The sequence below is a fragment of the Microcebus murinus genome, chromosome 2 (genome assembly GCF_040939455.1).
Source record: "Microcebus murinus isolate Inina chromosome 2, M.murinus_Inina_mat1.0, whole genome shotgun sequence".
In the NCBI taxonomy this organism is placed as follows: Eukaryota; Metazoa; Chordata; class Mammalia; order Primates; family Cheirogaleidae; genus Microcebus; species Microcebus murinus.
This window is the reverse complement of record NC_134105.1, coordinates 113631208-113703296: the sequence shown is the minus strand read 5'-3', so window position 1 is coordinate 113703296 and position 72089 is coordinate 113631208. Positions and strand designations below refer to the sequence as shown.

The 72089-nt window shown below is 42.1% G+C and overlaps 1 pseudogene; it reads left to right on the top strand.

Moving 5' to 3' along the window:
* The first annotated feature begins 50973 nt into the window (after positions 1–50973).
* On the top strand, positions 50974–53887 carry LOC105860487 (sorting nexin-18 pseudogene; annotated as a pseudogene).
* The last annotated feature ends 18202 nt before the right edge of the window (positions 53888–72089 follow it).

Here is a 72089-nt window from a genome sequence, read left to right as displayed (position 1 = left end):
GCTCCTCAAGGGCAGGGATGTTTTTTGTCTGTTTTGTTCAGTAATGTAATGTAGCCCAGGTCCCTAGAACAGCATCTGGAATATAATACATGCTCAGTAAATAACTACTGAATGAATTCTTTTTCCTGCCACTAACACTATTTTATCTGTACCAAGGTAAGAAGAAAATAACTAAGGAGGATGTGTTATATAAATGATGTCTTATTATTGAGTGAGACACAAATGTCATAGGGTTAATGTTTCACACTGATGGGAATTTCAAAAAGTGGTGGTGACAGAAATCCGTCATCACGTGGCAGATGAATAGAGAAGTATGTTGAACTCAGAAGAATCTGTCCCTTACTACTCAGTACCTTATTCATATTCAGAGGCTTAATTTAGTTTCACAAACCAATATCATCTATCACATTACATTAACGCCCCTTTGAATTTCATTGTATTTTAGCTTCATTTAGATTTAATTTATAAATTTGTTCTGGTTTTGTAATTATATAGGAATTAATAAGCGTAATGAGTTTATAGTCAGTTTCATATTTATTCATTAAGTTAAAATACATGCACAAAAATAACAATTTCAGTGAGCCTTATGGAGCCACAAACAAACGTTTACAAAAGATCCATGTAGTATTAAAGTTTAGAAAACAGAACATATTTGGGCTTTTTAGGGTTGCATGTATCAGAGTGACCTCAACCTCCCATCTGTCCAGATGTGAGGCAAATTGGACTCTTTGGTAATTCTACCTTCCAGGTCAGCCAAGCTCATTACCACTCTCATCTCCTGGAGTTCAATGATTTGCATTATTAGTCCCCGAAACATAATTAAGTGCCCACCCCGTGCCAAGCAGTGACTAGGTGTTGGGCATGCAAACAGGAAGATGGTGGGTGTCTGCTACTTTGGGCAGTTTTAACACCATCTACACCACAGTTGATTACTTTATGCGTGAGTAAGATTCTATAGCTCATGAGCACTGCAAGGTACACTCACCCTCTGAGGCAGGAATGTCAGATGTGGAAGCCAGCACTCCCAGAGGTTAACTGACTTGTTCAAGGTCACGTGGTTTGTAATATCAGACCTCTGAACTTAAGTCCTAATTTTTAACCCTTTGCTCTTTAAATTGTAGCTTCTGCCTTCTATAACCACAGCATCTTTTCCTCCATTTCACTCCCTCATCCACCTCCCTGCTTTCCACCAAGTCTTCCCAGGTTTCCTGATGCCTTCTGGCTTCTGAGTGGGAGGATCCCCAAATGGGAACAATGTTTCTTATACATTGTGGTCCCCTTCCTTTCTCATTCAGGTGTGAGATTGCAACCACATCAAGTCTACAGTATGGCATGCAGCCAGGGCCATTGGGAACAATGTGATGTCAAGTCTAGAGGGCTCAGTGCTGGCAGGGCATGCAAATATGGTCATGCTTACGTGTCTGGGAAGAGTCACATTATGAGTTGGGGGCATGAACGCTGTATCCCTTTGGCGTCTCACAGCATCACCTGGCAGATGGGACCAAGACTGCATTCCTGCTGCATTATTCGACCTGCAGTACGTGCTCTGCTATAAATACCCATCTGCCATCTGTGCACCAGGGGCGCACAGCACCCTCAGGGTGTCCCACCAGATCTTACTTCTTCCCAGTTTGGGCTAGTGCCAGCCCTGAACCCAGAAAAGCCTTGCAAGGGCCAGGAAACCCGATTTCACCTGGACTTCCTGTGGCAGTGTCTGCAGTTGTAGTGAGCATGCTTTCAGACAGCCAGCTGAGGCCTGGTCCTGTTTCTACAGCTCAGGCTGATCAACACGTCTGCATGGATTGTTTTCCCCTTGCCATTTTCCTTCTGTTGTTGCATGTGTTTAAAACAGCTAAAAATTGACACTTCACATACATCAGCCTTGGATGGATTTTTTTCTTCCCGAATAACACTTTCCATCCAGACAGCACTTTTCTCCCAGCACTTGCACAGCCAAGTTGTTATCTTCATCCCCATTTACTAGATGAGAAAATGGATGAAGTGGCAGCTTGTCTGATAATAATATGCTGAGTCGGGGGTGGAATTTCCCAAGAACTATGGTGTGAGCAAAGCACTTCCATCACAAGTCCAATCCCAGGGCAGAGGGCACAGGGCATGGGGCTAGGCACCATAGGCTTATGGGGACTAGTAGAAATAATGCCCCATATCTGAGCAGCATTGGCCAGCATGTAGGAAATGCCCAATGAAAAGGGCCATAACACTCACTATCTCATTATAACCTTACATTGGCTCTGTGCGGTAAAGTGAGACAGGTCTGATTATTCCCACCTTATAGAGAAAACACTGAAGGGCCAGTGAGGTGTTCAGTATTACATAACTCAGGCCAAAACAAAGGTTTCTAACTATGATACCAAGTCCCCGAGTATTTGGAATCAGCTTAGAATCCTGCCTCCTTCACTTACTAGCTCTGTCATTTGGTCAGGAGCGTCCACAGCAGTAAATGGTGATGATAATGCTCTTTGGGGAGGTTTAATGAAAATTAAAGGTAATTTATGTGAAGAATCTAGCATAATGCCTAGCTCAGAATGGAGGACTAATATAACTCATATTTTCTACTAAACCATCTTCAGATAGAATCTTTCTTACTAAAAATCCCCCTATTCTCAGGTTGGGGAAATGAAGTGTGCAGAGACTTGTAAATAAAACACATCAAATAGAACTCACAAACAGCATTAGCACCCTGCAATAGAGGAGGCGTGGGCAATGGGAAGTCCTTGGGCACCCTGCCTTTGGTGCCTTTTCCAATAGACATCTACCCACCCCACAACGCCACAACACCACAACGCCTTCTCTGATCGTGGGCCTTTCAGTGGTCTATGTTGCACTGAGTTTTACCTTACGTGCCTTTTCCTCTTCCTCGTACCTTACTCAAATCACAACAGCCCAAGTCACCCATAAGCTGACATCCCAGTAGTCCCAGAGATCCATTCTGGTGGGAAGGGATTCTGGAGGCACTTAGCATTCAGCAGGAGCTGTGCTGGTGCTGGGACTATGCGATGGTGGAGATACTGTTGTCAGCCTCGAGGAGCTCGCATTTCAGATGGGAGAAAGATGAGTAAGTCAATAATAGAGAATAACTTCCGCCGGGCACAGTGGCTCATGCCTGTAATCCCCGCATTTTGGGAGGCCAAAGTGAAAGGGTTGTTTATAGCCAGGAATTAGAGACCAGCCTGGGAAACATAGTGAGGCTCTGTCTCTACAAAAAAGTAGAAAAAAATTAGTTGGGTGTGGTGATGCGCACCTGTTTTCCCAGCTACTCAGAAGACTGAGGCTGGAGGATCACTTGAACCCAGGAGTTCATGATTACAGTGAGCTATGATTGCACCACTACAACCCAGCTTGGGTGAGAGAGTGAGAACTTGTCTCTAAAAAAAGAATTTAAAAATTAGAAAAAAGAGTAACTTCTTATTGTAAATAATTGGGATTGATAAACCTTTGGGAAAGAAGTTATTTGGAGAGATTCTTAATGGTGCCTGTTCATGAGTTCAGGTTCTTGTTTATACATTTAATGAATGATATCAAATTTGATCCTGACAACAACCCTGGAATTATTATTCCTATTTTATAGTTGAGGAAATGGAGTCTTGGGAAGGCTGAATAGCTGATCCAAGGTCCGACAGCCGAGTAGCAGCAAAACAGAGAGCTGCACCCAGAACCTCCACACCTTTCTATGATGCTAGTTCTAGAAGGGGAAGAAATAGCGGTGGGGAGAAGATAGGTGGTTCTAGGCCCAGGAGCACAGCTTGGGAGGAGGGACTCTTAATAATCTAATGACAACCCGGGGTACCTTTCTGTACATTGTCACCCATGTTTGTTTGCTCAGGTGTATCCCCCACTCCTTCCTTACCTGGCCCCAGAACCTGACCCTTCCCCACCACAGCCCCCAGGAGCACAGGGTCTGGAGCAGCCAGCCTGGGCACATGCCTCCCACATATCACCACTTGCTGGATCAGCGACTCAGTTAATCCCCTTCGTGCCTCGGTTTCTTCATCTGGAAAATGAGAAAAATAGCAGTTCCTTCTTCACGGAGTGACTGTGAAGATTCAATGATGTCCTAACATAAAATACTTAGCCCAATGACTGACAAATAAATGCTCAATAAGTGTTGTGCATCCTATTGTGATAATTATTGTCACTACCTGTAGAAACCCCACCTTCAACCACGCTCATCATCTCAACATCCCTTAAACACACATTCCATTTTTCTATCTTCATGCATGTTGCTCATTGTTCCCTTCTGCCCTTTGCTCTGTCTCATAGTCTTGTTTTATTTATCTAGACTTTTTTTAATTGTCATCCTCTGTCACAGCATCCTACATACATAAGCCCTCAATAACTGTAGGTTTAATCGATAATTAAATGTATGTTGGTAATACTACTAAATATATGGTAAACTAGATTTACTTAAAATTCAATTAGCCACATAAAACACACAATGTTTTATAATGTAATCTTTGCAGGTTGACTGCATGATGCTGAAGTGATTTTCCGAATCAAAGAAAATTTAAATTGAGCTCTATATAGCTAAAACATGGTATAACTTATATCGGAATCCTTTAAACATTAGTAGTCATTTATAAAATTTATAGCTTTCATTTTCCATCTTGTCTGCTAAAGAGGAAGTTAAATGTAATTTGTAAAGATTATATCACTTTGAGTTTGAATTTATAGTTAACAATGATAATATTCACATTTGAACTTGACTGTTTCAAATAGCCTCCCAGGCATCAACTTTCATCCTTTCAAATTTCTCAAAATTTCTCAGCAGCTTGGTCTCAGTGGACTTCAGGGTGGAGCCCAGTCAAGGTGAGGCGCAGCCGCCTGGAGCGACATCCACAGTGAGCACTAACGCATCAGAAGACTAAAGCTGAAGTCTGGGCCTCACCTGCCCTTTCCAGACAGATGGAACCTGACTGTGCCCTCCCTCACCCGCCACCAAAGGAGACAGAGCTTTCCAATGGAAAGAATAAGTATTCTTCATTTTGACCTCTGCGAGAAGTTTGTGACAAAATTATGAAAATTGGAACCGGGCCAAGCCACCCACCCCAAAGCCAGCCAGTGATGCCATGTGACACAGTCCCCACAGTCTTCTGGAACTCTGAGAACTAAATGAAATGCTGCTTCCCAGAAAAGACTGATTTACTTCATCAACTCAATCCAAAACCCTTTAATATGCTGCCCCAAAGTTGCCCGATTGAGAACACAACAGAGGAAAAATGAAGAGGTAAAGAGGAAAACAAGAGATGTTTTGCCTTCATGAAAACAAAGAGGAGAAAATGCATATTAAACATTATTAGAATAAGATTTTTTTTAAAAAAATAAGCCTTTTTTCCTATATTGGGTAAATTAACTCTCTTGTTAATGAGTGCTCTGTATTAATGAATCTAGTCATAAGTAACAGAAAAACTATAATATAAAATTAAAGGCTATGCCATATTCATGACAAGTTAATAAAAACTACTTTGAACAGAAGGAAAATTCATATTACTTTTATTTTTAACAAGAGCGATAGCTAATAATGACAACTTACTATGTGCCAGGCACGCTTCTAAGCATCTTACATGTACAGACTCATTTCGTCCTTGCAACAATGATAGGAGGTGCTTGTTATTATGATCTTCATTTTAGCGACGTGGAAACTAAAGGACCAGAAAGTTCGTATGTCCAAGACAGCACAGCCAGCAATAGGTAGAGGTGAGATTTGATCTGGGGTGATTTGGTTCTAGGATCTGTGCCAGTTGCCTTCCCTCCAAATACATGGTGAGCAGACATGTAAATTTGATTGCTTTGAAAGGGCATCAAAATCTTAATCTGCAAGTCTGGTCTGTTGTTGTTTAAGATGTCCCCTCCCTACACCCCTCTCCAATTGCATGGGATATTCAGATTCTAAGACAGAGCCAGCAAATTGAGCAGGGAGTTCACACCACTTCCCTAACCCTCCCCAGGAACCATGAAAAAACAACAGACGACAAAAGCAAAAGCCAAGTACACCACAAATTCTTGAAGGACAAACAATATACATGTTCTACCAAAATGCCACCTATCTGGGGTGGCAGAGAACCTAGAGGCACCAGCCACATCCGGGAGGAGAGTGGAGGAAGCTCTAATTGAGTTTGAGAAGAGCTGGCAAGCAAGTCAGGGGTCGGTCATGGGGAGGGCTACCAAAAGTTCTGAAGGAGTCCTGGATGCTGCCCCTTGTGGGAGGGACAGCAAGTGGTTCAGTTTTCGAAGGTGGTTATAGACCTTTCACCCCTAACGACCTACTCAGAACAGCTCCCTTCACTTTCCTGCTCCCAGGGGCACAGGACCCCACCTCCATTCAAGAAAACCAGTTTGTTACTATTCCCAGGGTGCGAGAGGAAACCCTTGCAATACCAATGGAAGGTTATTGAATCTTAGATCTATTGGCATTGCCACAATCACACAATCTTTGGCAACATATGTGTTTATTTATAATGTATGCACTATGCTGCACTTGTTACAAATTAAGCACTATACTAAGGTCTAGGATGAGGGGAGGGGAAGAAGTGAATGCTATTTAAGTGATGCTTATATTCTAAGAAGGTGGACATGGGCACACGTAATACAAGGGGGAAATGAACAGAAAAAGAAATTAGAAATGTGGGTATGTGCCCTACTGAACTCAAGGTTCCAATTAGACACCAATGTTTAGGTGTGAAGGAATAGCTTTAAAAAAAATTCTTGCCCTCTCACCTAGCTCAACATTATCTGGCCTGGTCTAAGAACAGGTTCTGGGCAGAGAGAAGAAACTGGGAATTGCCAAGGAGCCCTTACACTCCTGGCTGGGGCCCAGGAAACAGGATGCCTCAGCCTGTTGACCTGCAGAGGAGAGCTCTGTACTGACACTGGAACCCACTTTCATTTTTTTCATTTTTCACTGGAACACACCTTTCATTTTTGTTGCAGGAGCAAACATCTGAAAACTGGGAGTGAGGGGGAAGCCAGTACAGCATTTTCTTTGTCCTCACTCCTGTCCTCGGGCGGGAGCATTGGAAAGGGAACACATTGCTGGAGTTGTTTCCCCTGTAAAATACCCAGCAGGGTTGGTCTTTAGCAGAGAATATGGTTTCAGAAAGCACTGCTCTACATTCCAACCTGTCGGGCCTGTGCTTCCTGAGATAACTGCTCTGCTTGTCCCATAAGTGCGGTCCACTCACTTCCCTCCTATCCCAGGTAAATAATGCCTGCCTGCTCCTCTGAGTCTGTCCCTCAGAAGTCATGACGGCTGGACAATGGGTTCAGGGGGAGAGGAGAAGACGAGGTGGGTCATGACCTGCTTGCACTGGAGGAGAGAAAGGAAGACATACAGCACTGGATAGCCTCTAAGTACAAGAATTTTCTGGCAGCTTCTGACTGATCAAAGGCATCCCCAGAGACTCTGGCCATAGCTAGAGCTCACTGTGCCAAAAGGATCTCAGAATGTTCAATGGAGTCATCATGTTCTGTGTGCCATGATTTCTGCTTGGTGCAAGTCTATTACAAAAGCACCTAAGTATATCATTCTGCTAAACACGGGTGTGATTAAAGGAGGCACTCAGCTAATACGCTGATACACGCCAGCTCCACGGGCTATAAAATGTGCTGCTGTTCAGCTGCACAGTCACTGCTCCAGGATCGATTTTGTGGGCAAGGGGAATAGTATTCCCACTGGCAATTCCAGCCAGCTTGCAGGTAGGAAAACTTTTAAGAGGCAAACAAGGTTATCCGTAACCATTACAAAGTACTGGCGACAGGCTGCCCAGGTGGTAACCATCACTTTTAAACACTTAGGGACTCCTTTACCCTATTTGAGGAAGTCTGGATCACTCACAGGGCTGGGTCAGAGAAAAGAACTGGAGCATGTATTTTTTTTTTTCATTTGTCCATTGATTTGTTTTTTCATTTGACCAACAGTTAATGAGTACCTAAAGCATTAGGGACTATTTTAGACATCGAGGACACAAAGATATATAAGACCTGCTCTCTTTTAATTTAGAGCCTCAATGTTTTCTGGGAAAAGCTGGATTAGCACATAAATAATTACAATAACAAACTTAGAAACTCACATTGTTTCCATGCTTTATTTTATTTGATATTCATGACAAGTCTGTGGGAAAGGCAGGAAAATATTGGGTCGGTGTCTATCAGTCAAAGACCACTGGGAACACCTCTGTCGGAATAAAGTTAGATTATTACCTACTACAGCAAGGAAGACCATATACCATGGGGAGGTGTGAGATATCTCCAAACGGGGAGTCAGCAAAGAAGTTTTGGCAGCAGGAGTTATTAATAGTCATAGGGTGGGCGTGGCAGGAACAGACTAGGGAGTTGCTAGAACAGTCCATGGCTTTGAATTTAGAATACCTGGGTCTGTGTGGAGTCACCGTTAGATCAGTTATCTGTGGTCTTGGACCTCATGAGTCTCAACAGACTGATGTTAAAAGTGTCAAAGCTTTGACAGCTTGTGGACACCTTGCTTTTGACTTGCTACAGTTGATCTGTTTTGATAAATCATAGTGCAATCTGTTTTGAAAAATTGTGGTTTCTATTTTCAATTCTCAGTACCCTTCCTCTAGTCTAGCTGCCAGTGGGATCCTTTTCCTCTTTATCAATTGTCATTAATATTATTTCAATTTTACAAGTGAAGATACTAAGAAGCAGGACTCACCAAAGTCTACTTCATCAGAAATGGCTGCAGAGGGCCCGCCAAAGCTCGGTCTCAAATGGGGCACACAAAGATCCCCTTGACTGGGGCAAGCTGCTCAGACTGTAATCTCTCTCTTGCACCATACGCAGCTGCTGCAGGCCTTTCCTTCCTATCTCCCCGACTGTAGGAACAGCGACCACCACTGAAAACTTGTAGCCTGGTGCTGAGACTATGGTCTTCGGTAGTGAGCTTTCCAGCCCCAGAACCCGGATCTATCTCGTACTGAATGGGCACCCTGCGGCAGGTCACCAACCTCTCTGTACCCTGGTATTTCCTCAACTTTAAAATAGGAACAATGTTAGTGTCTCACTTATGGAGTTATTGTGAGGATTAAAAGAAATAATATACCTAAAGTGCTTAGAGGGGTGTCTGCCATACAGAAAATATCCGATTAAAGAATTATTATGATTATTCTTTCCTCTCTCTGTAGCACACCCTAAGGTGCCCTGCAAACTGACAGCTGTGGTATACAGCACAGCTTCTCAAAGTTTAATTTGCATACAAATCATCTAGAGATCTTGTTAAAATGCAAATTCTAATTCTGTGGGTCTGAGATTCTGTGTTTCTAAGGAGCTCCTGGGTGAGTCCTGCTGGGACCACACTTGGAACAGCAAGTCCTTCTCAGCGTGTGGTCTGCAGACCAGCAGCTTCGGTGTTACCTGAGAACTTGCTGAAATGCAAATCCCCCCCAAATGCTCTGGAACAGGGCCAGCAATCTATGTTTTAATAAGTCCATTGGAGTGGAAGAAAGAATAATTGGCTGGAGTGAAAAGTCTTGCATGGCATTCTGGATTTGCCACTTAATAGTTGTGTGGCCTTGGGCAAGTCACTTAATCTCTGAGAGCCGAGCACTGAAGTCCCTAAATAGTTTATTCTTTTAAACCCAGAATGTGACTGCCAAAGACCCCAGGCTAAAATGGGGCCATGTTTCACCTCCATGGGATCCCAAATTCACTGCTTCTCTATTGCTTCCGTAAAACTGGAAACATTGCACCTACCTTGCTCAGAAGGCTGTTGGAAGGTTCCAATGAGATAATGTAAAGGCATTGAAAGCTATAAGATACTACATAATGACAAAGCACTTGAAATATGCTTGATAAATGGTTAAATGAAGAGGTGAAGTATGAAGTATGCAACTAAAACACCTTTGGAAAGCCCAAACTTTCCTTACTAAAAGTCATTTGTTAGGAGGAATGCATCCAAAGTTCCTTACTGACTATAGACTCTTTCTATCACAAGTGGGTGTCCGATCATGATTGCTTAATGCAGAGCAAGGATATTTTATTTTAGCACTACTAATAGAACAGTGGGAAAAACCACTATGCAGGTAAAATAGCCCATTCATTCCAGGTTGCATATACCTTTTATATGAACATAGCCCCATTTTTAAAACTCTGTTACATAGTTGGGCATTTGCTGAGTCACCCGAAGTTGACTGAGACAGCCATTCCTACCTTAATGTCTGGCCCCTGCACCCACACTGGTTATTAATGTGAGGTGTTTTTTCTGGCTGTCTCAATACACTCACCAGCTGGTGCTGTCTATAATTAGGCAAACCTACTGATGAATATGACTCAGTTACTTCTACCTCTATGAGGAACTATTAATTGAGAAGGATGATGGGAGTTTTATTTTGTATGTACAGTAAATCCGCAATTTTTTCAAAATAACTGCTACTGAATGCCTACTAAGTTTGAGCTACGGTGGTAGTAACCAAGACTTCTGGGTCACCTGCCTGTTGCCACAAAACTCCAAAATATGTGCCTCCCCAAACCACGCATCTCAAGCTTGAGAAATATTTTCAAATACAGCCGTCCCACGTGACCTTAACTAACGAAGCCAAAGCTAACAATCCCAACAGAGGCACAGTGTTGTGGCAGAAATGACCTTGGGTCAATCAGCAGGCAGAGAACCCAGGTCTGCTTTTAAACAGCTCCAGGAGCTTCCCTGGCCGTCTGGCCTCTAAGCCCCATTTCCACCGTCTGCATGATGTGAGTTTTGAAATGGTTTTATAAAGTCTCCTCCATTTCTAGCATTCCATTTGGTGCCCGAGTGCATGCCTCAGGTGAATGGAGATGTGGATTGTTCCTAGGCACCTTTCTGTGTACTCGCTTTCCCTTGTCCCATCAGTTCCACCAGATGTAATCATCTTGAAGGCAGACATTGCAGCCTACGTTGCTTTTCAAACATCCACCATAGGACGTAGCCTCAGGGAGCCCTCACTTTATATGGCTGGCACCTGGCAAACTGTCTCTTTCCATTTCTAGCAAACCCAGGAAATGAATATTTACTCCTGGTAAGCATTTTCTCTCGTTTGCCTTACTTATAGCTGATCCCACTAGCTCAGGAGGAAGCTTCCACTAGAATTACTTCTACTACACTGTGGAAGTAATATCTTCCCCACTAGGAGGGCGGTCACAGAGAGCTCAGCAGCCCAGCCTCGCAGCTCTGGAAGCTGAGGTGTGGGCACATGGAGTCTGGTGCAGAGGGATCTGCGGCGTCTTCTGGGGCTCATGGAACTGTCTGAAGTCCTGGAGTCACGAGAAAATGCAAACCCCAGCTGCCCTGGAGATGGTCCAACTCAGGGGCTAGCTGATCCCCTAATCCAATGGGTCTGCGTTATAGACCCATGGTGAGGTGAGAAAGACTCAGAATTGTCCTGCCACCATTTTCAGCAAAAGGCTACAATGCCACCAAAAGCCACAATACCACATGTCCTTAAAAGGGAGAGAAACAAGGAGGAAAAGGTGTCCTGAGCCACCCTCAGAAGAGCAGCTCACTCCTCATTGGCAGAACTGGGTGTCGGTGACACCACTCTTGTCAAAACTAGTGTCCCTGTGTAGAATTGTAAGTAGGAAGGGAGGGTCTCCAGAGAGTAAAGGAATTCAACCACCTTGTGCAATTAACCTGTTTTCTGCACCCTTTGTTTATGAGGCCTGTGACTACTTAGCTGGATAAAACTAGCCCTTCGCAGACCCTGGCAGCCTACAGATGAACTCCAGTGAACTTGCCTCATCACCATGCTACAGTCTCCGTCCTGGGAGGAACTACAGTCTCAATACCATAACATGGGACACGTGTGCAAGCATGACGAACTAACCCTGCATGTGTAAGGGAAATGATACCTCTACATGTAATGACACATCTTTTCGTTTCTCTACTACCCCATAAAAATTCCACGCCACTTTCCCTTGGGGAGACACTGCTCCCCAGAACCTTCTCCCCACTTGCCGCAAGTGATTAAATCTCCTACTGATCAAGACCTGTTTTCTCGTACAGAGTCATTTGTTACTCATGGGGAGAATGATCCCTGATCTTTCATAACAGATCCGCAACCTGTCTGTCTCAGAAGATCTCACCTAGCCCTGCTTCTCCTTATGAGGAAACCGAGGCACTGAGATGGGAAGTGATATGCCCCAGGTCATCTATCTGGTCAGGGAGGTGGCAATTGGGATCCATCTATCCCTCCCTCCACCTAACTCTCAGCGTTTAAATCCAAGTACAGACAGAAAATGTGGAAATATCAGACAGTGTGGGCAGGACAGCTGTTTGAAAGGCTTTCCTTCAAGATATCCCTATTTAGGATTCTGGTGCAAGCCTATTACAGGGTTGACAGCATAGAAAAATTGTCAGACACAAACAGTGAACTTTGATGGGGACAAGTGCCATGGAAAACACTCAGGGAAAACTGCCTGAATACAGAATGCTACAGAAATCTTGCATACGGTAGAATATTCTGACTGGTTATGTGCACATACAGCAAAGGAATATTATAGTCTTAAGGGTCTAGAAGCTAACATGAGTCAGCAGGATGGTGATATTGTTTAATAAAGCAGGAATAAAATTCAGAAGCAGACACAAGGATAGAACATTGTACTCAGCACATTTGAGTGTTCTTGTTCTCTTTTATTATTCTCTAATTGTATCTTGTGTCTAAGTCTTGTCTCCTCAATAAGATTAAAGGCTCCCAAAGGACAGAGGTTAGGTTGGATTCGTCCCTTGTATCTTTTTACCACCAGCAAGAAAATATGACAGAGAGAGAGAGAGAGAGAGAGAGAGAGAATATGAATTTGGAATCTTAGAAAAATGCTGGTGGTGTTTTAGAATTTTATAATTCCAGAAGAAATTTTCTTGAAAGACATGATCATAGAGAAATGGTACATGAAACCAAAATGAACAGAATTGGCTTGACATCAGCCCACGAAAGAGGTGACTGAAGGGACAGACAATGACAGTAGCAGCTGCCATTTATTGAGTGCCTGTTAAGCTGTAGGCAGTGAACATCCATCATCTCTAATTTTTATAATGACCCTACAGGGTAGGTTTTAGCAGCCCCATGTCACAGTTAAGAAAACTAAGAGAACTTAAATAATGCTGCTCATGGTCATAAAACTACTAAGTGACTGACTGAGTTAGAGTTAGAGCCCAGGGCTGCCTGGCTCCGAATTCCAAGTCCTTTCCATGAGCCCATATGCCACGCAAAGAATGGACAACCTGTGTCTTGTCTGTGCTGGGACCAAGAAACAGACCTTACACAGAAAGAGGATCCCCGACCCTATGGAAGTAATGGCTTTCCTGCTAAGAGGGTGGTCGCAGAAAGTATCAGCAGCCCAAGCCTCGCAGCTCTGGGAGTTGAGATGTGGGCAGGTGGAGTCTGGTGCAGAGGGATCCACAGGATCTTTTGGGGCTCATGGAACTGTCTGAAGTGCTAGAATCACAGGAAAATGCAAGCCCCAGCTGCTCTGGACACCGTCCAACTCTGTCTCTATTTGTGTCTCTTCCTTGTCACTTTGGCTGACTCATCCTGCTTCTCGGCACAAGAAAGCTCAATCACTGTCCTTCTTGTCATAATGAAATAAGAAATCTTAAAGCAAGCTTCCTCGCTATCAGGTATGGAGAGAAACAAACAAGAGAAGATCTTCGTTCCAGCAGAAAAAGTGGAAAGAGACAGAACAAATTATTAAGTATTGAACTTAGAGGTTGGTCATTGCTGTTTTGTTTTGTTTTTACACTTCCCCCTTATACTTTTTTGAATTTTCCAGATTTTCAAACTCAAAATGCTCTTCTTAGCCTTGCATAGTGGTGCACACTTGGTGCCCCAACTACTTGGGGGCTGAGGGGAGAGGATCGCTTGAGCCCAGGGATTTGAGTCCAGCCTGGACAACAGAGTGAGACCTCACCTCTAAAAAAAAAAATAAGGCTCTTTCATAACTAGACAAAATATTACACATATTTAAAATAATACAACAATTTAGCAATAAATAAAATAAGCACATGAGGTTTTTAGGAAAATATAGAAAATTATTTTGTTTAATTACAACCTCTTTCAGTGCTCCCCACTGATGAATAATCCCCATGATTTAATTCTATTCTTGATACCTGACACATCTTCCTCCCATGCCGTAAATTAAAATCAACAAGCAAGCATATAAAGAATTTTTTTTTAATGCCAAGAAAGTGTACAAGCTGTAAAGTCGACTAACACAGCAATAGCCTTTGGAATACAGAAACAGTCAACAAACTTGTGGTCACAGAGATAACACGTCAGGCACAAGGAATTTCTCTTCCAAGGAATTTGAGCCAGACTGGCCAGAAACCTCAACACACTTGGCAGGGAAGTCTGGGATTCCATTTTCCTGTGGTGCTGGCCACTTCTAGGGAAGAAATGTCCCCCTCCACACCCAGCACAAAGTGGGGAACAACTCTCCAGGCAAGGAGGGACACGTTGACAGCCAAGTGGGAATTTAGACTTCCCTCATTCCTCTTAGTTTGTAGCTATTTGTATCTGATCTCAGAAGGATCTTTTCAAATAGAGCCAACTTCTCATCCCACTGTATCAAAATGTCCTGGAAGATGTTTTAGAGAAATTTAATAGGTATTCCTTAGAACCAGAAGATCTGGGGGCTGGGTGATGAAATAATTCTTTGATAGGTTTCTGAGATGGAGGGATCATAGGTCATAAAATCATAGCGAGTGGTCACCAAACAGTGTCTTAGAGCAGAACTTCTCAAATATAGTAAATACTCATGGGAACCACCTGGGGATCTTCATATAAGGATTCTGATGCTGTAGGTCCAGGATGAGACCTGAAGTTCTGTGTTTCTATCAAGCCTCCAATTAATGTTGATGCTGCTAGTCTGAGGACCACATTTTGAGTATGCTCAACTTTACTCATAACTGGAGAACTGCCGCTAAACCTATACCTAGGTAACATTTCCCACCATTTTCTCACCATAGACACATCCTTGTAACAACTGTTCACAAGGATACAGATTAACCGGAGCCCACATACATAGCTGGTGAGAATGTAAAACGTTGCCGTCACTTTGTAAAACACTTTGGAACTTTCTTAAAATGTGAAACATAAATTGAGTTATTTCTGTGTCCTCATTCCTAGAGGAATTGACTCAGACATTTTCCTGGAATATAGTTCAACCAGATATTTCCTAGGAGGCTAACTAGAGCTAGCTGTGGCGTAGCGAAGGGTAAGAGCCTTTACCTTGGAGCCAAAGTCCTAGATGTGATGTCTCATTAATCTTTCTGAATGTCTCTAACCCTAAGTTTCCTCTTCTGCAAAATGAGATTAATAACACCTACCTGTCAAAGTGTTAGGACGATTCAATTTAATTAGAGACTGTGTAAATTCCATGGACCTACACAAATAAAAATTGTTTTGTAACCTGAGATTTATTGAGTGGTGATTCCGAGTGCCTGGACGGGCTGGGGGAGAGGAGACAACTATGATAACTGTGGAATATGATGTGATTTTCAGTCTGGTCAGATGGAGCAAGGACAGGCAAAAGGCCTTAAGGATAATGCTATTTTAAAAGCTTATGATGTGAAGCATGTATTTAATTGCTAAAGAGATTTTTGAAAAACCACTGGTTGAAATTGCATAGCCATGAAGCTTGGCAGGACGTTAATACTGAGCTAGGAAATGAAAGAAATGAGGGATGTGAGTTGATAGTGGATGAACAAACTACTTAAGCCATCTAAGTGACCCTTTTCCTCATCTGTAAAATGGAGATGAAAATAAAACCTCACAGGGCTCTTGTGGAAGCTAAATGAAAGCATGCATTTACTGTCTTACACCCAGTAAGTACCCAGTGCTTAAACTTTTTAACCCTTACTGGCTTTCTATTTGAATGTGTAATATAAACCCAACAAACCAAAACAGTGTAATAAAGTGTATACATTGACCAGTCTTGCTCTCATCTCTCTTCTTTTCCAGCAAATTCTTGATTTCCACAGAGGTGCTACTCTTAGCAATTTGTGTAACTTTTCAGTGTTTCTTTATGCAGAACAAGCAAAAACAAATATATATTCTTATTCCTCCCTTCCTTACACAAAGACAATGTGCTATACACACTGTTTTATACTTTCTTCTTTTTATACAAGTAGTTAGAGAAACTTTTCTGTTTGTTTTCAAAATCTTAGTATAAATATATGTTAGTATTCTAATGTATGTTTATAAGATAATTTATCCAGTCCCGTAACTGATGGAACTTAGATTTCTTCTTATTATAAATCTGCTACAATGAATAACTTTTGCATACCCACCATTTTGTATGTGTGCACTTAAACCTATAGGTTGAATTCTACAGATACTATCTAGATGGGCTAATCCCTCTTCATTGCTCTTTGTTTTCAGAATCTATTCAGCTATTTTTGCTTACATATTTTTCTATATGAACTTTAGAATCAACTTGCCCAATTCCAGGGATGGGAGCAATCTTTGTTTTTATTTTATTAGGATTGAATTAAATTTATACATTAAAAAGAATTGACTTCTATATGATTTTCTGTCTTCCAAAGTAAGAACATAATATACAGTTCCATTTGTTGAGTTCCACTTTTGTGTTGTTTGTGGCATTACTGAGTACATCTCACACTGAGTAACTGACAGGTAGAAAGGCATGGGGCCAAAGGCCAACAAGTCGTGATGACTAAGAGCAAAAAGACTAACCTGTCCATAACTCTGAATACCGGCAAAGTGGTAAGAGGCAGGATTAAGTCAGAAAGGAAAAAGTAGGGAAAAAAAAGTCATCATAATTTGGGCTTAATGCTTTAAATTGGTTATTTCATTGAATCCTCATTTCACAGATTGTAATAATGTAATAATTAAAAGACCCATTCCTTAGGATTATTTTACTCGTAAGTGAAAGTGCTTAGCATAGTGTGTGTCACATAGAAAGAGCTCAACACATGTTAGAAATTATAATGCTGATGAAGATGAAAAAGGAGGAGGAGAAATCAAGATTGTGACATGTGAAATAATTTGCTAAATGTCTTACAGATCCATAATTCAAACCCAGGTCAACTAGTGCCTAAAGCCCATGCTCCTTGCATTGTACTACTCTGCCTCTGGGGACATTAATTTAATTCAGTTTAATAAGTGTTTATTAAATATATGCTGTAAACGACTTGACTATTGTGTTCCATTCCAGAAGTCACACCAGCGAAGGTTCATTAATTTATAAACAATAAAAGTAAATTCAACTGACCTAAGCATAGAAAGTATAAAGGAAGGATTTATCAGCTAATATAACCAATTATGGGAAAAGCTAGGGTGAGGTTGGCCCCAGGTATTGCTAGATTCAGGGACTGCAATTACTGTCAGATTCCTTTATTTCTTATAGCTCTCTCTCCCTCCTCCCTTCCCAGTTGTTGGTTCTCTCAGGCTGCCTCCTCTTTCATCTCTGCTTCTCTGTGCCTTGCGCTTTCAGGCTGACTTTCCTGTGAGTCCAGGCTCACATTATTGCTCCAGGCTCACACCCTCACATCAAACTCCTCAGTTCAGCTCCTGTTAGAAAACTCTCCAGTGTTCTCTGATCCACTAGGCTTGGGCCACATTCTCAGAGCTATGGCCAGAGGGCTGGGGTATGGTGACTGGCAGCCCCAGCATCCCCACACCTATCCCTGCCATCAGAATCACATGGTTGAAGTGGAGGAAGATCAGTTGCCCAGTTGAGAGTTGGGGGTTGTTCCCAAGGATATTGGAGCTTTAGGTAGAAAGAAAAACAAATGACAATGACAAAAATAAATTATAAGTATAACCACTCAATGGGCCATCATGCAGCCATTAGAAAGTATGTTTTAATTTTAATATGATATAATAGCATAATGGGAAAATATTATGATAATAGATTAATTAAAGCAGATAATGCATGATAATGTATTAATAAAATAATAGATTAATAAATGCAGATAAATGCATGATAATAGATTTACAAAAGCAGAATAGGTCTGAACACAGCTATGTAAAAGCTAGAAACAAAAACCTGTGCACAGGGAACAGGCTACAAGCAAACACAGAAACAAGCCAACAAACCTGCATCAAATGTGAATACTGTTTATCTTGCATAGTGCAACAATTAGTGCTTTTCTCCCACCTGCTTTGTTTCTTATTGTTTCTGTGGTGGTAGTAGTTTTGACGTGGCTCCAAAACTTTTTCTTTTTAAATTATTTACTTTATTTGCATGTGTCCCAAAATAAGTCCCTTACCCCCCAGCACTGACACCTGTCAGTTCCACTGTCCAGATCAGTCACTTTGAACTCTCATGCTGTGTCTTTTCTAGACAGTATTTTTAAATAATACACTTGTATTGCTTTATCCAGTTTAGACAGTATCTCTTCATTTCTTTTCCTGGTAATCAAAGATTTAGCTCTTAAAGTCATTCAAATATAGTATACACACCCTACCCATTGTCCATAAATAATTATACTAAAATTATTATCTAAATAAGAAAGAGAGTCGATTATCATGATGACATTTAAATACAGTTTACTGGTGATCCAAGCAACATCCTTCTTTCTTGCTTTACTGACTGCTTTTGCTAAAAATTGTCCTCAAGTGGCTTCTTAAAGAATGCTTGGGTATAAATGTTTAGTCTTTATATATTGAAAAATATCTTCTCCCTACAACCTTGATAAATAGTTAGACTAAATATAGAACTCTTGGTTGAAAGCTACTGAAGAACATTCCCCCAGTGTTTTCCAGAATCCGGTATTACTGTTGAGAAGTCCAGTGTCCCTTTGACCTTGAGACCTACACTTTTCCTCTCTTTAGAAGTTTCTTGTTAATCTCTAATGTTCTAAAATTCAAAATTATGTCTCTCTTTTCTCCATGCATTATGTTGGCATTTGATAGACTCATTCAAACTAGAGATGTATACCCTTCAATTCTGGGAAATTTATCTTCCTCGGATAATTTCTTTTCATTTTCTTTGCTCTCTCTTCTGGAAATCTTGTTATGATGATATGAGACATTTGGGGTTGCTCCTATAAGATTAAAATTTTTGTCTGCTATTCCCCATTTCTTTCATGTTTTATAATTCTTTCTGGAATATTTCCAAGGGCCCTTCTACTAACTTAAATTTTTTATTATAATATTTTTAATTTCCAGGAGTTCTTAGCTGCTTTTCTGTCCTTTCATCATAGCATCCTATACTTGCCTGTGATTATCGCGTCTTTTCCTATTTTTTTGAGGATATACTGTGGTTTTGTTTGTTTAAATGATTCTGTTCCCTGGAGAACTACTTGTTTTCCCCAGGAGGCTTCCTTTTACCTGTTTGTTTCTTTGTTGTTTTCCTGTTCCCTTTTATATTTAAAGTTTTTCGGATATCTAAAGCTGTCCTCAAATAAAGAATGACGCTTTATGTTTATACTCAATCTTATGGTGGAGGCGAATGTCAGCTGTTGAGATTTAGAATCAGGTGACCAGGGAGTGAGGCAGGCTTTTCACAGGAGAACGCCCAAATGTCAGTATGTGGAGTTCTTTTCTCCAGAGAAGAATTCTTCAATTTCCTGCCCGGGGACAGCAGGCAAAGGGGGGACAACTAGGGGGGCTCAGCATGCTGTGGGGAGGAGGATGTGGTGCCCAGGGTCCGGGATTGAGCACAGACTTACTCCTCCCCTTTTTGACCCCTTATTCCTCTCCTTAGGAACTCCCACTTCCAGTGGAAGAGGTGGATTGGGAGGAGACACATAGTCAGTTGACTGCAAAGTGGGGAAGGGAATTTTGGGGGGAGATGTCTCACCTCTCTATAAAACATCTTTCAACCCTTCCTCCTCCCCATCACCCCAACAGCTTTGCCTTTTATACTATGTTGAGCCACCTTGGAGTATCTGGTAGGTGAATTGATCTCCTCCTCGCCAGAATCCTCTGTATGGGCATTTGAGTATAACTTCACCACTCCACTCCGCCCATGAGCTCTCTGCCACCTGCTTTCCACTTCTGAACATTTGTTGATATCTGTTCTTTTTTTGTCCTTCCAGGTTAATGCCTTCTAAAAATCATTCACAATCATTTTGTTGGACTTTTCAGAGAGAATAAAAACAAACTCAGTCAACTCACCATGTTTATTTTGAAGTCTCACCTCCTATCTTTGTTTTCAACTTTTTAAAATGAGCATAATAGGGGAAGTATAGCACACTTTAGTTTTGTAAAATAAATAATTAAACATTGATAAGAAAAAAAAGAAAGACTAAAAACTAGACAGAAAATAGACAAAAGAGTTGACATGATGTTTACACACAAAAAAAGTTTACAAATGGCCCTTAAACATGAAAAGATGCTCAACTTTACTCCTAATTGGAGAACTTCAATTATTAATAAAACTATACCTAGATACACCATTTTCACCATTTTCTCACCATATACACTTCACTAGTGTATAAATAAGAACTTTTGACAAAGATATGAATTAACTGGAACCACATACATTGCTGGTGGGAATGTAAAATGTTGCAGTCACTGTGTAAAACATTATGGCAATTTCTTAAAATGTTAGACAAAAATTTACCAGATACATAACAATTATACTCCCAGGAATCTCCAAGAGAAACAAAAGTATATGCCTACACAAAGATATATGTGAAATTTTGTAGCAGCATTATTCACATTAGCCAAAAGGAGAAACAACCAAATATCCACCAACTGGTGAATGGAAAAACAAAATGTCGTGTATTAATGCAATGGAATACTATACAACAATAAAAAGGAACAACGTACTGATAAATGCTGCAACATGAATGAGCCTCAAAAACATTACACTGTGTGATAGATGCATAATAAATAATCCACATATTATATGATTTCATTTATATGAAATTTCCAGAAAAGTCAAATCTATGGAGATTAAAAACTAGATTAGTGATTGCCTGAGGCTGGGAGTGAGTATGGAAAATAACCATACATGGGCATGTTGTTTCATTTTGGGGTGATGGAAATGTCCTGAAATTAGATTGTTGTGAGAGTTGCACAGTGCTGGAAATTTACTTCAAATTAAATTAAATTGTACAATGAAAACAAGTGAATTTTATTGAAATTAGACTTCAACATGTAAATTAGACCTCAATAAAGCTATGAAAGAAAGGGAGGGATGAAAGTAAGAGAAATAAAGAAGAAAGGAACAAAGGAAGGAAAGAGGAGAGAGAGACAAAGAGAAAGAAAGGGAGGAAGAGAATAAGAGAGGGCAGAATGGAGGGAAGGGAAAAGCTCTTGGATTTGGCATTGTGAAAAGTCAAGAATCCAACCAGAAATGTTACCATAGATCTAAAGTTCCTCCTTTGAGAGGAAACAAAGAATTAAATAGAAAGAAAATTCAAGATTGGGATATATGCAAATTCTAAGGCTTCAAAGAAGAGAAAGTCCTCAGGGAATGAACTTATTTAAAATAAAATACAACACAAAATAATATTTGGTTAAATTATAGTAAAACAGTAGAAAATGCATACTTCAGATTAAGCCAGTCCTCAAATAACAAACCATAGGGCTTACTATGATGGCAAATAAAAGACAAATGGTGCAAGAGGCGTCCTTTTTTATTTATCTTGAAACTGATCACACAAATAACTCCCAGGAAAGTAAGCGAAACTTTAGAGCTGATTATTGCAATCTATTTATGTTGAAGGCATTGTGTCATCAGAGTTGACTTGATTTTGCCCCTCTTTTGGGGACAGGTTTTGAGGGAAATGTCAAGGCAACTTTGTCTTGAAATATTATAAGTGAAACAACACAGAAAATCACTTAGAAATCTAAAGGGCAGAAAATCTTCTGGAAAGAATAGACTCTGCTGAGAACCGGACAGATCATGTAGTGCAATGATTGCAGTCTGATGCCTCTGTACAACCAGAAATCATCCCATTGGAAAGGGCCCACCTATTTCATGACTGCCCAACACAATGACACAACCTCTCCAGGATGCGGGTTATGGATGATTTCACCATCCAATTTCACGTCTCCATTAAAACTAGAACATCCTTTTTTAATTTCTCAAATCCACCAAATGGCACAAGTGGTTAAGAACGTGCATTGTAGTGTCTGAGGCTGGCTTCACGTACAGCTGTAGTCTTCACTAGTTCATCTCCTCGTGGAAACTACAGTGTCTTGGCCTGTAACAGTGATTGCAACAATAGGCCGTCCTCACAGGGGCGTCTGTGGGGGTTAAATGAGATGTTGATGCAGGTGAGGTCTGGAGACATGCGCCTTGCAGCTTGTGGGAATTCAGTAACGTAGGCTATGGGACAGGCATTCTGCTAAACACACATCATGCCGTTTGATCTTCATAACAATCTGCCAGGGTAGGTTTTGCTCCTCACTTCTAGATAAGAAAATTGAGGACCAAAGAAGTTAAGTTATACACCATAGCTCACAAAGTATAGAGACGATATACAACAGACTCCAGGTTTGTCTTATACCAAGGTCTAGCATACCTCTCAGAGATAAAAATTAAATCACTACCACCTCTACAACCCACCATAGCTGACCCTGCAGAACCCTAGCATAGGAATTTAATCTATTAATGTGAGATATTTTGGGGAGGTCCTTTTATGAGTAAAGCACTGGAAGTTACAGCGATGAACGGACGTGGACTCATGATCTCAATTCTGGCGTATCCAGAGGGCTTGCGGGAAACAGACATGTAAACATATAATGTCTGGACGAAGCAGAACAGAAAATGTGCTAAACAGAAGTGCAAGACAGGGCTGCAGGAGCACGAGAGAGGAAACAATTAATTCTAGTAGAGTGATACGGGAAAGCCTCAGGGAGAAGCTACAAATAATCTGAGCCGTGCAGGATTGCATAGATTTTGATTAGTGGCAGAAGTAACAGGCATTCCGGGCCCAACAAAGGTGAGGAGTGAGCATCCTGCACGTTTGGGGGCCAGGCTGGTGATCGGTGAAGGAGACTACAGAATGCACCAGCAGATGTGACGGGAAATGAGACAGGAAATCTGGCGAGGGATAAGGGAAGCTCACGAGGCCCTTGAATGCCTGTTTAAAAGACTGAACTATATTAAAAGGGCAACAGGGATCCATTGAAGGTTTTGCGAAGACAACTCTAGCAGCAGCCTCAAACATGGGTTGGTGAAGCAGATGATGGAAACTGTCGGCAGGAGAGATGAAGGCAGAGAAGGAGTGGAAGAAAGCGGTCCACCTCACTCCTCCAGGTAGCCCTGCTCTAAACAATCCCCGAAACACATACATTTGTGTGCATTTATAAAATAAGCATACTTTTCATGACTTTCTAAAGGGAAAGGTGCTGGCGATGGGGGAGTAGCAGTTAGGGAAGACACTTATGGCCCTGATTCCCTCTAAAACTCCACAGGGCAGCGATTGTCACTATGTTTTGCAGAGTGCTGGTGCTGCACAGGGGTGGTTGGGGACGGGATATGAAGAGAAGACCAAGTGGGGGCGTCTCTCAGTTTCCTGCCCTTTCAACCAGAGCAGCAGCCTGTGATCAAATATTAGAGTGGGTTTTTCTTCCTCTTGTTCCCCACCACATCCTAACCTAACAGTGCCGGGCACAGTAGGAGCTCGGTAATTGTTACGAGTGAAAGGACAGATGGAATTACATTGGAAATTTTATTCAGAGAAGAAAAAAAAAATTCACGGGTATAGGAAGAAGGAGGAGGAGAAGGAGAAAGAGAAGGAGAAGGTTTGTAATGCCTCTTTTGGGTAAAAATGTTTGCCAACTTTTTAGGGATCCCATGATAGTATTTAACTAACCCGAGAGGAAATTCTTTCTTATATCTGACTTCAACATTTTACTCAGTGGTAGAAGCCCCTTTTCTCTCCCTGCCCTTTGTAAAGATGAAGGAGAACTCACCACAATAATCACCCATGAAGACAGCCTGGCGCAAGGTCTCAGAGACCAAGAAGGATGAGGAGAGCACCACGCACAAGGGCAGCCTGGCATGAGGTGTCAGAGCCTGAGAGTGGGGACAAGGGCATGCGTGCCTGGAGGAGTCCAGGTGCAGGTTGTCAAGAGGTGGCCTGGTATGAGGGATCAGAGGTCAAGGATATTGGGAAAGGTGTCCACATGGAAGGACATGGCCTAACGCAGGGGTCCTCAAACTTTTTAAACAGGGGGCCAGTTCACTGTCCCTCAGACCGTTGGAGGGGTGGACTATAGTTAAAAAAAAAAAAAAACTATGAACAAATTCCTATGCAAATGGCACATATCTTATTTTGAAGTAAGAAAACAAACGGGCAAAAACACCTGCATGTGGCCGGCGGACTGTAGTTTGAGGACGCCTGGCTAAAGATTCAGAGAATTAAGAATTAAGAAGACTCAGAGTCCAAGCGGCTCAAGAAGTCACCCCTGTGGAGGGATGGCCTGCCCTGAGGTGTAAGGCAGATTAAGGAAGATGTCCTTGTGACATACAAGTAGCCAAAAAGAGTATAGAGGGCATTCATGCTTGGGGCACTTGGAATCAGCCAAAAACAAGGTGAGGTTGGTATCCGTGCAGGGGAGATGGATTAGTGTGGAGTGTCCTCGCCTAAAAGGGGTGAGGAGGGTGTTCGGCTGTGGGGAGTGGGTAGGTGGCCAGAGTGAGGAGGCAGAACCCAAGCATGGTGAGGACGAGGGGCAACCCAGTGTGGGAAGTCAGACCCCAGGCAGGGTGAGAAAAGATTCTACGTACAGAGGACTTCCACATGTGGGGAGGGGGGACCAGTGTGAGGGCTCAAATCCAGAAGGGCAAGGTGTCCCGGCCCGCGGGACCTTCTGTTACTCGCGGGGGCGAGGGGGACCGTGCCTGAAAGAGATGAGCGAGAGAGAGAAACGAGACCAAGCAAATGGTTGTCAAGGTCTGCTTTACTTAGATTTTTAGTAGGTTTTATAGGCATACAAAAACAAGGAAGTCAAAACAAAAAATAGAGTAGTGATGATGAGGCTTGGGTCTGGGTTGATTAGCCCTAATCAGTGTCTTATCAGTATCTTGTTTTTGACTGATTACTCATCTCCAACCGGAACATTTGCAGTCAACACATCCTGGAGCATTCCGTGGTCAGCACGTCATGGACTGCATTCTTCTCGGAGCTATAGCTGGAATTTTCCAGGGCGAAGTTCATGCGTAGGACAAGTCATAGGGGAGTTGAGGGTCTTTGAGGGTCCTTGCCTCTAACATCTCCCCCTCTCTTTATTAATATGAGGGAGGTTTATATAAGTGGGTGGAGAGCCTGTCTTAGGCTACGCGATGTGCTTCCGCGACCAGCACCCCAAACATAAGATCTGGCGATTAATGTGAAGGTGAGGCCTCTGTCTTAGGCTATGTAGGTGGCATCCAGCTCCGGCACTTCTGATTATGAAGTGTGCCCCCGGGCATGGACCTACAATATTCCCGTCATGGAGTCACCTCACAGCTGGCGGGGTGTGCACCTGGTACGCGGCATCGTGATAATCCCGTCATGGGCGTCTCCACAGCCTTTGGAACCAACTGCGTTCCATGTCTGAGGCAAGGTCTGAGAAATTTAAACCCTCTGTGGCTGAATGGGGAGACTCTGTATGGAGGTCTTGTCTGGAGCCTCTTTGTTTTAGCCGTTGGTGAAACACGGAGACCAATTTTTGTGTGGCTGCGTCTACCTGTGACTGCCATGTATAGTTGTAGATCTGATGGATGTTGGTTGCGATGGTGCTCTTGGTCACGACTAGAATCAGGCATAGGAGAGGCAGCGCCTTTTTTCGGGGAGTCATTGTATTTCTGGAAGAGAACAAAATTAAGAATTCTTCTCAGGGGATTCCCTGGGTGGGTTATATAACTTAATCGCTCTCTCTGGTAGCCATCTGGCGTTTCCTGCCTGGGTATCATAGATGCAGGCATGTCCTTTTCCCCATATGAGGACAGGGTCAGGTCCCAGCCATTTGCCTGTAAGCGGCTCTTTCCATAAGGCCTGTGCATAAGTATCGGTGGTGGATGGGTGCCAAAGGCGGTCGGCGGCCGTTTTACCGGCAGTGTCAAAGCTGAGAAAGTTTAAAATGAACAGGGCATGATTAAGCAGGGTTTTGGAATTACCTGTTAAAGGGTACAAAATTCCTCCTCCCGATTGTAGTTTGGAGAGCATATTTTTTAACGTCTGATGAGCTCTCTCTACAATACCTTGGCCCTGAGGGTTGTATGGAATGCCTATAATATGCTTGATGCCTAACTGAGCACAAAAACTTTTGAAATTGGAGCTGATATACCCCGGGCCATTGTCAGTCTTAATAACTTTAGGCTGAGGGAGGGAGGTGAGACAGGCTATAACATGGCTGATAACGTGGCGGGTGGCCTCGCCTGTTTGTAGGGAAGCAAAGATAAATCCACTGCAAGTGTCTACAGAGACATGCACATATTTAAGCTTTCCGAAAGGGGGGTAATGAGTGACATCCATCTGCCAGAGCTCCCCAGGGATCAGGCCGCGAGGGTTGACTCCTAGGTGTGGCTCAGGGAGAAGGGTAAAACAAGCCCTGCATTGGCGGACGATTTCTCTGGCCTGTTCTCTAGTAATGGAGAATTTAAGCCTGAGGGTATGGGCGTTGAGATGGTGTAAATTATGAGCCTGGCGTGCAGCGCAGACAGGATCAACAGTGATATTGTGAACAGCGCCTGCAACGCGAGTCGCCTGATCAACAAGATTATTTCCAGCTACTAGAGGCCCAGGAAGGCCAGTGTGGGCACGAATATGGCCTATAAAAAAGGGCGCAGAACGGGAGTGAATGAGTCCTTGTAGTTGCTGGAACATTTGAGTAGTATTGTTGAAGGGCCGAATATGAGGCACAGTTTCTAAAGTGGCGACAGCATGAGCAACATAAGAACTATCAGTATACAAGTTAAATGGTGACTGATCTACGTATTTGAAGACTGCGACTAAGGCTGCTAACTCAACCAGTTGAGCAGAGGAGAATCTGGTGGGAAAACTGCGGACCTGGCCATTAATGCTATAGGCCGCGGTGCCTGAGGAGGAGCCGTCGGTAAAGACTAAGACGGCTCCTGGAATGGGGGAGACTCTTGTTTTTTTGGGAAATATTACAGGTGTCCGATAGAGGAACTGAATTAGTTTATCAGGGGGGTAATGATTATCTAGTTTGCCCTGGAAAGACATACAGTTAACTGCCCAGTCATCATCATTCTGTATTAGCCACCGAATTTGGGAAGCGTTGTAAGGGAGTATTATGATATCTGGATCTTTTCCAAAGAGTTTAAGGGAGTTTTCTCGCCCCAATTGAATAATCTTAGCTACTAAGTAAGGGTAGGTGGGAAGGACTTTAGGGGAGGAAGCCGATAGGTGAACCCAAAAAAGAGGCTTGCCCTGCCAAAAGAGTCCCGTGGGCGAAAAGGGGGTGGGAAGGACAATGAAGTACAGGTGGGAATCTGGGGAGAAGTAGCCAATGGCCTGGGCATTTATGGCCTGCTCGACTAAATTGAGTGCTTGCTGCCCTTCTTTAGTTAGGGAGCGGGGAGAGGTTGGGTCAGTATCTCCCTGCAGGATGTCAAATAGGGGTTTTAACTGTCCTGTGGTGAGTTTTAAATATGGGCGAAGCCAATTAATGTCGCCTAGAAGACGCTGAAAATCATTAAGGCATTGAAGAGAATCTTTTCTGATCTGTACTTTTTGGGAGAGGACCTTGTTGGGGAATAATTCAAAACCTAGGAACAGGTGAGGGGGACAGACCTGAATCTTTTCGGGGGACAGGCGGAGGCCTCGAGCTTGTAAGGCCGAGACAACCTGCATAGTAACTTGATGTAAGGTTGCCTCATCGGTTCCAGCTAAAAGAATGTCATCCATATAATGAATTATATATAGTTGAGGATGTTGAATTCTAAAAGAATCAATTGTCTGAGCTACATATTTTTGGCAAAGGGTAGGGCTGTTGGCCATGCCTTGAGGCAATACTCTCCACTGGAAACGCGGGGAGGGTCCTATACAATTTACTACCGGAAGACTGAAGGTGAAGCGCTTACAGTCATCTGGGTGCAATGGTATGGAGAAAAAGCAGTCTTTCAGGTCAATGACTATCTTATAGTAGCCTCTGGGGATAGCTACGGGCGAAGGCAAACCAGGCTGGAGTGCCCCCATGGGAACCATTGTTTGATTAACAGCCCGCAAGTCTTGTAGTAGCCGCCACTTGCCAGTCCTTTTTTTAATGACAAAAATGGGGGTGTTCCATGGTGAAGTAGAGGGCTCTATGTGTCCGGCAGCTAATTGTTCCTGCACCAACGCTGTAGCTGCAGCTAGCTTGTTAGATGGGAGGGTCCACTGATCGATCCAGACAGGTGAGTCACTTTTCCAAGTGATTTTATCTGCCTGAAGTGCAGGGGGATCAATGGCCCTTACAAAAAATGTTCTTTGAACCCTAGTCCTGATCTGTCTGACTTAGGCAGGGTGGTTAAGGTTGCTCTTAGTCCCTGACCCTCTTTACCTAAACCCTGTCCTGGGAGGAATCCCTGTGTAAGCATTTGGCTGGCTACAACTTCATTGGGGCTGCACATAATGACATTCATTTGTGCAAGAATATCACGCCCCCATAAGTTAACAGGCAGGTTTGGGACTACAAAGGGTTGGGTGGTGCCTTTGTTTCCCTCAGGGTCTTCCCATGTTAAAATTTTTGAGCTCTGGAGAGTATTATTAGACTGTCCTATACCTTGTAAGTGTGTAAGTGAAGGCTGCAATGGCCATGATTGGGGCCAGGCGTCCTGGGCAATAACTGTGGAATCGGCGCCAGAATCAAGAAGGCCTTCAAAAAGTTTACCATCTAACTTTAACCGCAGGGTGGGTCGTTTTTTGGTGATAGCTTGGACCCAATAAAGATCAGAAGAGCCAGGGCAGGAAGCACCTCGGTTAGAGGCGATGGCTGGGAAGGATGTATTAAGGGGCAAGGGCAATGCCTGAGCTAAGCGCTGTCCCTTAGAGACACACACAGGGCCGGTGAGCGCACTGGCTAAGATGTTGATCTCCCCGGTAAAGTCACTATCTACTATGGAGGGGTGGACTATGAGCCCTGCAAGGGTGGAGGAGGCTCGGCCCAGAATAAAAAAGAACATGTTAGCCGGTGGGGGTCCAAATGAGCCAGTAGGCAAAATTTGAACACCATCTTCAGGTTTTAATATTGTGTCGGAGGAGGCACACAAGTCCACTCCTGCACTCCCTGTGGTCGCTCGGAGGAGTCTAGGGGCTGGGGATTCTCTTGTCGGCTGTTCCCCGAGGCCGACTGAAATTGAATAGGGCAAGGGGCCCGGGGCTGGCCCCTCAGGCCGTTTCCCGAAAGGGGTGGCAAGGGATTTCCAAGGGCATCGGTCTTAGAACGGCACTCACTAGCCCAATGGTATCCCCTCTTGCAGCGAGGACAGAGGGAGGGGGGCCAGGTTGGCCTGCCTGGTGGTCTATTGAGGTTAGGGGCAGCAGAGGAGGTGGCTAAGGGGCATTGCTTCGCAAAGTGTCCTGGCTGACCACACTTAAAACAGCCTTTCTGTGCCGCAGTGCCTTGAATGGCAGCCCCGACCGCAAGCTGCACAGCCTGCGACACCTTATGGGCGAAGGGGTCAGCATCATTACACATTCTAATCATGTCATTAAGGTCTTTATTTTTGAGTTTGCCCCTGAGGATGGCCCTGCAAGCACTGTTAGCATTTTCATAGGCCAATTGTTTAATAAGCCTATTATTCTCATCCTCGTGCCCGAGGGTTCGTTCAGCAGACTCTAAAAGCCTGCCCACAAATTCACTAAAGCCCTCCTGAGCTCCCTGGGTAATTTTTGTCAGGGGAGTGAGAACAGATCCCGTAGAGGGAAGTGCTCGCCAGGCGCCGAAAGCGGCTGCGGCGGTCTGAGACAAAAGCCCGATTGGGAGTCCCCTTTGGCGCTGTTCAGTGGCAAACTTCCCTTGTCCGCTAAGTTTTTCAAGGGTCCAAGAGGCAGAATTGGGGTTTTTTAAATTATTAGTAGCCGTAGTTTGACAGCGGTCGAGAAAATCGGCTTTCCACGAGAGGAACTGTCCGCGAGAAAGGACTGCCTGAACCAGCCTGGTCCATTCTCCGGGGAGCAAGTAGCCGCCTCCCGAGGCTGCCTCTAGGAGGGAGTAGGTAAAGGGTGCATTGGGCCCATACGTCCAACAGCAGAATTTAATTCTTTTAAAGTCTTAAGTTTTAGTCTGCGGAACTCAGTAGGCTCTGCAGTGGGCCCCGGGACTGCCTCTTCTGGGGGGTCATCACTATCACTTTCCCTTTCTCTCCCTTCCGTATCCTCATTATCTGAATCTTGGGGCGGGGACTGGCTCGAAGAAGGGGCGGCACGGTCTCCTTGCCTATTAGACCTGGTAACTACCGGGAATGCTAGGGCTTTATGGGAGGATTTTAAGGATTTTTTATGTAAGGTGACGTGAGACTGGGCGGTCTCATGACGTGGGTGGCTAATGAAAACTGAATCTTTAAGCGTATCTTGGAGGGAGGACAAGTCTTTGGAAAGCTGGGCAAACTCTTTTTGAAGTTGTAAAACATCCTTTAATTGCGTAACCCTTTGACTTAAGTCTTCTTTGGTACGCAAAAGTAAGGGCATTGTAAGGGGGGGTATTAACGAAGGTGCGTAAATCTGGGGTATGTAAGGAGGTGGCCATTTGGGATCGTAATATTGGACCGCTTCCTCTCCGAGGGTAGCCTTTTCGGCGGGGTCGAGGGACTCTCCGGGAGATTGTTTTTTGAACACCGGGTAATTAAATGCATGAGGAGCCATAACCTCAGGTAAGGGAGGGTAGAGGGCCTTGGTGTCTGGCCTACTAACCGAGGGCTCGTCTTTAGATGTCTGGAGCTCAACCGATGGGTCTGGAGGGGGCATATTAATACAAACTGAGGGGCAAGGGGAAGGGCATGTTGATCTTTTAGGATTATCAGGGGGGGCCGACCCTTCGGCCGCTTCTAAAGACGTTTTTGAAGCGGACCGAGACACGGGTCGGAGGCAGAATTCTGCTACTGAGAGCAGCTGCTTTTTATTGGGGTCTGAATCTGCCCCTTCAACAATATCTCTGATTAGTCCCCAGTACGAAAAAACAGATCCAGGGACGGCATCTGGGCCCTGACTTAGAAGTAAATCGTTTAAATCTCTACCTACTTTTTGCCATTTGTGTGGGTGAATCTCAGGTCCACCAATAATAAACCAAGGACAAGCACGATCAATGAACACAAAAAACTTTACTAAATCCTTTTTCTTAACTCTAATTCCTCTCTCTCTGAGTGAGGCCTTGAGATCCTTAATAAAAACGGCCTCCTTAGACAATGAATGGCCCATCTCGATGGGGTGACAATGTAAAATTTTACTCACCAGACCGTCGACTCTGTGAGCGGCAGAACGAGGGTCTCTGTAGGGTTTCCTTCGGCCGAAGAGCACTCCGTGGCGTCACCCGACAAAGGTCCGTACCTCGGGCCCCACGTTGGGCGCCACTTGTCCCGGCCCGCGGGACCTTCTGTTACTCGCGGGGGCGAGGGGGACCGTGCCTGAAAGAGATGAGCGAGAGAGAGAAACGAGACCAAGCAAATGGTTGTCAAGGTCTGCTTTACTTAGATTTTTAGTAGGTTTTATAGGCATACAAAAACAAGGAAGTCAAAACAAAAAATAGAGTAGTGATGATGAGGCTTGGGTCTGGGTTGATTAGCCCTAATCAGTGTCTTATCAGTATCTTGTTTTTGACTGATTACTCATCTCCAACCGGAACATTTGCAGTCAACACATCCTGGAGCATTCCGTGGTCAGCACGTCATGGACTGCATTCTTCTCGGAGCTATAGCTGGAATTTTCCAGGGCGAAGTTCATGCGTAGGACAAGTCATAGGGGAGTTGAGGGTCTTTGAGGGTCCTTGCCTCTAACAGCAAGGAGAATTCCAGATAGGGGCTAGTCTGTACACAGAGTTTCAGAACCCAAGTAGGGTGAAGAGAACATCCTTATGAAAAGGGGGTGGTCTGTTTGCTCTCGTGATAGTTTCTTTGGAAGCTTTTTAATCTGATCAGGTCCCATTTATTTATTTTTGTTGATGCTGTGATTGCCTTTGGGGTCTTCTTTACATGACATTGTTGAGTAATGAAGAGCTGAGGGTTAGATGGAAATTATCAATGTTAGTTTCCTTATTTTGATGATTGCATTATGGTGTTTTCAGGAGAACACTCATTTGTAGGAAATACTAGTGTATTTAGAGCTGATGGACATCATATTATCAATTTCTTTTCAGACGGTTCAGGTTGGAAATGTTCTGTATTCTTGCTATAATTTGTAATTGTTTCAAAGTAAGAAACATAAAAACAGAACTTTATAATTAAGTATCATGGAGAATCTCCTATTCCATATCAGCAAAAGTGAAGAGAGGAGTTGTAATCATGATAACAGGATTAAGGTTAAATAAGACCTCTGCCCCACTGGCTTCTTGCAAGAGCACCCGGTGCTTTCTGCTCACTGTGCTCCCACACTCACTGGTGTGCAAATATTCTCCAGCCTGCCCCTCTCCGTATTGCCAAGAAAGATATTAACAAACACAGCACTTTAAGTTCTTAAGTACTTACGTCAACAAGATTATTTTTTTCTCAAGTCTTCTCACTAAAATGTGGACTGGTGGTTTCTTTTTCATTTGATCCAAGGCTGAGTCACATTTCTCGAGGCTAATAATTTTGTTCCACAGGACGCTGCCTATGCAAGGACCCATGGGGGAAGGTCTAGGAGCTGGGCTGAGCCTTTAGGGGCGTTCTCTGTGATTATCAATAGGTGACTGCTGACTTGAGAAAGCCAACGTCATTCCTGAGAAGACAAGGGAGTTGGGGATCAAATCTGAAATGGGAGGCAAAGACTGGTGAAGGGCAAGGCTGGCACCCTGGAGATTTGCAAGAGCAGCGTGACAACGTGATACAAGGGTCAAGAGACCAGTTCAGGGCTCAGCCCTCCTACTAAAGAGGTTTCACTGGCTGCCCCTTTTGTGTAGGCTCTAGCATGAGATGCAGACTGGGCTGAGCTGCTGAAAGGAGACAGATGGGGCTGACGTACCTCCTGAGTTCAAAACATCTCTTACTTTTGGCCAGAAGGAACCACATAATTTTCCCTAGTCCAATTTGGCCCTGTCTTCCAGGAAGCTTGAAGTCAAAATTATGGCCAGCAAGCTTCCAAGTAACTGACCTCATCCTCTTCTTTATGGAGGCAGAGAAGGTCCAAAAGACAGCATCCTGGAGTTCCCCCAAATTCCTGCTCTTCTGTCCTTGCCCATTAGAGTTCTGCATATCCCTTCCTTCTTTTCTGTCACATTGTCACATCCACTTACCTGTCCGCTTCATTTCCTCTATCTTTATATTTGGTATAAAGTAGCCCCGATTCTTCTGCATTTAAATTTCTCGCTCTTTGCTAAACTGAGTGGGTTTTTTTCTCATCTTTCCTTTACCTGCCTTTTCTACAGTTTTTAAGATATCATCACGTTCTCCACCAAGTTTTCATCGTGACTTTTATTTGTCTACATTCTACTGGATTGGTTTATCTGGTCCTCATACCAGCCCTTCTCAGAATCTTTTGCAGGTTTTTTTCCCCATCCATCCATTAAGTGTTGCTCTTCCAAAGGTTTTATTCTCACCTCCTTTTCTCACTCCATCCAGACTCTAGGCATACTCTTTGATCCCTAAAGTATCTACAGATGGACTCAAGTCATCTGTGTATCATCTGAAAAAAAAGGTGTACACACACACACACACATACATTTTTTTTCCTGATGAAGATAGCTTTCCTCATATCCTCTAAAGGATCCACAAAAACACGAAGTTAGGAACTCTGGCATATGATGGTGCTCTAAAATCCATATATTCAAGTTATATTTCTCCCTCAACTCCAGATTCATACATCCAACACTGCCCTACAGACCTCTCCAAAGCAACATGCCCCAGTGAAAATCATCCTCTTCTTCCCCAAACCTCTCCCAGCCTCCCTGTCTCAGTGAACAGCACAACCATCAATTTGGGTATACCAGCAAGACCTCTTGGAGTCACTTTGAACCCCCCACTCCCCCACACCCAATCAATCTCCAGAGCCCAACATTTCTCCATCTTTCCTATATCTTCCACTGGTCTGCTGCTCTCAATCTCTTGGACGTAACTTCATGTACCTCTCAACTCTGAGCCCCTGTAGCAGCCTCCTGTCTTCCCTGCCACGGGGTCTGCTCCCCTCTAAACCATCCTCACACTGCAACTAGAGCGATCTTCCCGAACAGTGAGTGTGCTCATTTTATTCCTCTTGCTTAAAACTCTTCAATAGTGGTACCTTTCTCATAGGACAAAGCCTAAACTTTTGAGGATGATATATATAAGGCACAAAATAACCTGGCTCTGACCCACACTCTGTCTACTGTACTTTCAGCCCCGCATCAACCTACCATTTTGCTCTCTCATTTTTGCATGCAATCACACTGAACTTTTCACCAATTGCTAAAAGGTACCAACATGTTATGAGATTTTGCAACATGGCACATTTTATTGCTCCAGACCCCCCCGGATCCCCACGTTCATACCCAGTGGACAGCACACTGCCGAGATCACTGTGAGGCTATGCTGGTTTCATACTTTGTCAACCTGGCGACGCTGGAGTTATTTTTCCTAGAACCCCATCTCTGTGTGGTTCCAGGTTAGAGGGGGCCAAAAGAAAACTTACACAAGATTTGGACAGGAGAAGTAATGTGGCAGCCATTGTGCTTCCAAGGTTACTGCGGATGGAGGTGACAAGAGACGGGTGCAGAGGTATTGATGGATCCTAGTCTGTCCCTGTTCTTCTCCATGCACCTGCTCCAAATCTTCTTCCCAACCTCTATTCCTGCTGACCTCCAGCAGCCCAGGCCTACAAGACTGTGAACTCACAGAGACAGTAGCTATGAGGAGCCAGCCTCCAGAAGACACCGGCCACCTTTCACGGTCCCATTGCATTAGCTGGACGCCAGCATCCAGATTTCCCTGCAGGCTCTGACTTGTCCATCCACACCAACACTCAGAGATGGTTCTCTGAACTCCCAGATCTCCTTTTCAGAATGTTACTTACACAGGCTTTTCCATTTTTGTGCAAGGACCAATTCCTCTAGTTAATTCTTTATTCCCTAATAACTACAGTGGCTCTACTCCCTGGCGGAACTTCTCAGTGTGGTTGACTAGATGACTTGTGCACATCCTTCAGCGTGTCCCCTCTGAGGGAAGCTTGTCTCAACACAGTCTGTAGTGGGCTCATGGAGGGAAGAATGCAGACTCCTCGCAGGTACCCCTGATGGCCACCAAGTCCCTGTGCTCACACAGCGAGATGCACACCTGCCTTCCACCCCAAGTGAGGGGAAACCTCGATCTGATTCCTGGGGTGCCCTTCCCAGGTCTGGAATGTCTGGGTGACCTTACACTCTCCTGTAACTGCCTTGCAGACAGCTGGTCCCTTACTGGGAGCTTCCTCACACTTCACACCTACAGATCGGGGGAAGAAGAGGCACAGGCAGTGCTGGGGACCCTTTTCTGGCTGAAAACTACCCTAGGTGGGTCCTAAAAATGCTGCTTCTAGGGACAATTGCCCAGCACTCAGCCTCCCTGGGATCAAGACCAGGCACACACCAGGAGTTGGGGGTGAGCCTTTTGCCCAAGCCAAGGGCTGCTCCAACCCCAGGGTCAAGCCTTATTCAAGTTCATCCTGCACAGGGCTGGAAAGGTGTCAGTGGCGTGCTGGGGCTTTACCTATTCCCACCTTAGAGCCCCAACTATTTGCCCCTCTAATATCCCAATGACAACTCTGCCATGGGAGTAGAACAAAGGCAATTCCATGCACCCCTCCAGAAGCATCTCTGCCTTGATTGTGAGCCTCTTCATTGTGGTTTGCAAAATGGTGCCCACACTGCCAGGATGTCTTTGAGAGCACGGAGACTGTGAGCTCCTCCTCGAGGACCTGGGCCATGCCCTGAAGCCCCCTTTTATGCTGAGCAGAGATGCCTGCAGACCACAGATGCAAAGTCCCTCCCTCTGTGACCATGTCTGCTGGGCATTGACTTTGTCACCACGAGACTGCCCTACATGACCCAGATTTGTCCCACTGCAGATTGCACGATGCTGGCCAGGCACTTTTGCCCCGTCTCCCCACTGCCCAGGCAGAATAGCACGTACTCCCTAAACAGAAGTCAGCTTGCTCAGGGGCCTGGCTTCAGACTAATTCTTCAAAGGCAACTTCTTTAGACAAACCCTGTCACCCATCATAGCTGTCTGCCTTGTAAACCAAGGCCTCCAGGCCTCTGCCCCAGTGAACCATGAGGTCCTTAGGGCTGTGGCTGTGTCTACCTTTATCAGGACTATCCCCAGCATGGGCCCATCACCTGACACACAGCAGGTGTTGACATGAACACGACAAATGTGTGTGGGTGTGGGTGGGGTTTCTAAGGACCCACGAACTTGTCCACCTGTGTCTCCCCCTCCCTGTGAGTATGTCCCTGCTCAGAGTCAGCCACCCATCCCAGAGAACTGACCCAGTGACCCATGAAGTAACTTTATCCTCCTTTTCCCAGATGAAATCTCACTTATGAAATGGCCTTTTTGCCAGGAAGGCTTTGCCTCCTGGAAGTTTTCCTAGTTCAACTTGATGCTGACTGGCTGCCCCTGTTCTTAGCATAATATTTCCTGAGATTATCATTCTACAGGAGAACGAACAATGTTTCTCAATGGAAAAACAGTACAGCAGATTTTCTGGTCTTATTCAGACCTGTACCAAGGTAAGGTGATTACAGACTATCCCCTGCCTCATCTTTCCCATCTACGAAATGGGCTATTATCACCCCCAGTCAATGCAGTGAGATGATGAATGCAATTTAATAATTTTAAAAAGGGTTGCCCCACTCTGAGCTAGGTCTGATGGCCACACAAACCCTGTGATTTCCCCATCACAGTACTTACCCCACTATGATGTCTTCCTTGCCTTAATGATGGTTTCTCCCACCCTTGGCAGTGAGACCTCCATAGCTCTAGAACCTCAGAATAAGCTCATCTTTAATATTTATAGGCAGTGTGCTATGGTCAAAAGCATCAGAAAGTATCAGTTTTGAAAATCAAAGTGACCTGAGCTCAAATCCTAGACCTGCCACTTGGATGCTATGACTCTGAGTCAGTCCTTTGAATTCAGTTTTCTCATCTGTAAAATGGGCTACTACGTGCCCAGAAGGAGGCTATGAGAGAGAAGCTGCAGGTAATGGGTTCCCGGACTATAGTATTAATATATATTATTATTGTTATTAATTAATACATCAGTTCTAAGAAAATAATTCAAAAGAAAGCTAAATCTAAAGGTTATTATAGCATTTTCAGTAAAAGAGTAAAAAAAATTTAAACTTAACTGTCCAAAAAAATAAAAGAATGTTTAATTATAATACTGGCTCCTTCTATCCAGGAGTTCTACTTCTAGGAATAGTCTACAAAAATATTCTCACAAAAAATGGCCACGGATATGTACATAAGAACATCTATTGCAAGATTAGGTGCAATAGAAAAATTGGGAGACAATACTCTAAAATTCCATGCATCTATGTCTAAAAATAAGTATTCCACAACATGGAAGAATATTCATAATATTTGTTGAGTGATAAAAAAACACAAATAAACAAATAAAAAACAAATTGTGGGATACTATGTACAGTGTAAATTCATCTTTAAAAAGAAAAAAAATAAATCAGAGAACCCTATATATCATGTAAATATATCATAGGGAAAAGTTAGGGCAGTCACATACTAAACTGCAGAATGTCAGTAATTTTTAGCCTTATATATGTTTTTATTCTTTTAATTGTACAAAATGTATGGATAATTTTAATATTCTGAAATATGTAATTAAAAATGAAAAAATAAAGATTTTGAAAAGGGGTAGATGGACAAGTGAAAGCCAAAATATTTTGCAAGTAGGCAAGCTCAAAGAAGATAGACAAGTGAAAGCCAAAAGATTTTGCAAGTAGGCAAGCTCAAAGAAGATAAAGCACTATTGCCACCTGTGAGAGCCAAAAAGCTTCCAACAAAGAGAACGGCTCGTAGTGGAGACGGGTCCCCAACAAATGGCAGCCCCTTAGAGAGGAGCCACAGGCCAAGGCCTGACCTTGGCTTCCTAGGTCCAATGATGAACCAGTGACGGGAACTTTGGGAACAAGCTGGGAACTGTGCTAAGTATGTTTGAGCATCACTTCATTTAATCGCCATGGCAACCCTTATAGAGTGTGGGCTATGGTTATCTCCATTTTATCGATGAGGCCATTGAGGCTTGGTTATGGCTAATAAGTGATGGAACCAAGAATAAAACCCAGATCATTCTAAATTTTGAGCCCAAACTCTTAAGAGCTGTAACATATTCATAATTTCTTCTTTCAGTTCACCTAGCATTGGTCAGACACATGAGTTTTATACCTCCATGGTAAGGGATAAATATATAAACCAAATGCCAGTGCCACTGTAACACTTAACAATAGTCACGCCCACCACGCCGAACACCTCCCTTCCCTATAGTAAGTTTCTGGGGAAGCTGATACACAGACTCAGTGACTAAGGGTTGGATAGTTTGGGACATATTTCACCCCAGCTAAGGAAAAACACGGCGAGAAGGAGCAGGAGGCAGGAGAGCAGAGTGGCCAAGACCTGGGCACGGGCAGACAGGCCTGCCTTCAAATCCTGCATCCCCAAGAGCGGCTAGAGGACTGGCTTAGAAAACTCCCTGGCAACTGCTTTTCCCATCAATAAGATGTGGGTGATACCAGTCCTATGTCATAGGATTATTTTAGAGATTAAATTTAAAAATCTGCTAAAGCACGTTAGTATCTATAGGGCCTGACATACAGTGAGTGTTCAGCAAATGCAATGATGTGATATAATGTATGACATAATATAGTTTTACCATCTGCTGCTGCTCCCTCTACAGTGCTCCTTTGAGTCACCACGTCACCGTGTCTTTCAGTTACAGGCCCTTCACCTCTCTCATGGAAGAACGGGATGAACCCTTCTTTCTGCCCAGCGCTCTTTGTGATCCGTGCTACAGACCACACCTTCCACTCATTATTGACCTGGTTCTAGCTTTCCATGGAAACCTGCCCCTCTCCTGAATAAAGCTCGGTCACCTTGACTGGATTTAGGTATTCGCCAGGTCCCCATCAGCAACACCTCCACAAACGGTCAACTGAGGGCTCCTTTCTGCCAGAGCAGGCTTTCTTTCCATTGATTTTAGCTGGGTTCACTTTCCGAGTGTGGCCTCTGCTACCATTGCTAGCCTGGGGGACAGAACAGATGGACTGGAACAGAGATCCAAAATTTACCAATTCGAAGGTTGTCTTCTGTTTGTTTGTTTTTATTCCTTCCACTTTTCAAGGAAGCCACCGACAGGAAATCAGCTGGCTGCTCTTTCTTCCCTGCATGAATCTGACTCTCTCGGGTGGCTGGGGCAGTGCTGTCACCACCTGGAGCACTGGGCTGGGCATTTATAGACAGAAAGATGCTTCCAAGCCCTTATCTGATTTTTTTCACCGCACAATCCTCAGGTCTACATCATCCTGGTCTTTGTTCTCCTCTGCAGATTTCAACCCATACGGCTAGATAGACAGAAATAGCTCACGATTCCAGCCCTGTATGAGGGTGTGTGCAAATGCCTGAAAAGAAGCTCTACGTTCTACACAAAGGCAGCGTACTGTTCTGGAAAGAGTCACCATTACCCAGCAACCTGGAAGTGGCACTAAGGAGCGACCTGCATTTATTTGCTAAGCAAAGAACTCATTCGCTGAATGTTGAGAAAACTCTTAGCCTCCCAGTGCCCAAAGATGTCACCAAAGAAAAGAAGTGACAGGTTCTTCGTGTTTGCAGGGAGGGGTGCAGCCTGGTCCGTGGATCATGAATCCACAGAATGCAAAGCTAGAAAGGCTTTTTGGAGCACCCGGACCAGTAGTTCACGGTGCTAGGGAGAGGCCGGCCACACTGAAACCACCAGGGTGCACGTGAAAAAGACCATTTCCTGGGCTCCTCCCTCAGAAGATTCTGAATCAGTAGGACTGGATGGGTCTCTGGAACCTGGATTTTTAACATGCTCCTTGGGTTGTTCTAATGTCCGACCAGGTTTGGTTTGGAAAACACTGAGCAAATCTAAACCCCTCATGTTGCAAAGCGGACTGCAGCCCGCAGAAGGGATGGGTATAACTTAGACAAAGTGACCCAGAGAATAAGTAGCAGTTTTATGACCAAAACGTTACCCATAGCCAAAGCATTAGCATAAATATTCCTCCACATCACCACGAAACAATGTTTATGTGAGGGACAAAGAGAGAAAAGATGACTCAGAAAGCCAGCCACCCAGAGTCCATGCTCACCACATCAGGGCTCACACACACACAAGACAGAGGAGAGAAATCAATTTTGTCAGTTTGTAAGGGCAGAAATTACTCCTGCCAATTTCTTTAAATGTCTTCCCGAATGAACTACAGACTGTTTCTATTTGCTCTTCAAACACCTCTAGCTCATGTTTGGTACAAATGGGGGAAAGCCTCTGTTATTGTTGTTGTTGCCATGGCACCACCACAATAAGCTGTTTTGAAGTGTTAGATATTCTGAAATGACAGGCTGCGTTTCAGGAAATGAGAATGCTGATGGGGTCAGGAAAAATTGCCAACCTCCTATGTATCTCAGGTTGTCATGAATCAGTAGTGTCACTATACAAGAATTTATTCCTGAGACCAGACAGCACATGTTTTTACAGTCTACCCCAAGCCCAGGTCTTGAGTGGATGTGGGGACAGCTTTCTCTTCTGGCCATGAACCTAGCAAAGAGGTCTCAGCCAGCCAAGAAGCCACTCCTAATTGCCTGCTGTGCGCCAGGTACTGAGTTAGGCCTACTTGTGCTTAACCTGTGATGGAAGGCTGATGTACTCAGATCTGAGTCACAGAGGAAGTGTTAGTCTGATGGAAAATAACCAAGAATGGATGTCCTTCCCTTTGTTTTCTTTTTGCTTAGATGCATCTCTTCCACCACTGAAATAGAAGACATTAACTTCAAGCCTGCTATTCCTGGGACACGTTAGACAAATAGCACTTAAACTACAATACTTGCATTCCAAGCACAACCTTGAGGTGGTCATGTTTTTGTTCCTGGCCTTGTCCTATAATAGTGTGATGTGGACAGGTGTCTGCCTCTCTGCAATGTTAACTCATCAAGGACAGAGGTTGTGGTTTATGAATCTCTACATCTGCTGCTATGACTGGCACACTTCTAAATGCTCATTGATATCTGTTAGGTGTTCAAATATCACATTTAAAAAATAAAGTGTGTGTGTGTGCGCCACATATGTATTTTGGGTGATATAGGCCTGGCTTAGTGAGATGATAGTAATAATAGAAAAGGAGAGAAATCTGAAAGCAGTTTTAGAGACCTCTACAAAGTAGCAAATTTTAGTTGACATCATGAGAGCCCTAGGAGTTTACATTTTTAAATAGGAGATTTCAGGTACCCACCCTTGAAGTTTCTGATTCATCTGGGCTGGGGAAAGATTGAGAACTTTTTTTTTTTAATACAGGTCCCCAGGGCATTATGAGATAGATTAAAGACTCTAGTAGTATATTAAAATGAAAGGGTGAAAGATGCCTAAACATTAGCAGCTCAACCTTTAAGTAATTTGTAGCATTTTTTAGGAGTTACAAACTATAATACTAAACAATTAGGCAGGAAAATAAATACACTATAAAAGAGTACACAAAAAGATGAAAAACAATCTGATCGAGTGCCAAACCCTGAGACTCAAATAATAAATGCCCCTGTGATTCTCAGATGCCATCAGGGAAGACTCCATGGAGAGGTGATATTTGAAATAGCAATGGGCCTTTAAGGGGAAGGAGAACTTTTCTTAGCTGAGATGGAGGGCGCATTTCAGGACAGTAAGTTCCTGAACTCTACCATGTTTTACAATCCTGAAGGTTTATGTACAATGTTATAACCTGGATAGGACCAGAGCAAGATGACAATCTTCTATTCCTGCCACCACCTGGGAAGTTAGGGACTCTGCTATATAGCTATGGATGTAGGCTCCTACACCTGGTTTTCTCAACATTCACCATTCCCAGTCTTCTCCCAGGCTGCCCTATTCTACATCAACTAAAGTTTTATATAGTATTGGTATATATATATATATATATATATATATATATATATATATATATATGTATATATATATATATATATATACAGACATAGTTGGATATGGAGATGATATCAAAATAGAATATATATAGATCATAAGCATCAAATACAAAGTGAAGCAGCCTCTGTGTACTCTCCTTATTTTTCTGACTCATTCAGGGATAAACAAGGAAGTTCTTTTAAAGTTAAGAGCTAATGTCATTGTACAGCTTTTATAATTTTAAAGTATGCCTAGTTTTTATCATAAAAGTATGATTTTAAAGTATGCTTAGTTTTAAGTTTGCATATAATTTTAAAGTATGCCTAGTTTTTATCATAAAAAGGTGAAATAATCATATGGTCTTTTTTTTTTTTTTTTTTTTTTTTGCTTCTGTTTATATGGTGAATCACATTGATTTATGTGTGTATGTTGAACCATGCTTGCATCCCTGGAATGAAACCCACTTGTTCATGGTGAATTATCTTTTCAATGTGATGTTGAATTCAATTTGCTAGTGTTTTTTTTTGTTTTTTGTTTTTTCATGGAGGACTTTTACATTTATGTTCACAAAGGATATTGGTCTGTAGTTTTCTTTTTTGTTGCATTCTTTCCTGGCTTTGGTATCAAGGTGATACTGGCTTCATAGAATACGTTAGGGAGGATTCCCTCTTTCTCAATGTTATGGAATAATTTCTGAGGATAAATACAAGTTCTTCTTTGTAGATCTTGTATAAATTAGTTGTGAATCCATTTGGTCAAGGGCTTTTTTTCTGTTGAGAAATTTTTTATTAATGCTTCAATCTCACTGCTTGTTGTTGGTCTTTTCAGAATTTCTATTTCTTTCTGATTCAGGATTGAGAGGTTGTGTGTGTCCTGGAATTTATCAATTTCCTCTAGGTTTTCTAATGTGTGTACACAGAGGTTTTCATAGTATTAACTATTGATATTTTGTATTTTGATGGTATCAGTTGTAATGTCTCCTTCTTCATTCTTGATAGAGCTTAATTAAGTCCTTTCTCTCCTATTTCTGGTTAAACTGGCTAGTGTTCTATTGACTTTTTTATCTTTTAAAAGAACCAACATTTTGTTTCATTGATCTTTAGTATTGTGATTTTGGTTCCATTTCCTTTAGTTCTGATCTGAGCTTTGTTATTTCCTTTCTTCTTCTGTCTTTGGGTTTAGTTTATTTTTCTTTTCCTAATTCTTTGAGATGTGACCTTAGTTTGTTAATCTGGGATCTTTCTGTCTTTTTATGTAAGCATTTAAGACTATGAACTTTCCCCTTAGCACTTCTTTTGCTTTATCCCATAGACTTTGAAAGTTTGTGTCCCCTTTGTCATTCAGTTCAAAGAATCTTGATTTCCATCTTAATTTCATCATTGACCCAAGAATCATTCAGAAATAGTTTGTATAATATCCATGGCTTTTGTGTAAATTTGAGAGTTTCTCTTAGAATTGATTTCTGATTTTATTCCACTGTGGTCTGATAAGATACATGGTATGATTTCAATTTTTCTGAATTTTCTGAAACTTGTTTTGTGGCCTAAGTTATGATCAACCATGGAAAATGACCCATATACTGATGAGAAGAATGTATACTCTGTAGTTTGGGGATAGAATGTCTTATAAATGTTTGTAGGTCCCTTTTTTCCAGAGTTCCACAAACCCAAGGCCAACATCATACTGCATGAGGAAAAGTTGAAAGCATTTTCCCTAAAAATTGGAATAAGAGAAGGGTGCCTACTGCCACCTCTTCCATTCAACATAATACTAGATGTCCTAGGCAGAGTAATCAGACAAAAGAAAGAATTAAATGGCATCTAAATTGGTGAATAGGAGGTCAAACTATCCCTGATTGCCAATGATATGACCTTGTATCTTGAAAACCCTAAAGACTCTGCCAAAAGACCCCTAGAATTGATAAATAAATTTAGCAAAGTCACAGGGTACAAAATCAATGTACACAAATCAGTAGCATTTCTATATACTAATAACAGCCAACCTGAGAGGCAAATTAAGCACTCAATACTATTTACAATAGCTATAAAGAAAATTAAATACCTAGGAATATACTTATCCAAGGAAGGGAAAGATCTCTATAGGGAGAATTCCAAAACACTGATGAAAGAAATAGCTGACACAAACAAGTGAAAAAACATCCCATGCTCATGAATTGGTAGAATAAACATTATTAAAATGTCCATACTACTCAAAGTAAGTTAAAGATTTAATAAGATTCCCATCAAAATACCAATGTCATATTTCACAGATCTAGAAAAAATAATCCTAAACTTCATTTGGAACCATAAAAGAACCCAAAAGCAATCTAAAGCAAAAAGAACAAATCTGGAGGCATCCCATTACCTGACTTCAAATTATATTACAAGGTTCCGCATGGTACTGGTATAAAGACATGGTCCAATGCAACAGAATAGAAAACCCAGAAACAAAACCATATAGGTATGGCCAATTGATCCTTGACAAGGTAGACAAAAACATACATGGCGGAAAGGGTGCCCTATTCGATAAATGGCACTGGGAAAACTAGATAGCCACATGCAGAAGAATGAACCAGGACCCCTGTGTCTCACCACATACAAAAATTAAGAGAAGATGAAGACTTAAATCTAAGGCATGAAACCATAAAAATTCTAGGAGAAAACATAAGAAAAACTCTTCTAGACATTGGCCTAGGAAAAGAATTTATGACTAATCCCCAAAGGCAAATACAGCAACAACAAAAATAAATAAGTAGGACTTAATTAAATTTAAAAGCTTATGCATAGTAAAAGAAATTATCAATCAAGTGAATACACTACCTATAGAATGGGAGCTAATATTTGCAAACTATACATTCGACAAAGGACTAATATCCAGAATCTACAACAAACTCAAATAAATCAGCAAGAGAAAAGCAAACAACCCCAACAAAAAGTGGACAAATGACAGGAACAGAAGTTTTTCAAAAGAAAGTAGACAAATGGCCAACAAACATATAAAGAAATGCTCAACTTCACTAATCATCAGGGAAATGAAAATTAAAACCACAATGAGATATCACCTTACCCCTATCAGAATGACCATATTCAAAGGTCAAAATGCAGTAGATGCTGGCATGGATACTGAGAGAAAGGAATGTTTATACACTGTTGGTGAGATTGCAAATTAGTATAACCTCTGTGGAAAACAGTATGAAGATTCTTCAGATAAATAAATATAGACCTACCATTTTATCCAGCAATCCCACTACTGGGTATCTACCCAAAGGAAAAGAAGTCATTTTATCAAAAAGATGTATGCCCTCAAATGTTTATCACAGCACAATTCACAATTGCAAAGATATGGAATCAACCTAAATGCTTATTAATTCATGAGTGTATAAAGAAAATATGGTAATATATGCCCTGGAATACTATTTAGCCATAAAAAGAAATGAAATAATATCATTTGCAGCAACTTGGATGGAACTGGGGACCATTGTCCTAAGTGAAGTATCTTAGGAATGGAAAAACAAACACCACATATTCTCACTAATAAGTGGGAGCTAATCCACAGACACACACAGGCACAAAGAGATGTAAAGGACATTAGAAACCAAGAAGGGGAAAGGAGGATAAAAATTTACCCATCACTTTCAGCAAGGTGGTGGACAAGAAAAATCTCCAGCCAGAGTGTCTCTGCAAGAAAGATAGATTTTAGATGAAAGTGAAAAAAACAAACAGGCAGACAAACATAGATTGGATAAGGGTCAGAAGGAAGGATTCCTGAAACTACAGGAGACTCCATGGGAAGAAGTTGCAGAGAAGAACTGGAAGGAGGAAGGTATTGGCAGGGTCTAAACCCCAAGAGGCTTGCAGACCAGGGACAAGGGTGGGTGGAGTAGTAAATTTTCCCTCCCTTGCATCTCAAACTGCTGGTGAGCTCCTAAGCTACTGGAGAGACATGCCAGCACCAGCCCAGAGATGGCCGCTGCCAATGAGTGGTGAACCTCTTGTGGACAAGGCATGAGGCTCCCAGCTCCCTTTGAGGCACCTTCTGCCCTACAGACTCAAGCTAATAGGCAGGTGCCATATTGCTTCATTCTCCCCTCCTCCTCCCCTGCTAATGACTATCTAGAGAGACAATTTAGCCACCACCTGGAGGCATCCATAGGGAATGGGACTTTTCCTTTTGAGCCTCTGCAGTGGGCTGAGGGGTACTCAGACTGTAAACTCCCCACTGGCCTGCCCTCCCAGGTACTGCTTGCCTGGTGACTCCCACAGAACAGGGAAAATCCAGAGGTGGAGAGACATTTATACAGCTTGGGCACCCCATGAGTTACTTGAAACCAGCATTCTTCTCCCTGGCAGAGTCAGGGATTGATCTCTGGGGCCTGGGTAACAGGCCTGCAAGCCAGATCCTGTACACCTAGGTCTCTAATTGCACTACCTGGGAACACAGAAGAGATATTTGTGAACTAGTCTACTGAGCTGCATGTGTCTTCAGGGGCAGATCAGAGTGGGCCCTAGCTGCAGCATGTTCTAGGTGCAACCCTCCTCCCATGGGAGGGCTGTGCTCCCAGCTCAGGCTGAGATCCTGGGTAGGGAAACTTCCAGCTCATATCACAGTCAGGGGAGATCCGTTGGCTTGAGATCTTGTCTGCCAGCAGAGGCCCAAAAGAAACCATGGAATAGGGGAGGGTGGAAAGGAGCAAGGCCTGTTCCAGACTGCAGGTCTCCGACAGCCCCACCTCCATACCCAGACTTTTTGGTTGAGTGGGGCCATTTCAGCGCCCCCCCCCGGTAGCTTTTTCCAGAAGCAGAAAATGGACATTTGACCCCTGCTAAAAGCATCTATGAAGTTTGAGGGCAGGCTCGCCCAACCCAGCCACACCCAGCCTCACTCCCCCATCTGCCATGCTGAGGTGGAGAATAAGGACACACCTGGAAGTCCCAGGGCCCCTCCCACCACCTGAGGCACTATAGTGCCTCACCAGAGGAATCAGAGCTGGTTACAGAACCCAAAACCAACACTGCAGCTTGCTCTTCCCAGAAAGCACCACCTACTGACAGGAAGGTCAATTTGCATACACTTTTATTGCACTTACTGACCTATCATACAAGGTGTGGTCAAATCTCACCCACAAACACTTCCTACTGGCTCAGAGACTAAACTGGGTGTGCCATTATCTAAACAAAAACCTAAAGGTAAGAAGCAACAGTTGATCCAGATGAGAAGGAATCAGCAAAAGAACTCTGGAAGTATGAAGAATCAAACAGAAAGCACACCCTCAAAGGGGAACATCAGCTCTCCAGCAATGGATATCAATCAAATTCAGGACACTTAAATGACAGAAGAAGAATTTTCAACATTGTAAGAAAACTCAATGATATGCAAGAGAAAATGGATACCCAACACAAAGAAACCACCAAAAAAATTCAGGACTTGAAAGAAAAATTCACTAAAGAAATTGAAATATTAAAGAAAAAATCAAACAGAACTTCTGGAAATGAAGAATTTATTCAAGAAATTACAAACATAGTGGAAAGTCTCAAGAATATGGCAGATCAAACAGAAGAAAGAATCTCAGGGATTGAAGATAGCACCTTTCAATTAAATAAGTCAGTTGCAGAGATCGAGGAGAGAAACAAGAGAAAAGAGCAAAGCCTACAAGAAATGAAGGATTATGTAAAGAGGCCTAACATGATAATTATAGGCATCCCTAAGGGTGAAGAAGAAAATACACAAGGGTTGAATAAACTATTTGAGGATATAATGGAGGAAAATTTCCCTGGCCATGCTAAAAATCTACATATCAAGGTACAAGAAGCTCAAAGGACTCCTGGGAGATTCATTACAAACAGGAAGACTCTACAACATGTAATCATCAGACTGGCCAAAATAAACATGAAAGAAGCCCTCCTACCACCTGAGAGAAGTAGGTAACCTACAAAGGAAAACCCATCTGGTTAACTGCAGACTTGTCAACTGAGACATTACAAGCCAGAAGAGACTAGGACACTGTTCTCACTCTTCTCAAACAGAATGATGCCCAGCCTATAATATTGTACCCTGAAAAACTAAGTTTCTTATAGGAAGGAGAAATAAAGACCTTCCCAGACAAGCAAAGACTGAGGGAATTCATCAAGACAAGACCTGCCCTCCAGGAGTACTCATAATAGTGTTACACACAGATCAACACAATAAACACTCACCAGTGTAAAATCATCCAATACCTGAAGGTCAAAGGCCAGATACCACATTGGCTCAAGAGAGAAAACAAAACAACAAAGTTTAATGCAACAGGATGAACAGAAATCTGCCCCACTTATCAATTCTATCAATAAATATGAATGGCTTGAACTGCCCACTAAGGAGACATAGGCTGTCCAAATGGATAAGTTTGCACAAGTCAAGTATCTTCTGCCTTCAGGAAATACATATAACTCACAAGGATTCATTCAGACTCAAGGTGAAGGGATGGAAAACAATATTACACGCAAATGGAAGCCATAAGAAAGCTAGTGTAGCAGGTCTGATTTCAGATAACTTAGCCTTCAAATCAACAAAAGCAATTAAAGACAAAGGTGGTCACTATACAATGGTGGAGTGTACAATTCAACAAGAAGATATAACAATTATAAATATTTATATACCTAACTCAGGTGCACCCAGATTCATAAAGCAAACCCTACTGGATCTAAATACAATGATAAACAGCAACATCATAATAGCCAGGGACTTCAACACCCCTCTGACAGAACAGGATGGATCCTCCAAACAGAAAATAAACAAAGAAACAATGGACTCAAACAGAACTCTAGAACAAATGGGACTGATGGACATTTACAGAATATTCTACCCTAAAACCACTGAATATACATTTTTCTCATCAGCTCATGGGACATTCTCTAAGATTGACCATATGCTAGGCCACAAAGCATTTCTCAAAAAATTTAAAAACAAAATAGAAATTATACCATGCATCTTCTCAGACCACAATGGTATAAAATTAGAAATCAACTCCAACAGAAACTCTCATCTCTACACAAAGTCATGGAAACTAAACAACCTTATACTGATTGATTACTGCATTAAAAAGAACATTAAGATGGAAATCAAAAGATTCTTTGAATTAAATGACAAAGGAGACACAAGTTATCAAAACCTGGGGACACAGCTAAAGCAGTCCTGAGAGGAAAATTTATGTCCATAAATGCCTACATCCAAAAGACAGAAAGATCACAAATCAACAATGTAATGAATCATCTCAAAGAACTGGAAATGGATGATCAAGCCAATCCCAAACCCAAAAGAAGAAAATAAATAACAAAGATCAGAGCAGAACTAAATGAAATCAATTAAAACTATTCAGAAGATTAATAAAACAAAAAGTTGGTTCTTTGAAAAAGTAAGCAAAATTGACATGCCTCTTTGCTAGATTAATGAGAAGCAGAAAAGAAAGGACTCTAGTAATCTCAATCAGGAATGAAAAAGGAGAAATTATAACTGATACCATGAAAATACAAAATATCATCTATGAATACTATGAAAACCTCTACTTACATAAACTTGGAAATGTGGAGGAAATGGACAAATTCTTAGAAACACACAACCTCCCTAGGCTTGATCAGGAAGAAATAGAAATCTCAAACAGACCAATATCAAGTACTGAAATTGAAGCAACATAAAAAACCTTCCTAAAAACAAAAGTTAGAGATCAGATGATTTCACATCTGAATTTTACCTGATCTATAAAGAAGAACTGGTGCCTATCCTGCAAAACTTATTCCACAACATCGAGAAGGAAGGAATCCTCCCCAACTCCTTTAATGAAGCCAACATTAACCTGATACCAAAACCAGGATAGGATGCAACAAAATAAGAAAACTATAGACCAAGGTCCCTTATGAATATAGATGCAAACAATTCTCAACAAAATCCTAGCAAATCGAATTCAGATGCTTATCAAAAAAATAATCCATCACAACCAAGTGGGCTTCATCCCAGAGAAGCATGAATGGTTCAACATACACAAATCTATAAATGTAATTCACCATATAAATAGAAGCAAAAACAAAGACCATATGATCCTCTCAATAGGCACAGAAAAAGCATTTGACAAAATTCATCAAATGAATTTTGATGCTTAACAAAAGAATCAGTAACAAAATAGGCATAGACTGGATTATCTAAAAATGATAAAAGCCATATATGATAGCAAAAGCAATCTTAAGCAAAAGGAACAAATTGGAAGGCATCAATTTACCAGTCTTCAAGCTATATTACACGGCTATAACAACTAAAACAGCATGGGACTGGCATGCGACAGCACAAGAACAGAGACATAAACCAGTGGAACTGATATAAAACCATCCTCGTATAGCCATCTAATCTTTGACAAAGCAGACAAAAACATACACTGGGGAAAAGAATCCTTATTCAATAAATGGCACTGGGAAAACTGGATAGCCACATGTAGAAGACTGAAAGACCATTTGCAACTTTCACCTCTCACAAAAATCAACTCACGATGAATAACTGACTTAAACCTAAGGCATGAAACTATAAGAATTCTAGAAGAAAATGTTGGGAAAACTTTTACAGACATTGGCCTAGCCAATGAATTTATAAAGAAGACTGCAGGCCCCGGCCGCAGCGGCGGCGGCGGCGACCCAGCCCGGCAGTCCGCACTGCGAGCTGCGTGGCGGGGAGGGCGCGACGGGCGGGCCGGGCGGAGGGGTCCGCGCTGCCTTCGGGGCTCCAGTCTGCGCGCCAGGGCGCGGGCAGCACGGCGGGCCCCTCGGGCGGGCCGGCTCTGGGCACCGGGAGTCGGGACCGCCGGCAGGGGCGCCGGGACCATGGCGCTGCGTGCCCGAGCGCTGTACGACTTCAGGTCGGAGAACCCCGGCGAGATCTCGCTGCGGGAGCATGAGGTGCTCAGCCTGTGCAGCGAGCAGGACATCGAGGGCTGGCTCGAGGGCTGGCTCGAGGGCGTCAACAGCCGAGGCCACCGCGGCCTCTTCCCAGCCTCGTACGTGCAGGTGATCCGCGCCCCCGAGCCCGGCCCAGCCAGGTACGGCGGCCCAGGCGCCCCGGCCCAACTCGCCAACGTGCCGCCCAGCGGCTTCGAGCCGCTGCCCGCCCCGCCGCCCGCCTCCTTCAAGCCGCCGCCCAACGCCTTCCAGCCGCCGGGCGCAGGCTTCCCTCGGCGGGGGCGCCCTGCAGCCGTCGCCGCAGCAGCTCTACGGCGGCTACCAGGCCAGCCAGGGCAGCGACGATGACTGGGACGACGAGTGGGACGACAGCTCCACGGTGGTGGATGAGCCGGGCACGCTGGGCAGCCGCGCGTACCCGGACTTCGAGGGCTCTTAGTCGGCGGGCGGCGGCTCCGCCCGCCGCTACCGCCTGTCCACGCGCTCCGACCTGTCCTGGGCTCCCGCGGCGCCCCCGCAGCACCACCCGTTGGGGGCCAAGAGCTCCGCCACCGTGAGCCGCAACCTCAACCGCTTCTCCACCTTCGCTGAGTCCGGCGGCGAGGCCTTCGTGCTCAGAGAGGCTTCGGGCTTCGTGAAGGACGGGGACGAGCTGTGCGTGGTGCTGGGGCCCTACGGCCCCGAGTGGCAGGAGAATCCCTACCCCTTCCAGTGCACCATCCACGACCCCACCAAGCAGACCAAGTTCAAGGGCATGAAGAGCTACATCTCCTACAAGCTGGTGCCCACGCACACGCAGGTGCCCGTGCACCGGCGCTACAAGCACTTCGACTGGCTGCACGCGCGCCTGGCCGAGAAGTTCCCGGTCATCTCGGTGCCCCACCTGCCCGAGAAGCAGGCCACCGGCCGCTTCGAGGAGGACTTCATCTCCAAGCGCAGGAAGGGCTTGATCTGGTGGATGAACCACATGGCCAGCCACCCGGTGCTGGCGCAGTGCGACGTCTTCCAGCACTTGCTGACGTGCCCCAGCAGCACGGACGAGAAGGCCTGGAAACAGGGCAAGAGGAAGGCGGAGAAGGACGAGATGGTGGGCGCCAACTTCTTCCTGACGCTGAGCACGCCCCCTGCTGCCGCGCTCGACCTGCAGGAGGTGGAGAGCAAGATCGACGGCTTCAAGTGCTTCACCAAGAAGACGGACGACAGCGCGCTGCAGCTCAACCACACGGCCAACGAGTTCGCGCGCAAGCAGGTGACGGGCTTCAAGAAGGAGTACCAGAAGGTGGGCCAGTCCTTCCGCGGCCTCAGCCAGGCCTTGGAGCTGGACCAGCAGGCCTTCTCGGTGGGCCTGAACCAGGCCATCGCCTTCACCGGAGATGCCTACGATGCCATCGGCGAGCTCTTCGCGGAGCAGCCCAGGCAGGACCTGGACCCCGTCATGGACCTGTTAGCGCTGTATCAGGGGCAACTGCCCAACTTCCCGGACATCATCCACGTTCAGAAAGGAGCTCTTACCAAAGTTAAGGAGAGTAGGCGACACGTGGAAGAAGGGAAGATAGAAGTCCAGAAGGCTGATGGCATTCAGGATCGCTGTAACACTATTTCTTTTGCTACTTTGGCTGAAATTCACCACTTCCATCAAATTCGAGTAAGAGACTTTAAATCACAGATGCAACATTTCTTACAACAACAAATAATATTTTTCCAAAAAGTGACCCAGAAGTTGGAAGAAGCTCTTCACAAATACGATAGTGTTTAATGACTGGACATTGGATTGTGGACTTTTTTCAAGTTCAAGGATAATTTCTACAGCAGAATAAAAACGGCTATCAAAGAGCTATTGCCAACTATCGGTGGTGGTACAAGGATGGTTTTGTGTTCATCTGAAACGCAGCTGAACATATAATTATGTAGGAAATAAACAGTTAATATGGTTATGTAATAGAAACAGTACCACACATTGTAACTAAATTATACTATGTATGCCTACACTACCATTGTAACTTTTGGAATAATGATTATACTATTTGCCTTATTGCTTTTTGAAGTATGGGTATTATAGTGCATACTTTGTAGACCTCAAAACCCACAAAGGGTCTCAAAGAAGCTGGCTGGATAAAAGCCTGCTGTGGATGCCTTTTTACTCTCACAGATTGGGATTACCTAAATTCAACCTGTTCTCTGTTTACAACTCCAGCTAGAGCAGCTATGCGACTTTGTGCCTTTAGACTCTTGGTTTTTCATTTCTCCCCTCTCCTTCCCCCCTTTTTAAGTAAGACACAACTTTTCTGATTGAAAGAGGGAAAGGCCAGTGCATATAATGACAAACTGATGATAACCTCATGTATGCAGTGGGGCTGGAGTGGGCGTATCAGCTGTCATTGATCTGCACAGCAAGTATTATCTCCTGATAAGATACTGGTGAACACAGGAGTGAGACTCAGTGCTCTTCTTGGATACAAAGTCTATTAGGGAAGAAATGGTGCCACTATATTCCCTTAGATGCTACAGCGGCATAGCTTCTTCACACGAGTGTCCCGAAAACTTGGCGTGAAGATTTCATCAAACATGTCTTACAACACGGAGGAGGAGTCTAATCAATCAGGGGATGAAAGTATAGAATCAGTGACACACTTGGTTTTAGTTCTTAGGAGGGTTTTGTTTTTGTTTTTAGCTTGAAGATTTTCTTTTAATAGTCAGTTTGGTTTTTTTTTTAATGGATCTACACTGTTAACTGATTGAGACTCCACTGTGATTCACTCGTTTACTTAAAAACTTTTCAGGGATGCCTGTAAATTTCAGTGTTTTATGTGATGAAAAGTGGTGTTGGTTGATCTAAGGAGGGACCAGAAATAATTTCTACTATCCAAATACTGAAGGAAAAGAATAATTGATTTATACTGTGTTTTAAAAAAAAAAGTGTTGATAAGCCCCCAGAACATTTAACCTTAAAAATTATTTTAAATATATTCTTTTATTACTATAAGGGAAATACAAATGGCTGATAAATACCAAAAAGATTCAAAAGCAGCTTAATTTAAAAAGCACAAAGAGATTTTGGCTTTAAATGCCCAAATCTCAATGTTTTTATAATTGCTGAGCTAAATAATGTGATTATTGAGTTTACAGATTTAAAAACTATCACTGAAAGGTTAAAGTATCTACTGTTTTTATGAAGTCAGACTTATGCTGCCTCAGAAATCCCTGGGTACTAAAGTGGTAACACAGAAGTAAAGAGGTCAGTTTGAAACATTGGTGAGTCACAATGATTAAAAAAAGGGTCAGTTTGCAGATAGTCATAAAAAGAAAAGGTTATTGAAATTATAACTCAACAGCACATTTACTCTCTAAAAAATAATCTCATGGGTTGAATTTTTAAGATCAGATTATCATAATTTTGATATTTGTCAAAATTTTATACCTTAGGTTACTTAGAGCCAGATTTAACATAATGTGGCTTTGTCTTTACTACAGGTATGTGGAACCGTAACCAAATATATTGCTCTTTAAAAAGTAACTTTCTCTTGTTGATTGCAAAATACAATTGTATAAACAAAACCCATATATATAAATGTTAATTTTATTACAGAAGTTCGGAAATTATAAATATAGCATTTAAGTTTGAGTCTACATTGGACAGATAAGCACTATGCTTTTCAAATAATTTGAAATTCACTTTTATTTGCCTCTTTACGTTGATGGTGGTTTGATTTTTCTTTTTTTTTTTAAGTAAAATCACTAAAATTGTGCAATGGTAGCATGGAAATTATCTGAGGTCTCTTGTATGATTGTACTTTAGCCAGGGTGGACATAAATTATAAAAACTAAAGATGAAAATGCAAGGAAGTATAAGTTCATGCTGCCTACTTCTAAGAGAACTTTCAGTCTTCATAACTATGTAACATTACAATGCCACTGCTTCATAAGGAGTTTAAATTCTATGGGGGAGGACACCAGAATTATTATGTTCATTTTCATCTAAGATCTTTATTCTCTAACGTTCTTGGTCCTATTGAAACATTTCAGTATACAGAAATACTGCAATGTTAATACCCAAGAGAAAAGCCATTATCATGTGTATGCTGGTCATCATGATCAGTGTGGTACAATTTTTTAAAATAAACTATCATGCCTTTAAAAAATAAATAAATAAATAAATAAAGAAGACTCCAAAGGCAATCACAGTAACAACAAAAATAAATAAATGGGACCTGTTCAAGTTAAAAAGCTTCTGCACAGTCAAGGAAACTATCATGAGAGCAAACAGACAACCTACAGAATGGGAGAAAATATTCCTATACTACACATCCAAGAAGGGGCTAATAACTAGAATCTATATAGAATTCAGGAAAATCAGCAACAAAAAATCAAATAACCCTATCAAAAAGTGGGCAAAGGACATGAACAGAAACTCTTCTAAAGAAGGTAGACTAACGGCCAAGAAACATATGAAAAAAATGCTCAACATCTCTAATCATCTGGGAAATGCAAATCAAAACCACAATGAGATATCACTTATCCCCAGTGAGAATGGCCTTTATCAAAAATTCCCATGAAAATACCATAAATGTTGGCATGGATGTTCAGAGATAGGAACACTCATATACTGCTGGTAGGACTGCAAACTAGTACAACCTCTATGGAAAGTAATATGGAGATACCTTAAAGAGCTACAAGTAGATCTACAATTTGATCCAGCAATCTCATTACTGGGCATCTACCCAAAGGAAAAGAAGACATTCTATAAAAAGACATCTGCACTCGAATGTTTATATCAGCACAATTCACAATTTCAAAGATGTAGAAACAACCCCAGTGCCCATCAATACATGAGTGGACTAATAAAATGTGGTATATGTATACCATAGAATACTACTCAGCCACAAAAAACAATGGTGATCTAGCATTTCTTGTATTATCCTGGTTAGAGCTGGAGCCCATTCTACTAAGTGAAGTATCACAAGAATGGAAAAACAACCACATGTACTCATCATCAAATTAGTATTAACCAATCAACACTCATGTGCACATATAGTAATAACATTCATCAGGTATTGGGCAGGTTAGGGGGAGGGGATGGGTATATTCGCACCTAATGGGTGCAGTGTGCACTATCTGGGGGATGGACATGCTTGAATCTCTGACTTGGGACAGGCAAGGGCAATACATGCAATCTAAGCATTTGTAGCCTCGTAATGTGCTTAAATAAATTTAAAAAAACCAAACTTACCTATCGGTAACAATGAACACTATTCTGGTGACAGGCACTCTAAAAGCCCTGATTTCAGCATAATACAATGTATCCATGTAACAAAAACATTTGTACCTCCTTAATATTTTGAAATAAAAAAAAAAATAAAGTCAACAGCAGATAAAGGGTAGCAAGGGCCTGAGAAGAATAGGAAAAGACCAATATGTCTTTATAAATGAAGCACCTGATATTAAGGGGTTAAACAATCATTTGTAGTTAGAAAAATCGAAGGGAGCAAGGTTAGAATCCGCCGTGTCAGTAAAAGCTTACAAAGGAACATAAGGATAGAGGGGGAAAAAACGACAGGAGGGATTAGAAAAATAATAGGGGCTTTATATATATATATATATATATACCTGCCCCAGCCTAAAAGAAAAGAATAGGCAGATGTAAGCCCACTAACAAGTGGACGGCATGTTAAATAAACGATTAATACAAAATGATCCACATGCTGAGCTTCACTCACAGAGAAAAAGAAAGGCAAGAAGCCTGGGACAATTAGGAGCTACTGCAATATGATCAGAAAGCCATGGGGGAGCAGCTGCCAGAAAGGGGGAGGGCTCGGGCAGCTGAGATGCAGGCAAATTAGCAGGACCCGATTTCCAGAGAGCCCAGGGAATCAGTAATGAACCTGGACCTGCCACGGCTGACTCTCGTCAGAGGGAACAGCACAGTGGGGTCCCAGGGGGCTTCCAAGAGCAAAAGCGCAGCTCTAAATTTCTGAAGAGGTCCAGGAAATTAGTGGCCAGTGCCAAGAAATAATAGCATCAAAAACTATATCTATATGAGTCCACTCTATATGAGTCCACACAGTCCACGGCAATGTGTGTAAATGCACGCTATCTGTAAGTTATGCTACTTAAAGCAAGGCTGATCTGTTTACATAGATGCATAAACAATTAGATAGATAGGATAGAGTATATTGGCCATAAAATTGGCACACTTGTATAACTGAACAGCAGCGATGACAAATTAGAACCAGTCCTTTAAGAACTCACAGGCCTAAGGCCTATTAGAGTTACTGAAAATAGTTACCTCTAATTTATCACTTTCCACATACCAAGCAATAGTGCTAGGTACTCTACATAGAATCTTATTTATCCTCAGAACCCTTATGATGTAGGTTTAGGCTCATTTTAGGGCTCAACGTGATTAAACAAATTGTCTAAACTCATATTGCTAATAGATGGCAGAGGGAAGGACAATCCAGATTTGTCTGCCACTGAGCAAGCCTCCGTCCTACCACCAGCCCACAGTGGAACCCAGAATGGGTCCCTTCACTTCCTATGCCTTAGTTATTTTCATGTGTGACATGCAGTGGGCTAGGTTGTCACTAGGAATCCTCTAATAGTACATGGGTAGGATCTAAGGTAGAAAGAACAAAGGCTTAGAACTTGAGCAGAGCTGAGTTCAGATTCCTCTAGTGCCATCATGCTGGATAACTTATCCTGACCTCGGTTTCCTCATTTGAAAATACAGAAAATCACACCTAACTGAGGACAATTGTCAAACTCAGAGAATGCAATGAGAGATCTCAGTGGGTGCCTAGTAGCTTTAATATTCTATGGTTTCATTCTAGTTGTAAACTAACCTTACTATAATTACATGAAAACCAAAAGATAAAATAGTAATTCATGAAAGAAAATCTTTTTTAAAATTAATGTGGTGTGTTAAAGTTATTGAAAAATTATTAGTTTCTAAATGGGTTATATACTGTGATATGCTAGAGTAATAAATTACTTTAAAAGTGGCGTTCAGACTTTGATTTTCTATAATTTAGAGAGAAAAGTTATGAAGGTTATATTCCTCTAAGTCACTCAAAATTGAGTTCTGAATCTCATAGCAGATTCCAGAGCCTCTGAGGATAATGAGGAGATTAGCTTCTAAAGGGAACCTGTTTTCAATGACGTAAAATATCATGTTACCCCAATCATTTCTAATAAAGGGGATGTGTTCGTATAATGGAAATACTTTGGGAAATTTATGCCATTTTATTCTAAAACAATGAACTTTTATTTTTTAGATTCAGTGAGCATTTATCTTTGTAACTTCTTCCCCATACCAATTTAAAATCCTTTATTAGTCATCATTTACTTCAAGAGAGCAGACTAAATCACAAATTGAATTTAAGTAGTTTCTTGATATCCTTTATTGTACTTGATTTGGGCAAAATTAGTCCTCCCCTTAGTTACTGTGAAATCCTCACAGGCAAACAAACAGGAAATGCCAGCCGGCTGAATGGGAATAAAAGTGAACTTCATTCCCCCACCAAAAATGTAGACACGAAGGAAGTTTAATAGTAACTGAGACTGACATTTTCTGATTCCTAATGATAAAATAGGAATGAGAGAATAATGACTTCCATTAATACATACTGAGCACTTACTATCTAGACCTTTTGCTGAGATTTAGAATTCATAGTGCTCAGATGCTCAAAACAGCCCTATAAGATGAGTGGCACCTGTTGCCTCATTTTACAGCAGAGAAAACTGAAGCCTAAACAGAGGAATAACGTCCCAAGGCTTCACAGTCAGTTGGTAGCAGAGGGGTGTTTTAACCCGGGAGGTCCTGCTCTGGAGCCCGAGCTTTCAGCCACCTTCCCGTGTCTGTGCCACTTTCTGAGTGGTCTGAGCTAGCTCCTCTCCTGGCTTGGCCACAGATGCCAAGATTTTAAAATACAAGTAATAACTGAACTCAGGGTTAAGACCATTTTACGGGCGCAGTGGCTCACGCCTGTAATCCTAGCACTCTGGGAGGCCGAGTCGGGCGGATTGCTCCAGGTCAGGATGTTCGAAACCAGCCTGAGCAAGAGTGAGATCCCGTCTCTTCTATAAGTAGAAAGAAATTAATTGGCCAACTAATATATATAGAAAAAAATTAGCTGGGCATGGTGGCGCATGCCTGTCGTCCCAGTTACTCAGGAGGCTGAGGCAGCAGGATTGCTTGAGCCCAGGAGTTCGAGGTTGCTGTGAGCTAGACTGATGCCATGGCACTCACTCTAGCCTGGGCAACAAAGCGAGACTGTGTCTCAAAAAAATAAAAAATAAAAAAATAAAAGACCATTTTATAAGGTAGTATTTTTATTAACAGTAATAATGCATATATTTGCGTAGCCTATTGCTACTCACAAAACATTAGATATACATCTATTCCCTTGGCCCTTTTTTGACATAAGCAGGCACAAACACCATTGATTTCAGTGGGGGGAATCAGCTCTGTGAAATGGGGGGACTTGTCACCCAGCTCACCAGTGGCCCGAAGAGGATTTAAATCTAGGGCTTCTGACTCTAAGTCCAGGTGCCCCTTCCACTCTAGAAATCTTCCCTGAGAAAAATCAAACCCTGGAAGTTGCCAGCAAGTCTGCAGTCACCAGGAACCAGCACCTCACAGCACTTCTTGGACAGCAAGACTGGTTCTCATTGATCATTTATTTTCCTGCCTAGGACTATGTAAAGCATTTCATTTTATTAATCCTGTTTAAGCCTCTGCCTTAACCCTCTGTCTTAACCCTGAGTTCAGTTATCACTTGTATTTTAAAAGTGAGGGATTTGAAGCTCAGATAGATTAAGCAACTCATCCCGGGACACGTAGCTCCTAATTGACCTGACATCCAGCTGACCTAAGCTTGGCCTGGCATTTGATTGCAAAACCAGTGTTCTTCAACTCTAAGCAATAAGCCTGATGAGGTCAGACCTGGTGGTGTCCTTCCAGGACCTGCAGAACTGCTGGCCACAGTCAGTTTCCAACATAGCCCTGGCATGCTGTATTAGGTATCTACCCACGTGTGATAATATTATAACAAACTTAGCAACTAAAACAACACTCGTTTATTATCTCACAGTTGCCGTGGGTCAGGAATCCAGATACAGACTGGCTAGGTCCTTGCAAAGTTGCAATTAAAGTGTCTGCCAGGGCTGTGGTCTCAGCTCGAAGCTTGATTAGGGAAAGATTCATGGCCAAGTACACTTGGGTGTTGGCAGGATTCAGGTCCCTATGGGATATCAGAATGGCCTCACTTTCTTTCCAGCTGTTGGTCTGAGATCACTCTCAGTTCCTAGATGGTTTCTAGCTGGAAGCCATCCTCAGGTCTTTGATACATGGGCCTCCACCACATGGCTTCTTGCTTCCTCAAACACATCTAGGGTCTCCTAGCATGACAACTGACAATCTTAGGTAACATAACCTTGAAAATAGTATCCCATCATCTTTGCCATATTCTGTTGGTAGGAAGCAAGCCACGGGCCCTGTCTGACAAGGAGAGGGATTACACAGGTGTGTTGGGAAGCAGGGATCATTAGGGACTATCCCAGGGTTTGGCTAGGGCCAATCCCTTCTGAAGGCCAGACATACAAATCTATGCTATGAAGAACAGACTTCAGGTTTGATGGAGAGGCAGAGATCATTGTCCCCTCTCTCAGGAAACCTTGAAAAAATCAAACAAGAAAGCAAATTTCTGTCTGTTTGATAAAACAAGGATTCCTATGTGATCCTGAACTGCACTATACAAAGTAGTTCACAAATAATAGTAAAGGCCTCACAGGGGTGCATCAAGGACCAAGAGAAGATGCTCATGACTTCAGAGATTAGGCAAAGCTAGCAGACAAGGGTTCTCAAACATGGGCACACCCTAAGGGGCAAAATCGCAGTCTGCAAGCAGGATTTTCTATACATCCGTTTTGATACATAGCCTTGAGAAGTTGGGAAGGTGGAGCTGAACAGGAATAAAAAAAACAAGCTATGTTTCAAGAAGCAGTCTGTCAGGATGGCAGGAGGAAAGAGAGAGACTCTATATTGGGAACATCCTGCCGTGCCAATCTAGTTTGGCTGGGGAGAAACAAAGACAGGAGGAACACACACTCACACAATCCTGTCATGAGAAAGATTCCTGTTGGCCTGGAACAGGGCTCTGGCGCCTCCCAGACACAAATCTGCACACAGTTCATCCAGAAGGGGTTCGCCTAATTCAAAGATGATTATTAATTTAAAGGAATGAGTACAAGGGCCATAAATGCACTAAAAGAAAAAAGAATTAAAAAGTAGGAAAAGCAAAAAGCACTTGAAAACGCATGCATAAGAAAACTCTTACAACAAAGCAGATGAAAGTTTTACCATGTCATAATCAAAAAATAACAATAATCTGCATGTACTACTAGTCCTCTAGAAATAAGTGTGTTTAAAGGAAAGCAACGTGAAACTCTACACAGGGCTGGTTTTCCAAGGAAGTATTGTTTAGAGGAGCAAAATTATAAGCCCTACCCATATGTGTTGTAAAACTGTTTTGAAAAGTGAGGCTTGTGAATAGACATGTAGTGTTCCAGTCATAATCCACTTAAAACTTGTAACAAATACAGATAAGTTAAAAATAATAATAATAATAATAATAATAATGAAGCTTAAAAACAAGTCTTTAGAATAGAGATTTAAGAGTTCAGGGAAGATGTGGCAAGACAGAAGTTGAAATACAAGCTGGGGAAAAAAAAAAAACATGTGAAAACTACCACAGAACCAAAAAGCAAATTGAAAGCATAATAAATACAAAGAAACCCAACTGAAAACATAGCAAAGGACATGAAGGACAGGAGTGAGAAAAAGTAAACAAAATGGGGCAGAAATTTTTAAAAAATGAAATCAAAGTAAATAAATACTTGAGGAGGATTACAGAGAGAAAAAAGCAATATGAAAGATACACATAAGGATCAACTCCTAACTTGTCCCTGAAAAGAAAAAAAAATACAATAAACAAAAAAAGTAAATTATTTAATATTTTTTAAAAAGTTAAAAAAAAGAAAAGTAAAAAAATAACAAAATAAATTAAAAAATTAAAAAAAGATACACATAAGGAGTGACTTAAAAGATTTTGATACAAATAAAGGGACAAAAACATTATTTTTAAAATACAGTTAAATAAAACTTTACAGTAATCAAAGAAATGTTGGCTCTGCCCATTGAAAGACAAACTGTTCCATGACCAATAGCAGAAATGCTGTTACTAGACCTCAAAGCAAAGAATCCTTTGGCAGCTAGACAAAAAGGTTGGGTCACCTAAACAGAGAAAGAAAACCAGGCTAAACAATAATCAGGCTAAGTGATAATTGGGCTGAGCAAATAAGAAAAGAAAAAACAAAACCAGTGAAGTGATAAGTGCTTCCAAAGTCCTTGAGGAAAGATGTGACCCAATAATAAAACAGCAAAAAAGTCTTTTATGAATATGTTAGAACTCAGAGAATACTTACCATCAGTTCTTCTTGAAGAAAGTATGAGGACAAACTTCATCCAATTAAGAAATTGGACTAGGGGAGGAGAGAATAATTGCCCATAGCTTTTTGATAAACCGTCTAAATTGTGCTTCAAAGGACAGATGGGGCTTTAATAATCTGGAACATTTGCATTTTCAGATGAAACTTCGCTTGGTTGTATTGCACTTGATATGTCTACTTAGATGTATATGTTAAATGTTATAGTTTGATGTAGTATATCTTGCTTGACTTTGTTCCTATTTCTGACAAGGTTCATGGTATAATAAACTAATTTTTTAAAAAAATTTTAAAAAGTAAAAAATTAAGGGAGAAATTGCAGCATAAAGCAAGCAAGCAATGAGATTGAACCCATAACTTTAAGACAGTCTAAACCAGCTGTGGACATCATAGTTGCAGAACAGAAAGAAATGTCATGAACCTTTGGCTTTACAATGTAGTATGAAATAACTAACAATGTTTAGGAGAATATGTGAGGAAGAATGGTGGCAGGTAGTGTTAAGTGTTGATTTCTTTATTTTTGATAGTCAGGTGAAAAAAATATACTATTTAAAGCTGCTAACCCAAGCTGCAGATGTATAAGCCCATTGGAAAAATAGGAAGTTAAACACTAAAAGAATTGCACAGTAAATGGAAATCGAATGGTGTAGAAGAGGAAGGATAAGGGGAGAAAGAGGAAGTATAAAAAATAGTTTTTGCTTATTGAAGATAATCAAGAGACTATCTGCATAGATTTGCATATTATATAAAGTTATAGACACAAAAATGACTGCTAGAACAAAATAGATAAAACAAAAATATACACATACCATATATATACATATGTACTCTATATAATATAATATATATAGTTGTGATGGTTCATTTTTATCTGACAACTTGGCTGGACCATAGCACTGAGGTATTCGGTCAAACATTATTCTGGATGTTCCTGTGAAGATGTTTTTTAGATGAGATTAACATTTAAATCGGTAAGCTTTCAGTAATGCAGATTATCACCCATAATGTGGGTGGGCCTCATCCAATCAGTTGAAGACCTTCATAGAAAAAAGCCTGACCTCCCCTGAGCAAGATGGAATTCTGCCAGCAGATTGCCTTTGGACTCAAACTGCACCTGGGTCTCCAGCCTCCAGTGCTACCCTCCACAATCACATAAGCCAATTCTTTAAAATAAATCTGTCTATATATATTATATATGCACACATCCAATTGGTTCTATTTCTCTGGAGAACCTTGATATTGTCTATCTCTATATCTATGCATAACTCTATGAAAACTGAGACTATAATTTTTTCAGAACCCCAAAAAACTCAAGAGATATTTACAAATATTGACCATTTATGAGGCCCAAAGAAAGTCTCAACATATATTCCAAAATGTGGACAGAATATAGTCAACATTCTCTGATTATGATGCAATAAAACTAGAAATTTATTAGAAAAATTAAGAAAGCCTTTTTTATGCAACTCTTAGTTGAAAGAGAAAAAGTGAAATCATATGTTATCAACAAAATAACAATGATCAAAGCACTGTCAAAATCTATATGCAGTGCTAGAAGACATTGTGTAATTATATTAAATAAAATATTATTTACATAATATTTTAATAATAAATAAGAAAATATACTTAAATAAACTTACAGTAATCAATATGAAAGAATAAAAATAAAATAACTCAAGAAGGTAAGGAAAAAAACTATAAAATAATTCTAAAAAGCATAAGGAAGAAAACATTATAGATGAAAACAGAAATGAATAAGTTAGAGCACAATAATAAAACTAAAGAGAAAATGTATATGTTTTTTTCAGAAAAATAAAATAGCCAAGCCATTAACTAAAATTTAAAAAATAGAATATATAGAAAAAGCTTTCTTTTGTCAAATGAAAATTGAGAAGACTTTTTTTAAAGACTGATAAAGTCTACATAAAATTTGTTAAATTATTGGGGAAAGATACCACTTATAAGGTCAGAGGAAATTGACAAACTAGCTTTTAAAAAAGTCCCATTTAAGTAACAGACAGAGGCTAATTAATGTCTAACGAGCTCCTACGAATCAATAAAAGGTCAACAACTCAATTTTTAAAAAGAACAAAGAACATAAACAGTAAGTGAATTAAAGGTGTCTCATAAAAACAAAGAGATGCTCGATCTCATTCATAAAAGAAATGAAAATTAAAACTATAACAAGTTACCTTTTTTTTTTAACTAATTAGAGGATATAAGATCAAAATGTTTGGAAACATATTATCTATATTCACAACAATGTAAAGAAACAGGCACTCCCCTCACATAGCTGGTGGTAATGTCAATTGGTAAAAATCTCTACTGAAAGCAACATGGCAATACCTATCACAATAACAAAGGAATATATCCTTTGGCTCAGCAATTCTACTTTTAGGATTGTATCCTATGTATATAGCAGCACACATGAATGATGTGTACACTTTTATTCATTAAAGCATTGCTTGTAAAAGCAATCTGTTGGGAACTATCTAAATATCTATCAATAGAGAACTTTTTAAAAAATGATAACATATTCTATATTAAATATATTCTGTAATAATTGAATACTACCACGTATGGCTGTTAAAAGAGGAATGAGATGGCTCAATATGAATTGACAGGAACTAATCTCCAAGACACTATTTATATATACATATATATTGTTAAATGAAAAAGACCAGAGTGTAAAAGAGTTAGTTCAAAATGCCAACATTTCCCTTTTTAGACAGTAAGAAACATATACACATGGTTTTTGCATATGCATAGAATATGCCTGGCAGGATACACAGGAACCTGATAATAGCAATTGCCTTTGGAGAAGGAAACCAAGTGGCAGGTTCAAGAACGGGAGACAGTCCACCATTTACCACCAGCCTTTTGGATCATTTTTACTTTTTTTTTTTTTTTTTTTTTTTACCATGCTCATATATTATTTGCTCAAAAACAAATGACTAGATGTTTAAAAGAGAGAAAATTATATGAGAGCTGAATGTGGCATTTGAGTTCTAAGCAAGTTGGCTCAGAATTGTTTACCCTCACACCCCTGCCCCACCAGCACAATTCAAGATCCATTTCTCTTGATTCTTGCAAGAGAAGGGTGCCCACTCCATTTCTTATCCCTCCCCCTAATCTAAGTCACCCTTAAATAGACTGAGGGAAGCACATGCACACACAAGGACTAACGCAGTGTCCTTTCTCAAGGGCAGTGAACATCATTTATTTGGGTTTTGTTGGTTCCAAGATCCATTGTCTCCTGGAATCTAATTTGCTGTGTTCCCTGAGCTTATTTGGGCTCCATGGAACAGAGATGAGTGCAAGGTTGCAGAGCCTGCACGCAAGCCGGAACAGGGGGGACCAGTCCTTCTTAGTAACCTCATTAATGATCAGAAGGAGAGGTTGAAAAACTATTAAATATGAAAAGAGCCCTATTTGGAACAGGTGGGAACATTTCGGAAAACGTCCTCTGCTTTTTTTCTCACGTTATTAGCACCCAAAGCATTATTTAAATAGAATTTAATCCTCAGGAGTGTTAAACATTTTTTTTCTTTCAGAGTTGCCACCAGCTCCAATAAAGAGAGCACAATTACCGTAGAGCAGAGAGACCTGCAAGTGCCAGGAGGCAGCAATTCAAGGGTGCTCAAGGGAATGCCACCTGGCCAACCCGTTTAGCCTCCACTGGGTGCTAATCTCTGGATTAGAACTACTAGATGAACCAGGAATAGGTTTTCCTAGATAAACCACTTCTTGTCTGCCTGATCCTCAGACCCAAGAGGTGTACTCCAGAGTTCATATTAGAAAAATATAAAAATAAGGTCATCCTTTTATCCGTTGAGTAAAATACCTACTAAGTACACACTGAATACTGGCAAGTGAAAAAGAGGAGGCCTGTGGCACCAAATAAATGTAAGTCCCATGCCTGCCCTCTTGGAAAACTCCCGTTTACAGCATGCACGAAAAGAACCAGAGAAGGCGTGAGTTTGCAATTGTTCTTAAGTGACTTCACGTGCCTATGCTCAAGGGCCGACAGGTTTCCGGACATTCAGGCTCTGCTGCAAGAGTCTCTAGGAGAGGTTCAGAGCACCGACCGGCCTATGCTGACCAAGTGTACCACCCTCCTCAGCCAGGCTGCAACATCGTTTTCAAAAAGAGCTCTTATTACACTTCTTTGAAACCGAGAGAGCAAAGAGAAAATGTAAGACCTTCAAGAACAGTTGTGTTGTTTCTCAGTGGGCCAGAGATGTCGGCTGAAAAATATCCACAGGCACGCCCAGGGGTGGAAAGCTGATTTCAGACCAGGTGTCCAAAATGGCAGAATGATGGTGAGGAATCTCTTAGGGTTTCACCGTCTGCACCTGTAAGTCTGAGAACTGAAACCCGAGAGAGAACATGACTTTGATCTTCCTTCCTGCATAATGCAAAACGTAGTCTTCCACCTCCAGAAGTGCAGCAGGGATTGGGAGAAGGAAAAAGTGTGGGATGGGGTCTTCGTGGAAGACCATTTAGGAAGGGCTGGGGGTTTGAACTGACCCGGAAGCTAAAGAGAGAGGCCTGGGGAGTGTAAGATACTGGGCTATAAGGACAATAGACACCTTCCAGCTTCTGTTTACTGCTTGTTTGCTAACCGCAAGGCATTATGAGTATATTATGGGATGCAGAGGAAAAAGACAAAGAGAGCAGAAACCGGAGTCTCTCAGCTAGGACCCGGAACAGGTTAGGGCCTATCAGGGGCAGGCTGAAGTAAAAATCACTGTGGGGGTGGATGCATGACCAGTGTGTAAACAACTGAGTTATAAAAAGGGGACTAACACACAAAGGAGGGTCCCTGCCCGGAGAAGAGGCCACTGCGCTGGCACTCTGGGGGCTAGGGCCCTAGCTCGAGCTAGACAATAAAACTCCTTTTGGTAATTACAGCCTCGGTGACTCTGTCTCTCTGGCCTGCGGCCTTGTGAATCTCGAATATAACAGGGAGGGCATGTGGAGCAAGAGAGCCTTATGAACTAGCCCTTGGAGGCCAGGATAGACTTGGTCTGAGAGGGAAGTCGCAGAGGGCTGCCAGAGGGAGCCATTTGTGACGGGGAGGGCTTGGAGAAGCCCTCTCAGTGAGGGGCCAACAGGATTGCCGCCATCAAGACATCAAGACCCGGGCCTCCTCTCCTGGGAAAGCTCATTTCCATTTGGAATTCGGAATGTCCCAGCGATTTGCAACTACTACTAAACATCTGAGACCTAGGGCCCTTTCAGTCAGTCGGGCAGAATTTAGAATTTGCTGCAACACTGCTAGTCCCATGTCATTGACAAATTATCCAATTCTTCCGGTCTATAAAATGAAGAGTTTTCTACTTTGCAGGGTTTCTGTGATGTCCAAATATGAATATACAGAAAGAGTGCGGCACACAGTAGTAACCCCCAAATGGTAGTTATTGTTGCTGGGAAAGGTTAAATGGGCACCTCGAGAAAAGATAGGGAAGAGACACGAGGCTCTCCACACAATGTCTGGTGCTGTCTCACAAGGGAAGGGGACTGATGCCCACTGTGCACCTGGGGCCAGTAATAGATACTCAAATATCGGATGACTAGACAGGCTGTACGTGCCAGTGTGGGTATTTGCTTTCACATCCTTTTATTATTGTCATAAAAGCCAATAGTTAGTGATATGATCCGATGCCTTTTAGGGTTTGGATTATATGAATTTTTAAATTTAAATCCATGAAAATGGCAAAAAAGAATCCCATGCCAGACTACATATCTTGATTTATGCTTTGCAAAATTGTACAGTCATAATAACTCTGGTCTCTCTGTGTTATCCAAATCAAGGTTTTTAAGGGTCACTGCCACCAGGCAGCAAGCAGCCAGCCTCCAAAAGCCTAGGAGCTGGGGCTGCCGGCCAAAAGCCCACACATGGAGCCAGGAGGGGAACCCTTCTAAAGTCCGCAGGTGCAGGATGCTGCTTGCAAATGGCAGGTGTCCCCAACCCAGAGGCTAGTGGCCTAGGAAATTGGCCCTGGGCCTTGCAGGCTTTACCAAAGGACAAGATAAGTGTAAACCTTTATTTGGTTTCTGTGTCCCTCAGGGCTTAAGAAGACTTGCAAACAAACCTGGCTGCTCAGAGCTGCACCATGATGTTCATGGACCCTAGCTAGACCCATTTGTTTTCAAGGACTCCTTCTGCCATAAAAAATATTTTAAATTATATTTTATGCATTGGTATAAAGATTAATTATCAACATTGTATATTAAGACTTTTTTACCTAAATGCTTATTTTTTCTTTCTTTTAAAAATATTGTTCTGGGCCGGGCACAGTAGCTCACGCCTGCAATCCTAGCACTCTGGAAGGCCGAGGCGGGTGGATTGCTTGAGCTCAGGAGTTCAAAACCAGCCTGAGAAAGAGCGAGGTCCTGTCTGTACTAAAAATAGAAAGAAATTAATTGACTAACTAAAATATATATATAAAAAATTAGCCAGGCATGATGGTGCATGCCTGTAGTCCCAGTTACTTGGGAGACTGAGGCAGGAAGATTGCTTGAGCCCAGGAGTTTGAGGTTGCTGTGAGCTAGGCTGATGCCACGGCATTCTAGCCAGGGCAATGGAGTGAGACTCTGTCTCAAAAAAATAAAGATAAATAAAAAATAAAAATAAAAAATTGTTCTGTATATGTCTTTATTCTTTTGCTATTTTCAAGAATTTTTTTGTTTTTATTGATACATAATAATAGTACATATTTATGGCTATATTTTGATACTTGCATACAATGTGTAATGATAACATTAGGGTAACTGGGTTACCCCTCACCTCAAACATTGATCATTGCTTTGTGAGAACATTCCAAGTCTTCTAGCTGTTTTTTAAATATACAATAAATTATTGATAACTATGGTCACCCTACCAAGTTATTGAACACTAGAACTTATTCCTTTTATCTAACTGTATTTTTGTGCCCCTTAACCAATTTTTTTCTTCTTCTGATTTCAAAAGAAATTCAAACAGCTTTGTGGGCCTAGGCACTATGCCTACTTGATAATTAGGTCCTGATAGGGGTAAGAATTAAATTAAAAAGGTGATGGCAGGGAGGGAAGAATTAGAAATATGAAAACAATATACATCACAGAAGAGCACAGAGCAGCGGGTTAAAGAAAGCAGCAAATTGGCTTGCCAAATTATGTCAAGGTCCCCAAAACCAGTGTTACCTTCTCAGAGATTAAAATCTCCAGGTCTTGAGAATTTGCTCATTTTATAATACATTCAGGCTGATTACAGCTTAATGCAAAGCACCGTGGGGATCACTTTTCAGGAGCAAATGTTTTTCTGATTATTTTGCATTTGTGTATCTAAAACTGGTATTCTGTGAATGCTAACTGCTGCAATTTGAGTTTCCAATTGAATTGTCAAGCAGTGACTTTGTTCTCTCACTTGTAAATTTCCATGTAATGTTCATAGTCTCTTCAGCTTTTCCTCTTTCCAGTAATCTCAAAGTGTGTTTAGAAAGCTCAGTCCCTGCCAGGAGACCTGGAGGGGGCTCCACAGTGAGCTGGGAGAATTATGGACAACCTCAGATAGAACTGCAAGAAAATTCACTCTTCACCTGTCCCCAGGTTTGTGTTCTTCTGGCCCAAGAACTGAACACAACCAACACACCTGTCACTCTCACCTGCCAGACAGAGTCCCCAGGACCGCCCCAGAAATATTTAGGAAAGCTGCCATGGAAGCACCCACCCACCCTCTCTAGGTCAGAGGGCGCTACTACTTGAGATGTTCCTTGTAGTTGGGTCATGAAGGTAAATTATTTTTTTTATAAATCTCAGTGTTAATATGCAGCAGGCTTCCCCAAACCCAAATGGAACAGGATATCTGCTTCCTAGAGAGTAGGAAAGGGTGCTTCCTTCCTTGGTGACTCTGTTTTTCTGCCCCATATGAAACAGCACTCCAGCCCCACACAGCTTGCTTCAGTGTCTGGGCATCTGCTCTGAATTGTTTTGCCATTTGTGGAGACAAAGTTACACTGAGTTATCTCCTCTCTTTAAACCAGTTCCCACTCTAGCCACCTGCTGCATCAGAATTGTTTGCCTTTAAAGAGAGAGACTAATACTTAATGAGCACTTAATATTGACCCAAGTTGGTTCCTTCCCATCATATCTCATTTAACACTCTCACCACCTAGAGGTGGAAATAATAGTCCTTAGAAGATGAGGAAACTGAGGCTCCAGAGGAAAAACTTGAGAGCACTCAGCAATGGAAATAAGAGGAAAGAAAGATATGAAAGACAAAATGCACCAGACAAGTAAGGATATAATTTTATTCAGGCTATTGAAATAAAGGGAATGTTCATTAAGGAGAAACATCTCAAAGAAAAGGAAGAGAAACTAGAGTTTTACACCAGAAGGTCAATAAGGGAGCCATTGGTGAGTGTTATGGGAGTAATGAGGAGGGATGGATCTGTCTTGGGATATGCAAGGGCAGGGTGATCCTTTGTGGTTAGCCGCTCCTGGGCCACAAAGGGGTGGGAGAGATTTCTTAATTGTTATAACTTTCAAGGAGCACAAGACAGAAAAAGGACAACATTGTCAGTTCCCCTTTTGTTCAGGACAAATATCACTCATTGCTGAACAGCTCAGAGGTGGTCACAAACGTCCTGAAAGAGTGAAGAAGGATCTAAGAGTCTCCCGAGAGCTCTTGTCAGTGTTCTGTAAAACCAGTTGAACCATCTTTTGAGGGTCAGCAGCAAAGACCAGTTGTTTTGGGGTCTAGAGATCCGACATCTTAAAAGAGGGATGCCTAAAATGAAAAAAAAAGAAGAATTAATATGAAAAGTTGTATTAAAAGAAAGAGTTAGGAATACATAAAACCATAAAAATTCTAGAAGAAAGTGTAGGGAAAACTTTTCTAGACATCAGCCTAGGCAAAGAATTTATGACTAACACCCTGAAGGCAGATATGGCAACAACTAAAATAAATAAATAAATGAATGGGGCTTGATTAAATCAAAAGGCTGCTGCACAGTGAAGGAAATAATCAACAGAGTAAATAGACAACCTACAGAATGAGAGAAAATATTCACAAACTGTACATCTGATAAAGGGCTAATATCCAGAACATACAAAGAACGCAAACAAATCAGCAAGAAATAAACAAACAATCCCATCAAAAAGTAGGCAAAAGACAGGAACAGAAGTTTTTCAAAAGAAGATAGATAAATGGCCAATGAACATTATGAAGAAATGCTTAACATTACTAATCATCAGGGAAATACAAATTAAAACCACCATGAGATATCACCTTACCCCTACCAGAATAGCCATTATTCAGAAGTCAAAAAACAATAAATGTTGGCATGGATGAAGAGAGAAAGGAGCTCTGATACACTGTTGATGGGACTGCAAATGAATACAACCTCTGTGGAAAACAGCATGGAGATTCCTCAAAGAACTAAAAGTAGACCTACCATTTGACCCAGCAATCCCACTACTGGGTATATACCCAAAGGAAAAGAAGTCATTTTATCAAAAAGACACCTATACTCAAATGTTTATTGCAGGACAAT